General features: G+C 24.3%; 2 protein-coding genes and 4 non-coding genes across 7 annotated transcripts in view; 3 read left to right on the top strand and 3 right to left on the bottom strand.

The window, feature by feature from the left end:
* Positions 1 to 13,057: 13,057 nt before the first annotated feature.
* Trnae-cuc (transfer RNA glutamic acid (anticodon CUC)) lies at positions 13,058 to 13,129 on the bottom strand. The gene has a single exon. It is a non-coding gene; the product is annotated as a tRNA-Glu (tRNA).
* Positions 13,130 to 17,810: 4,681 nt separating this feature from the next.
* Positions 17,811 to 17,882, top strand: Trnae-cuc (transfer RNA glutamic acid (anticodon CUC)). The gene has a single exon. It is a non-coding gene; the product is annotated as a tRNA-Glu (tRNA).
* A 3,265-nt stretch (positions 17,883 to 21,147) lies between these two features.
* On the top strand, positions 21,148 to 21,219 carry Trnae-cuc (transfer RNA glutamic acid (anticodon CUC)). The gene has a single exon. It is a non-coding gene; the product is annotated as a tRNA-Glu (tRNA).
* A 593-nt stretch (positions 21,220 to 21,812) lies between these two features.
* On the bottom strand, positions 21,813 to 22,009 carry LOC145830300 (small nucleolar RNA U3). The gene has a single exon (XR_014369637.1). It is a non-coding gene; the product is annotated as a small nucleolar RNA U3 (small nucleolar RNA).
* Positions 22,010 to 32,710: 10,701 nt separating this feature from the next.
* On the bottom strand, positions 32,711 to 48,690 carry LOC145829706 (uncharacterized). Of its 2 annotated transcripts, none has more exons than XM_082937566.1 (14): positions 48,598 to 48,690; positions 45,607 to 45,746; positions 44,103 to 44,247; positions 42,725 to 42,875; positions 41,632 to 41,764; positions 41,085 to 41,133; positions 40,405 to 40,454; positions 39,427 to 39,553; positions 38,671 to 38,789; positions 35,755 to 35,925; positions 35,277 to 35,421; positions 34,482 to 34,688; positions 33,942 to 34,084; positions 32,711 to 33,068 (listed from the first exon to the last, which is right to left on the bottom strand). In XM_082937566.1, exons 1-14 carry the CDS (start codon positions 48,668 to 48,670, stop codon positions 33,024 to 33,026), a joined length of 1,698 nt encoding a protein of 565 aa, XP_082793692.1. In that variant the 5' UTR covers positions 48,671 to 48,690; the 3' UTR covers positions 32,711 to 33,023. The 2 variants fall into 2 exon arrangements, with proteins under 2 accessions (XP_082793692.1, XP_082793691.1); XM_082937565.1 differs by having other exon boundaries at positions 41,632 to 41,768; positions 42,723 to 42,875.
* A 10,316-nt stretch (positions 48,691 to 59,006) lies between these two features.
* Positions 59,007 to 61,462, top strand: part of LOC145829905 (uncharacterized) — a 14,457-nt gene continuing 12,001 nt past the window's right edge. The window contains exons 1-3 of the mRNA XM_082937777.1: positions 59,007 to 59,073; positions 59,356 to 59,502; positions 60,454 to 60,655. Coding sequence (XP_082793903.1) covers positions 59,068 to 59,073; positions 59,356 to 59,502; positions 60,454 to 60,655 — 355 coding nt within the window. The 5' untranslated portion in view covers positions 59,007 to 59,067. The remainder of the gene's footprint in view (positions 59,074 to 59,355; positions 59,503 to 60,453; positions 60,656 to 61,462) is intronic.

Raw genomic sequence — 61,462 nt, forward strand, 5'->3', positions numbered from 1 at the left:
AACATAAAGAAATCTTGTAAAACACTGTTTGTTTTTGATTTTAACATTTTTTTTTTTGACCTTTATAACTTTTGTATAAGGTTTTTTTGGTTTTTTATTCTTAAATAATCATGCAATTATTATGTAATTTTAATTTTTTACTGTTTATCAGCAATATACATCTGTAGTCATAATTGTTATGTGAATTTATTATTTTTATAAATAATAACAAAACTCAAAAAAAATCTTTTTATAAGTTTTTGAAAATATGTGAAGACTGTGTTTAACTTAAATCTTAAAAAAATATAGTGCTTGTACAACAAATTTATGTCTATATTTAACATGAAAATTAACACCTTTACTTTAAAACAAATCATTTCTAAATTTGATTACTTCAACACTGGAAATTTTTAACTTTGTTAATGATTTTGCTTTACAATCTAATTAGTTTGTTTACAAGTTCTTCTTTGAGGTGAGATAACTTTCATCTCTGGTTGTTTTATTTTTAATACTGCAAAAGATAATAGTTTATGGTGTAACGATGAATAATGTTTTTAATAGAATTAACAAAAAGTTTCATTATTTTTTTCAAAAAAACATTTATAAATGTTGCGAAAAAACGTTTTGTGCTCATGCTCATTATTCACAAAACATTGTTATTAAACCCTATTTTGCATTTTTTAACCGATCTTTGGTTAAAACTGTGTAAAAAAGGTTTTTTAATAAGATTGCTATAACTAGTTTTTACAATGCTCATCTTTAAATTTGAATAAATTCAGAAATGAAATAATACTTCATGTTGTAGTTATTAAAATTTTGCTTTTTGAGACAATTATAAAAAAATTATTTATGTATAAAAATTATACTATTTAAGTTACGCAAATTATTAATTGAAGATAACTTAAATTTTCAACGCTAGTATCTAACTTTGATAGTTTACTTTAAATCTCATACCAAACCACTATTTCAAAAAAAAGAAATATCGAGTTGAACACTTAGTGCAAGCTTATTTTTACTAGCTTTAGTGTATAATCAATGTACAATAAAGTTTTGAACCTTTTTAAAATTTTAATAAATAATTAAAAAAAATAAAAATAAAAACTGATTTCAAGTTATTTAAAATAAGTTTAAAGTAGTAAACTGTCACTGTAAAGCATAGTTACCAGTTTATTTTTGAACGTTTTGCCACATAGAAATTCGAGCATGAGTTTTTAACAAAAAACAAACAAACGAATTTGTACTTTATACTTCTGTTGTAGTATAAAGCCTTTAGTTAAGGCAGCCCTTCAATATAGATAAGACTCAGTTAATTTTTGGCAAAAGAAGTTGGAATCCCTCATCAAGAAAAAACTCTGTCTGTAACTTTTTTATTTGTATATTAGAGCTCTAACAAACTTAGATAAATAAGAAAGATCATTTACCTCTTCATTAAATTTAGAATGATAAACTAAAACTTTAAATAAGACTAAAATTCCTGGACAAGACCTTAAAAGGTATCAGTGGTGTGAGACCTGATAACCGAACGATCTTTTTGTGCACCAGGTCCTAGGATCAAACAATTTAAGCGTATTTTTGTCGTTCAATAATCTATATATAAATACAATATAAATTTGTAGAATTCAACAAAACTTACAACTTTCTGGATTTCTTCAAAACTAAGTTAGGTATTTTCTAATGTAAAAAAAAATCGATATAAATTGATTGACTGGTAAAATGAATCTATAGTTTTAAAACTTAGATTATGTTTAACATGTATGCTTAGTTCTAGTACAATTGTTCGTAAAAATAAAAGCCTATTCAGTTTAAGATTCCAAAAAGAATTAATTTGATTTTTTTTTAATTTGTAAAGTTCCCAAACTTTTAACTAATACTAAATGTTCTGTAATACACATAAAAGTGATAAACAATATATTAATTGTATTAAATAAACAAATGTTAAACATATAATCTATTATTTATAAACTAATATTTCATCTAGTTTAAAGTAAAAAGAATAAAAAAATTGTTTTTGTTAAAGTTCCTAACTGTTTGTAAGACTAAAATATTTATTTAAGTACTGAGTCAAATTAGTTTGATATCAATTTTACTATCTGTCTCAAAACTTATAGATAAATTAAATATAAACAAAGAACCGAAATTGTTAAAGTTTTGTATTAAAATTTACTTAGTTTAAGCTTTTTTTAAGTTTTGTATTTTTCATAGCAAAGTATATCTGAGTTTTATTTTTCTGACTATATCACAACAATCTTTTATAAATAAGTAAAAGGCGTGATTATTTTATGTTTTAAAAGTATTTTTTAAATAATTAATAACATTAAATTAGATCTACTGTTTAACAAAGTTTTCAAGTTCAACTTGGATACAACTTACTCTGAGCTTCATATAAAGTTTTAAATTTAATCTAATTATGTGTATGAAGTAGTACATAGTTAAGCGAACGACAACTTATTTTAAAATCAAAATCTTAAAAGATATAGTTTTCGAACAAAATACTGAGGTTAAAGTTTTGCTAGAGAGTTTAGAAAAAAACTGTTTTTATCAAACTAAACATATAACTTTAATGTCAATAATTTTTTGGATAATAATACAAGTGTTTATACTTTACTGTATCTAATAACTTTATTTAATGTTTTATTTAATTGAACAAAACTCGCAATAGGCAAAAAATTTATTAGTATTTAGAAACTAAAGAAAAAACTTAAATGGGATAATTAAAACATAACACAGTAAAAGTCTTAAATCAACTACGCCCTAGTTCATTGGCTTTATTAAAAAGCTGGGTCAGTAAAATATTTGAAAACTGATTCTCTGGACACTTTATTATCAAATTTAATATTGAATGTCTGTTGTTTCAAAATAATCAATTAGCAACTCAATTTTCAATGCTAATTGAAAAAAAAACTTTGATTATAAACTTTATTTCACCTCAATGACTTTTTTTACACAGTAAAACAACTTCTATGCAAACTACTGTGCACTGATGGACTTGGTAAAGAAAACTCGTCTAAATTAAAACTAGCTAAGATTTTACATGCGTGTTATACATAGATTAATACCATTTCAAGCTGAATATGTTGAAATAAATTTAAAGTTTGGCAACATACTTGTTTAATAATAGTCAACCTAAAAGGGTGACCCCTTGTATATTAGAAGGTTCTCCAGGATTTTCTGACTTATTTTTAGTTTTTTTTTTTTTTGAGTTTTCTTTCATCTTATTAATAAAAAGATATACTAAAGTTAATAAAAATAGTACAATAATAAAGTAGTACTACTTTATATATGTGTTAAAGTAAATAATAGTCTAAATACTATGAAACTAATAACTAATATTAAATATTTAGTTCGTATATGATCTACATTTCACATTTTTACATATTGAAACTTGTCGAAATTTTAGTTTTTTCAGAATTTTGTTAAAATATCATTTTTTTTATTCAAGATAAAACGGAGAGTTTTACTAAATATTTTATTAGAAATCTAAAATCTAAATGTATTATCAGCAATCAAATCCTTTTTTTTAAATTAACAAACACTCTTATTAGTATAAGTTTTATTACTTTCTAAACCAAATTTATTTAAAATAAATTATAGAGACTAGATTTATATGTATCTGAACCTTGTAAATATTATATGTTTTTATCAGTTGAAATCTTTTAATACATATATCACAATATTTATCGCTTTTTAGTTATGTTATTATTGTTTAAAATTATTATTTCTACTTTTTTGCCTTTGACAGCACGATACATTACAAATATTTTTGCTCTGTGATGTAACAAAATAAAGTTAAATAAATATGAATTATAAAAATGTTTGAAATTGGCTATTTTATGAATCTACTTTGGACTTTAAGTCAGTATAACAGATATAAAGAACTTAAATTTTATTAGTCATGAATACGCATGATAAGATTATTTAAGTGAATACTAAAAATAAAAAATTAAAGTATTAAAAAAACAGTAATGTCACAACGTAAAAAAAATAACAAATTAAAACACTACAAAAACAATTTGGAACTATGTTAGTTGAAATTATATTGTGTAGACTAAATTAAAAAATTAAATTAACTGTTTTTTATTTATGTAAATATATATTTTTAAATACTAAAAGCGTAAATATGTTTGTATTAAAGTAACCAGTGTTGAAAAGTATTTTTTAAACATATGCTTTATGTTTTTAGATAAACATTAATGTAAACCTTTTTGTTCTTAAAAACTACTAAATTAACAAAGACATTATACTTTATCACACCCATAAAACACTATTAGAAAAACAGTTTGGTATTTTAATACCTTAATAATTTTTCAAAATAATACTTAATTGAAAACAAATGATGCATAACTATTTATCAAAAAAAAATTAGACTAATCAAATTCAACAAATATCATTTGAAACCCGTGAATAAATCAAATGCTATTAAACTTAGTATTTTAAATTTGTGTTAAATAATCATTCATACTGATAAAAAAGTTTGAAAGTGTGTTTCAACAATTATCCAGTGCTAATTTACAATAACTTATCCACAAAAAAGGTTTTAATACTGAACATTTGTAGAGATTGATCAGCTGGTAAAAACCTTTGAGGAAAGTTTTCTTTCTTGAATTTTAATTCGTACTATGCGTTTCTAAAAGATGATTTGAAATAAGTTTAATAGATAAATCATAGTAGATGTTTTTTGTAGATATAATTCAATTTATCAGTAAACATTTTCTGAAGCTTGATATTTGGTAACAATAGTATTTATTTGTCTTATAAAATTTAACGGTAATTGTTCTAAATGAAGGTATGGTAAAATTTAACAAATCTTGGTATTTAAATTATTTTTCTACTTTAGTTTGTATTAATTTATTCGCTTTGTTAAAATAAATTTATTTTAAACTTGTATAACAAATTATATATGAAAAGTATTTTAAATAATATAAACTATCTATTTTTAGTAATGTTTTATTGTTTTTCAAAACATTTAATTAATAAAATCAAAAATAGAAATGGTAAGAACCATTAAAAAAAATCAGTCACAGTCTTATACAAACACTTTGAAGAGATCTTTCGTTTATTAAAAAACAAACATTTTCAATTCTGTAGAAAACAAAAAATATACTAGCAACTTGAGAAAATTAAGTACCGTAAATTAAATATTTTTAGTAAAATTTAAAATAAAACTAAAAACTACCATATCATTAAAATACTGAATTTCATATTTTTACTTCAAAATTAATGGAACACTTATATTTGAGATTAGTCAGTAAAGTTTGATAAAATTTTTAAATTTGAGAAACTGAGAAAACGACACTTTAGAAAATTATTTAGTTTACTGTAACTAAGAAAAACTAGTTCTATAAACAACAAACAATTAAAAATATCCCCTAGTATTGTACTTGATAAAAAAAATTTGATAACATTTTCATTTTTATTTAAACTATTCCTTAAAAATACTGTTTAAATTAATTTTTGCCTTAGTTTTTTTAATCCACCGTTGTTCTGTGTAGTCTAAATTAGTTCTTATAGGGCTTTTTAAAAACTGTACTGTGTAGGCATTTTCTATCTTTTCTGGTATATTGTTTTTGTGAAATTTATTATAGTGTATTTATAGGAAATTTTAAAATTATATCAAACTTTACTGACTTATCTCAAATATATGTGTTCCATTAATTTTGAAGTAAAAATATGAAATTCAGTATTTTAATGATATGGTAGTTTTTAGTTTTATTTTAAATTTTACTAAAAATATTTAATTTACGGTACTTTATTTTCTCTAGTTGCTAGTATATTTTTTTGTTTTTTACAGAATAGAAAATGTTTGTTTTTTAATAAACGAAAGATCTCTTCAAAGTGCTTGTATAAGACTATGACTGATTTTTTAATGGTTCTTACCATTTTTAATTATGTTTATCAAAAATTCAATCCTGTCCGGTTTTTAAAATCTAAATAGGAAGACTACCTTCATCCTTTTTTAATTTCTTAATAAAATCAACTTACTAGTTAACTATGTTCAACCTTGTTCTGACTTTTTACAAACCTTAAAACCTATCAACCTTTATTGTAAATAAAACAATTACCTTTAAACAGACCTAAAGTACATAAATTTAATTTAAAATAAATCATGTTCATAAAATTTCAAAAAGCTTACATGTCTGTGGTAATAAATTTGGTAAACTTCAAGTATTCCAACACTTACTTATCTAGTTTTGGGGTTCAAGTTCATGATGTTAGTTTTTATGGACATTAATACTTGTCCTCGTTAAGAAGCTTTTCATCGGAACGTATCCGAGTGAGTTTCTTCCCACTATAAAAAATGTTGTTTGGTGGTCAAAATGAGATTTTTTTTTATTTTGTATATGGTGTTCAAAGAATTGCGTCCCGATAAGAAACATTGTATTTAGTTTAAAACACAATCTGAAGTTTTAAATTAAATATAAAATTAATTTATTTACAAATTTTTAATAAAGTACATGGTTAAGATTTTTTAAAACTACTTTTTTTCTTTTCCTTTTATATATATTAAACTGACCCCAATGTTTTACAGGTTCCACAATACTCTCTTTGTTGCATCCGACTCTGAGATTTTTCAGCAACCAGCCATATTTTGACATTATTTTGGCGCCATTTCTTCCGATGTGCCATTCCAAATCACCCCATTTCGCGAGCTTTTCTTTGCTGGTTTAATTATGTTTGTAGTGGTTACTAATCATGGAAAAAATATATATCTAATAAATACGTCACAATATATATGAACATTAGGACTAGCTAGTTAATTTATACTGCAAAGTTAGATAATTTATTCTTAATGTTCGGAAAAAGTAGCAGAGCGCTTTAATTTAAAAATCAAACTAGCTAGTCCCAAAATAATTTTATTGCCATCTAAATATTTAAATCTTAAGTAATAAAACAATCAATTAAACGAAATGAAAGAAAAGAAAGCTAAACGAAAATTAAAAGAATTTTGTTTTTAAAAATGTACTTTAGAACTTGTCTAATAAGTTAAGAACTATAAATAAACATACATATATATATATATATATATATATATCAAACTTTAAATTCACTTATAAAATAAGATGAATATGTAATACTTTCAGCAAACTTGCAAATACTTAAATGATAGGTTACATATTTCTAAAGAAGGTAATAATAGTAAGCTGAAATATTTTTAGATTAAATTTTATCAATATTTTGTGATAAAAGTATAATTTTTTTTATTATTTAGTAATTTGACTTGTACAGTAATAAATAATTTTACGATTGAACAGATAAATAAACTATTGTATAATTTTTTGATTGTTTTATAGAAGTTAAATCTACCACAACTGAACTTAACTTTTATAAATGAGAATATAGAGATAAGTACTGTAGAGTTTGTGCACTTAATGAGATAAAAAACAATAATATTAAATAATAATAACAAAAAAAAAATCCCTCTATTTTAGAATATAGATTTTTAAATTTTGAATACTTTTCTAAGTCTAAAATTGTAATAATAGAAAGCAGGGACGTAGCTAGCTCTAAAAAATTACGAATCTGCAAAAAAAAATCAATAATAATGTGTGATGACGTCATAACGGGAATAAAGTAGTTTTAACTACCTTTAATTTTATATGAAAGTGTGCAGTTTTGTTAAAAGTTTAAAAGTAAATATTACGTTAAAGTATAATGAATAACTGAATACAAGGCAAGTTGTACTGCTCTTAACTCCTATAATTCTTTATGTGTTGAAACTTTTATAAGCCTATAAAACTTTTCATTTAAAATAAAAATATTAATTAAGAATTTAACTTTAATAGTATTACTGATAGGCCTAAAATATATAACAATGAAAACAGTTTCACCACTTCAGAAAATATTTGCAAAAATTGTTGCTTTTACTGAAATAAAAATCATAAATTTTAGGAGTTGAATAAAGAACAAAAAAGATATAAATTAAAAAAGTTCACAACATTAGATAAAATTCAGATGTACAATTACTTTATTTTGTCAAAAATAATTCATAAAAAAAGGAAGAGTACACTTCTTTGTAAATCTTATTACTAGCTTTGGTAGTATATAGATTTAAGCTGTAAATAAGAATTAAACATTTTCTTATTAAAAATAATGTTAAATAAAAGCTGTAAAACAGAGTCAAACTTTTTTTTACAAAACATTCTTGTTAAATAAATCAACTTAGTTAAAAAACAACAAACCTTGAATTATAAACATTAATATTATTCAGATTCAATGTGAAACATATAAATGAACTCAAACATAAAGGTTTTTAAAGATAAAATATATCATTTTTTTTAACTTGTTATTAATTTATAATACAACTATACATTTGTTAAAATAAATAGAACTAACTTATTCTTTTTTATCATAGATTGAAAAAGTTATATAAAACTTATTTTAAAACTTTTTATCAGTTATCAAACATAGATTAAAGAATTAAAATGATATATTTTTCAATTTTAGTAAACCACTATTAAACTATAAACTTATTTTAAAGCAACATATACAATCAGTATTCTTGGTACATTTAAAGAAAATATAAAACAAAAAACTCTTCATATTGTAAACAACAATGCTTGTAGAAAAATAAGATTTACAGTAATATTTAAAAACAAGTTAAAACAAACTTTATATTTTACACAGTTGTCTGAAAACATCATTCAAAGAGCCTTTTCTTGAAGTACTTATCTGGAACTTATTGTAACAAACTGAACTTCAGATTGATTGATTTTGTTAATAGCTTTGAGTGTCAATGGTATTAAGTGGGGGGTTTTACTTTCAAATGATATTTGCATAATTTTAACCTTAGAAAACTTAACTTTTAAACTTAGTTTAAAAATCTGTGAAACAACTAAATTTGTTAAAATCCCTACATAGTGTACCAAGTTTACAGTAGTAATACAAATAAAACTCAAAAACAATTTTTAAAATGTAAAGCTAACTAGAAAATATAAATGTACTAACTCAATTTTTTGTAATTTCGTAGACTATTTAAAAATTGAAACAGAGATAATGAAAAACCTTTGAAAATTGGGAAAAACCCAAAAACACAGAAAAAATCTTCGTATAATAAAACAATATGCATAGAAAACAAACTCATTGTAAACAAATAATATAACAATACAAGTAAAATGGGTATTAACAACAGCTCTACCCTATGACCAACACCAATTCCAGAATTTTATTTTTGAATTTTTTTTTTTTTTTTTGAAATAAGTCTAACTTTTCGAATTTATCAATGTTTTTTTTTTAATTGGTAATAAAATAAAAATTTATTAAAACTAGCTAGCAAAATCTCATTCAAATCTAGAAAAACATCTGTTATGACATTATTAACAAACCTAAAATGTCTTTAGTTTTTCATAGATAAAAAAAAACTATACTGAGTCAGCCTGAGTACAAAAATAAAACTCTAAATATCCTAGAGTTATCTAGAATACTTTGAGTTTGTGGCTAAAATGTACAATTTAAATCTTTCAACTTTGCTAAAAAATGCAATAAAAACTTTAACTAAGGTAAGCATTTATAAAATCCTTAAAACCAGTTTTAATTAAAAAATAAAGTTCTAAAATACAATAAAAAACCATAATTTGTTTATATTAATCTTGAAAAATAAAAACTTTAACTTACTAAGCATTTAAAGAATCTTTAAAACAAGTTTTAATTAAAAAATAATAATTTGTTTATTATTTTCTTAAAAATTGTTTATATTATTGAGTTTTTAAATTTCTCTTTTTGTTGCAAGCTATTTGTCTTATTGTGTTATTTTTTCTGATTTAATAGATTCCAATCTTATTGATAAAAGTTCAGGAAATCATGATATTATCACTGTTTCAAAAGTTTTTAATTTTTTTATATTTGACGACAACATAATTCTTCATGTTACTTTACTTTAAGGTTCATCTATTCTAAAATTTATCTTTTTATATATCTTCTATCTGTATTTGCTCTTTTGTAAGACAAAAATATGCAAATTTCAACACACATACTTATTTTTTCTCTCACATCATTTAATTTAAACCAAATAAATCTACAACCTCGAAATGGATTTTTTTACAACAGTTTGCTATGTGATAATAGATTTTTAAACCAAGCTATTTGTATACAATTTAGATGTATTCAATTTGTTTAATATACACGACACTAAAAGCGCTAGAGAACCCGAAAAAAATAAAGTTATTTCTCAGGAGTGCAAAACTAAGTATAAACGATTACTTAAAGCTAAAGAAACAAGGTCTTAAAAGCTGAATAATCGAAAGAAAAGCGAGTTTTTTCGCACAAATGATTACGTTTCTGTAGATTTGCAGAAACGTACTAAGCTACGTGCCTGCTTTAATGTAAAAGGTTGTAGAAGTACAATGTTAGCGAATTTTTTAAGTTAAAGAAAAAAATTAAACTGTTAATACACAGTTACAGGTCTTCGCTCAGTTCTATAAAGTAACTGATTTCAAAACTTATTCCATACGTTTGTATTTAAAACTATTTACAAAAACAATCACATTCTAAAAGTGAAGTGTAGTCTATATATTCTACAAAAGACTTATTTTAGTTCACGCTATATGCTTTCATATAATAGCTTATGTTAATCATATAAAATGAATTTTTTTCCGCATATAATGTTAATTAAATAAGTTAATTTAATTCCGCATGTGTTCAAACTACTTTGGAACTACAATCTATTGCTAATGTTAATATAACAATATGTTAACAAACATACGATAGTTATATATAGTAACAATAATATCTGCACTGATAATTTTGGATTAAAATTTAATAACTTTTTTTTCTGATGTTATTGAAAGACCCCTAAAACATAGTTGTTGTTATTATTTTTTTATTTTACACTAACTTTGCAATAAACTATATAACTTTTTAGATTAAATATTTAGAGTTAATTGAATGTTTTTTGCAAAAAAGTAACTAGTTTTTATGAAAAGTTTTTTAAAACACAAAGAACAAATTATGAGAAATTGAAAATTAAAGGTTTTTTTTACTCCATTTAAATAAAATAATTTAAAGTATGTTTAACTAAGTTAATAATAATATTTTAAGATGAAAACTATACTTAAACTTTGAAAGCCAGAGACAAACTTCCCAATTATTGATTTTTAACAGAAGTAAAACAACAAATAATTTAAGATACACTTTAAATCAAACTTTTTCTTACTGAAAAGTAAACGAAAAAGCTTTAGTGTACAGCTAAAAACAATTTAAAGTGTCTTCAAACTTGTAGTGTGTACCTCTTTAAAATGGTTTTAAAAAACTCAAGTATCTTCCCTGTATTTCATTTTAAAGCGTGTTCAAAATAGATTAAATAAAGTTGCTTTAATCGATTTGTATATTTATTCACCATGAAACTTCAATTAGGTACTAAACTTTATAATAAATTTTTATTTTTAATGAAATTGAAAATAAAACAACATAAAGAACATTTATGTTAGACAAAAAATATTTTAGATTTTATGTTGATAATGCAAACTGACATTTTAATTATATAAACAAGGTTTTTAGGTTTATAAAAAAGTAGTGTATTTAAGTATATTAAAAAACTGAAGCTTTCTCATCAAAATTAGTTTTTCTGTATCATTTAAATTCAAGTTACTTTTTTTGTTATTAAACTTCTGTTACCTTATATAAGGGAAACAAAATATGTTTTTGAATCTAAATAAACAGCTGCACTAAAAACAACTTATTTATTCAATTTATTTATCGCCTTCAAAAACGTGCGCTTTTTAAAACTTCTGACGTCAATGCAAAAATCTAATGAGAGGCAAGAAAATCAAAACAAATTTTAATTCAAAAAACATTTCGAGAATCAAAAGTGTACTCGTTTGCATAATTCGTCAAGCTTTCGAATATACACAATGAAAGGATAAACAAAGTAAACGACATTAAAAAGCAATTTTTCATTCTTTCCGTCGTAATCCAAATAGAGACTTTTCCAAGTTTCCAAATTAAATCCTGAATGACGAAACTGCGTTAATTTCAAAAAATAAAAATAAGACTAAGATATCGACGTCTGAAAGTTCAACCGGGTTCGGAAAAACAAAAAGTCTGATTTCCACATTTAAATTTCAAACTCACATTAGAGAGCTTTTAGCTGTGCAAATCAACAGAGTTTAAATGAGTTTGCCAAAAAATTGTTTTTTCAGCAAACGCAAGATCAATAAAGAAAAAACAAAAAGTTGGGTTTATATTTCTTAAGACAGACTGTATTCACGTTAACAGGCAAATTATTCCCTCGAGTTCGGAAAGAATTTTAAAATTTTATCCTAATGACAAAAGTAGTTAAGAAAATAAAATGAAAATATCGATAGGCGTCTGTGAGTTCAAACAGGTAGGAAAAATAAAAGCTGAAAAATTTACTTTAAAATACAAACCATTCACGTGCACTAAAATTCAAACATAAAGCTGTTAGATGCATAAATTAACTTTAGAGTTCAAACGAGTTTTTCTAAAAGTTTTTACCAAAACGCAACGAATCAACGAAGATAAACAAAAAAATAGGACTTGTATTTCTGAAGACAAAATACTCATATTAGAAGTAAACATGAAGGTTGTAGTTGAATGAATCAACATAACTTGAGTTAGTCAAAATTCTATAATGCACAAACAAAAATAATCAATAAAAAAACAAAAGTTAACTTATATGTTTCATTAGACAAACCATTCACGCATTAATAATATAGATTAATAACATTAAAGTCACTTGTAATTAAAAGTGTTAAGTTTTTTCAAAATAACGACAGACAAAAACTTTTAAGCAGTAAAGTAATGACGTGTCGATGGTAATTAGTAATTAAATATTATATATTTTAATAATATAATCTTTATAAAGTACTAAAATTACAAATATGTACAACAACATTTATTTAATTAAATTATGTGAGCTCAACAAAAACAGCTAAACAACAAAAGTTACATTATAATTTTGGTAGGTTTAATTATAATAAAATTTAAAATGAGGGCATATAGTGGTTCAGTTCTTAATTAAAGGCTTTATTTAAATTAGTTTAAAAAATTACAAAACTTAAAAACATTATAATAAAGCTTTAATAAAAACTGTAATCGTTTTATAAGACATAAACAAACAAAATTGTTCCCAGACCGGGAATCGAACCCGGGCCGCGTGGGTGAGAGCCACGAATCCTAACCACTAGACCACCTGGGAGGACGTCTGAATTCTAAATAGTAGGTATATAAAGTTGTATGCGTAGCAGTCTTATTTGGTGCGGTTTAGCAAGCGCATATCTTAAAATTTTCTTAAAAACTTCTCATTTTATATAACTGAATAGCTTTAACATGGGTATATATATATAAAATCATCTTATGCAAAAATTTGAAAAAAAGTTTGAAAAGTAGTTTTACATACATTCCATTTAAATACTTTTTTATTTCAATTTTAAACCTTATTATTTGTGATTAATTTTTGTTAAAATCATAAAATTTTTCTTAAGTCTTATTAAATTATTTCCTTTTCTTCCTGATAAGTAATCTACTAAAACTAGTTTTGTTTATAAACATATTTTCCTTAATTATAGTAAAATCGTTTTTACGCAACAAATTAATTGTTTAAGTTTATTTTTTGATTAAAATATTTTTAATGTTATTAAAACTTAGTTTGTTTTAACTTTTTACTTATCTTAACTTTTTCATTAATTTAAAAACTTTGTTTGTTTTTTTGAAATATAAGTTTCTTCAGTAACGGCAGTTATTAAGTTTTAAATTAAAGTTATTTATTGATGTTGATTAAAACCAAAACTTGAAGCTATTGTTTGTAAGCTGTTTATTTTAGAGAAAAAAAAAATTTAAAATAAGCATTAGACAGGTTTGTTTTAAAGTTACAGTTTTTCGTTCTTTTACTTTAAAGTTTTACAATAAAAATCACTAAGTTATACATTTAAAATGAATCTGATTAATTACCAAGCTAGTTTTAGTTTTATTACCTAATTTTTTTTCTAAATTAAAGAATGTAAAACAAAAAGTACGATTTAAGTTTTAAACATTTTTTGTGTCTGCTTACTTTATCAAGTTTCAAAACAAACATGTATTTACAGTTTGATAAATATTTTTTGTGTAAGAAAATAGATTATTGAATTATGTATATATTTAAAGACTGATTTTGTTTAAACTTTTATAAATTTTTATACTCAGTAATTAAAACTAAAAAAATATTTTAAGAAATTAAATAAGTTTTTGTCACCATAATACAATAAAATAATAAATTATCTTTTAATGTTTTCCAATATTAAAAAAACAATATGAAAAAATATGAAACTAACGATTTTTTGTTAAATATTTTTATTTTTATTTTTCAACAAATATTTATATACATGGTTCGATTAACATGTCAATTTATTGTTATTAAGTCGATATTTTGTATAAAATTAAAAAAATTACAAAATTAAAAGTTAATTTTGTACTATTATTAAATGATATCTTATCAGCGATATTTGTATACAAAATCATTTATAAAAAAATGAAGCTTTTGTTTTTAGAAATGATTTGTTTTGCGAATATATTTAGTTAAGGTATACTAGCATTTGTTTTAATTAAAAAAATAAGTTGTAATAGTTAATACACTTATTGCAGTATCATATTAAAATTACTGAAAGATACTTAAATTCACTTAATAAACTAATTATCTAATCACCATATTACCCAGCTAAAATGATATGAAATGTTTATCCATAGCTACTTGTTAGTTTATTTGCTTTTGATCATCGCGTAAGCAAGAAAAATCGTAAAGCAATAAACTCAATAGAAATTTAATGTACTACATTCAATACCCAACAGCAACATAAAAGTAAATAAGTACTGTTTAAGTGTATTTTTTTAACAAAAATATCATAAAAAACTTTTTGATAGTTCTTTTAGAAAAACTAAACATAGAAGAGTTTCAAAACATTTCTAAAAGTTTTGTTATCTTAATTTTAAACCTCAGCATGATAACATTTTACTGGTAGTAAACAATTTTTCAATGAAGTTATTTAATAACTAATTTTGTTTAACATCTATTTAAGTGAATAAGATTTTAAAGACTTGTTATACTTTTTTATTAGTACATCATCTTGTTCTGAAATACTTAATTTTCTTTCTTACTTTGCATATCTTCATTAAACAACTTATTGCAATTCCCAAACATGCAATACTGTATTATACACTTAAAACAAGTTAAAACACCTTTAAAAATTATGTATAGTTTTTTAACTTAGTTTATCTTCTGAACTTTTCAAAATGTTAATTAATATTATTAGTTAACATTAAGTTAATTTAGTACATGAAATACTTAAACAACTAAGCACAAAAAAGTTTAAGCTTTAACAAAAAAAAAGTTGTTATAGAACTTTATTAAAAAAATAGTTATTTTATTCAATATAAGTAGCATCGCCACAACACTATACCTTGGTTTTGTAACGTTTTATATATATAAATATAATAGTATATGATACTTTTATCTTGTATATTAGTTAATATGTTTTGTTTTAGTTGTCAGAGTCTAAGAAATACTATTAACAAAAAAACTTTTTTGATGAATTATATAGCTAGGTTACTTTAGCTAAATAAATTACATTTAGCCGTTAAACGTTCAAAATAATATTTCATTAGAATCATTAATTTTACTGGTGCCACATTTTCACTTTATTTTCGATAATCTTATTCAGACCACTTTATTTGTAATATATATATATATATTTTATCAAAAATCTAATAGCTAGACAGACTATAATATTGATTTAAAATGACCCGGACGTGATTTGAACCGCAATCTTCTGATCTGGAGTCAGACGCGCTACCGTTGCGCAACCAGGCCATGTACAGATTCAACATTGTACAAAATATATACATAAATGTAACTATTACGTTACAATGCAAGCTGAAACTCACTTCATACTTTTAAGGTAGTTAAGTTTGTAACTTCAATTTTTAAATACTTATGCAGACATTATTGTTTCTATAGTTTGGAAGACGATCTACAAAACCAACTTGACAAAAATTATATAGTTCACAACAAATCATACTTTTATTTAGAACTAAATAGCAAATATACCTTCAAAATGGTCCTTTCAATTAATAATTAGTTAGAAAATTTAAAAAAGGACCTATCAAATGCAATGATAAAATCTATTTTGATGGGTTTGTATTTGGAAAAATCATGACAAAAATGTTTGTTATTTTAAAGTTTTCAACAAAATATATGTCGTTCAGTACTGTCAAACCTTTAAGTTAATAAAAATATACGTATCTAAGTCTTGTAGGTTATGCTTATTTTACTAATTAATCGTATGTAACTGTATTTGTTAATTGTGCCATCATTTTAATTACAAAAGTGTTTTTAAATTCGGGTACTGTTTTTAACAATTAGTTTTCAAAATATTAGAAAGTTTGCTTAAAAAATGTAAATTAATGTTCTAAAACATTTTTTGCAAGCTCAAATTAATAAATATACAGTTAAATTGCAAAGTAAGTGAGTAGAAAAAAGAAACACTCATTTTATTGTTTAAAAACTTATTAAAAAATTTAAACTGTTGTTATTTTATATAGCTCTCATACTATACATTAAGTCTATAAGTATTAACACAATTTATGGCTAAATTACTTTAAGCAAAATATACAACCCTAACAAAAATTCAAAAGTATATTTGTTTTTTAAAAATATGTTTTGAAACGATATTTTTTTTGCTGGTTCTGCTACTGTTTAAAGTTATTTTGTAAACTTAAACAAACTATTTAATTGTTTTAAGCGTTTTAATGTATAAATAAGTAATTAGAGATAGGATTAAGGCTAATTATTAAAATGATAAAAACTTCTAAAGTTTTGCTTTTAAAACGCATTTTCAATTATATCAAAATTTTGTTTTAGTCATTCTTAGAAAAACTTTACTTTGAGCAAGTAATTTCAAAACCATTTCAGACTTTGAAATTTTTTATCGAAATGATAATTTAATCAAAGTTGAAGCTCGTTCATCTTTGTATATGAAATAAAATATTTTTAGTTATTTAAAACTTCTACAGACAAGATGCTATTAAGGTCTATAAGTTTTAAAAATATATTTTTATGTACATACACTTTTAAAGTATGCAGTTATGTTATATATGTAAAACAAAATTTAATAAAAAAGACTTATAAAAAAAATTAACTTGAACTTTTAAAAATATTAATTGAAAATAGTTAACATGCTAAAGCTAGTTAATAAACTGACATAAGTTTAAGTTTGTTTATCCTTATGCAATAATTATATCTTTAAATAATTTTCTTTGTTTAATATAAGTTAACAATAAACATTACCTATGCGTATTTTTTTAAAGGGTTTGTGCTTTTAGATTAAAGTTATAAGTAAAAAATTTAAAAAAAATTCTAAACTAAAATTAGAAATTTTTAAACATTACAAGTTTGCATAGTAAAACTAAAATGTTTGTTATACTTTTTATAATTTTTACTTAATTTTTTTATTATAAAACTTTTCTCTTAGTGTCTTATAAAATAGGTGTTTAGTATAAGTTTAGTTTAAGTAAATACATATATATATATATATTAATAAATACTGCTGATACTAATTAATATATATATATATATATATATATATATACATAGAAGTTTTTATTTTACAGCAGTTTTATACAATTGTTATTTTTTTGTTTTTTAAAAGTTTGAAGAATTTAATCAACAAACTATAAGATTACATACCATACAAGTTCAAAACTTTAATTCAAAGTATTCAAGAATTGAGAAACATACATTGAAGATATGCGCATTGCATAACTAAACGCACCACATAAGAATTGTACTCATACAATTTTATATATATATATATATATATATATATAAATTATTTTGGATTTTAGCGTCTTCCCAGGTGGTCTAGTGGTTAGGATTAGTGGCTCTCACCCACGCGGCCCGGGTTCGATTCCCGGTCTGGTAACGTTTTTGTTAAAATAATGTTATTTAAGTACTAATTAAACTTTGGTTTGATACAGTCTTTATTTTGCGCGTTTAGTTAATACGGTCATAGAATAATATTTTACAAAAATCAAGTTAAGCCTTCTGACATATAACTGTATAAAGCTAATTTAGAATAGCTGTCAAAGAAAAACTTAATTTTAATACCTTTATAAAATGATAGCAAAACATAAGTTTTTTAAAAATCATAGAAGCTTAAATGTATAACTTAGCATATATTGTGTTAATAATTGAGGTTATTAAGCACATCAGTATCATTTAACTTTGTAAAAGTTTTAAAAATAAATTTTGAAGTAAAGGTTTTATATAAAATAATAAAAACTATATTTCAAAAAGTTAAAAACAAATAAAAAAGTTTAAAAAGGATTTTATAAGTACTTGGACATTGATTTGTGCTTATTAATGTTTTTAAGTGAGTTAAAAAATTCTGAAAGTTATTACTAATTTATAAAGCTATAACTAATTTTAACTTTTATTTTTTTTTAATAGCTTAAACAATATATTTATAATTAGTTATTAAAAAAAAAACCTTATTTAAACTTAAATAGTATAAAATGCATACAGCATTTTTTTACTGTATATAATGCAGCTAAATTGTTACTTTTAAATTATATAAGAAAATAAAAAAATAAAAATATTATTGTATTTTGGGTTTTTTTAATGTTTTTTTACATTTTTTTATATTTTTATCTAAAATTTTCTTAAAACTCAAAAAAGTTATTATAAGGTTTAATTGATATATGTGTATTTGACATTATGACGTATTATAATACTTACCACTTATCAAAATAAATGTAATTTATTTAGCTAAAGTAACCTAGCTATATAATTTATCAAAAAAGTCTTTTTTGTTAATAGTATTTCTTAAACTCTGACAACTAAAACAAAACATATTAACTTATATACAAGATATAAGTATTATATATTATATATATATATATATATATAAAACATAACAAAACCCAAGTATAGTGTTGTGGCGATAATGTTACTAATATTGAATAAAATAACTTTTTTTTAAAATAAAGTTCTATAACAACTTGTTTTTTTTTGTTAAAGCTTAAACTTTTTTGTGCTTAGTTGTTTAAGTATTTCATGTACTAAAATTACTTAATGTTAATTAACATTTTGAAAAGTTCAAAAGATAAACTAAGTTAAAAAACTATACATAATTTTTAAAGGTGTTTTAACTTGTTTTAAGTGTATAATACAGTATTGCATGTTTGGGAATTGCAATAAGTTGTTTAATGAAGGTATGCAAAGTAAGAAAGAAAATTAGGTATTTCAGAACAAGATGATGTACTAATAAAAAAGTATAACAAGTTTTTTAAAATATTATTCACTTAAATAGATGTTAAACCAAATTAGTTATTTAACAACTTCATTGAAAAATTGTTTACTACCAGTAAAATGTTATCATTTTGAGGTTTAAAATTAAGATAACGAAACTTTTAAAAATGTTTTGAAACTCTTCTATGTTTAGGATTTCTAAAAAAACTATCAAAAAGTTTTTTACGATTTTTTTGTTAAAAAAATACACTTAAACAGTATTTATTTACTTTTATGTTGCTGTTGGGTATTGAATGTAGTACATAAAAGTTCTATTTAGATTATTGCTTTAAGATTTTTTCTTGCTTACGCGATGATCAAAAGCAAATAAACTAACAAGTAGCTATGGATAAACATTTCATATAGTTTTAGCTGGGTAATATGGTGATTAGATAATTAGTTTATTAAGTGAATTTAAGTATCTTTCAGTAATTTTAATATGATACTGCAATAAGTGTATTAACTATTAATAAAATATATGGTTTAAAATAAAAATAATAAAATTTTTGTTAAATGTTTTTAAATTTTTTTAATTCTAAAACTTATTTTTTAAATAAAAACAAATGCTAGTATACCTTAACTTATTATATTCACAAAACAAATCATTTCTAAAAACTAAAGATTAATTTTTTATAAATGATTTTGTATACAAATATTGCTAATAAAATATTATTTAATAACAGTAAAAAACTATTAACTTTTAATTCTGTAATTTTTTTAATTTTATTTAAAATATCGACTTAATAATAATAAGTTGACATGTAAATCGAACCATGTATATTAATAGTTTTTGAAAATAAAAATAAAAATATTTAACAAAAAATCGTTAGTTTTATATAGTTTTTTATAATATTACAAAACATTAAAAATTTATTTACAATTTTTTTGTATTATAGTTACAAAAACTTATTCAATTTCTTAAAATAAATTTTTAGTTTTTATTACTGAGTATAAAAACTTATAAAAGTTAAAACAAAATCAGTCTTTATATATACATAATTCAATAATCTATTTCTTTACACAAAACATATTTATTAAACTGCAAATACGTGTTTGTTTTGAAACTTGATGAAGTAAGCATACACAAAAAATGTTTAAAACTTAAATCGTACTTTTTGTTTTCATTTTTAATTTAGAAAAAAAAATAGTTAATATAACTAAAACTATCTTGGTATTTAATTAGATTCATTTTAAATATATAACTTTAAAGTAAAAGAACGAAAAACTTTAACTTTAAAACTAGCATGTCTAATGCTTATTTTAGATCATTTTGTTTTTCTAAAATTAAACAGCTTACAAACAATAGCTTTAAGTTTTGGTTTTAATCAACATTAATAACTTTTAACTTAAAATTTATAAAAGTTAAAAACTACCGTTACTGAAGAAATTTTTCAAAAAAAAAAACAAAGATTTTAAACAAATGAAAAAGTTAAAATAAAGTAAAAATTTAAAACAAACTAAGTTTTAATAACATTAAATATAATTTAATCAAAAAATATACTTGAAAAATGAATTTGTTGCGTAAAAACTATTTTACTATAATTAAAAAAATATGTTCATAAATAAAAATAGTTTTAGTAGATTACTTATCAGGAACAAAACGAGAATAATTTAAATAAACTTAAGAAAAATTTTATGATTTTAACAAAAATTAATCACAAATAATAAGGTTTAAAATTGAAATAAAAAAGTATTTAAATGGAATGTATGTAAAACTACTTTTCAAACTTTTTTCAAACTTTTGCATAATATGATTTTATATATATACCCATGTTAAAGCTATTCATTTATATAAAATGTAAAGTTTTTAAGAAAATTTTAAGATATGCGCTTGCTAAACCGCACCACACTGCTACGCATACAACTTTATATACCTACTATTTAGCATTCAGTCGTTCTCCCAGGTGGTCTAGTGGTTAGGATTCGTGGCTCTCACCCACGCGGCCCGGGTTCGATTCCCGGTCTGGGAACATTTTTGTTTGTTTATGTCTCATAAAACGTTTACAGTTTTTGTTAAAGCTTTATTATAAAATTTTTAAATTTTGTAATTTTTTAAATAAAGTATTTAATCAAGAACTAAAACACTATATGCCCTCATTTTGAATCTTATTGTTATTAAACCTACCTCAATTATAATGTAACTTTTGTTGTTTAGCTGTTTTTGTTGAGCTCACATAATTTAATTAAATAAATGTTGTTGTACATATTTGTAATTTTTGTACTTTATAAAAATTATTTTATTAAGATATATATTATCAAATTACTAATTACCAACGACACTTCATTACTTTACTGCTTAAAATTTTTAAGTCTGTCGTTATTTTGAACACTTTTCATTAAAAGAGACTTTATTTTTATTAATCTCTATATTCATTTGTACCTGACGGTCTGATTTAGCAGTGATATATTTGAAACGAATACTTTGCTGAACATAAATATCAAGTTTAGTAACTTTTTTTTGTTTTAGATAATGTAATACTGATGCAAAACAGTCAAATATTATAAAATTTACGTAAGTTTGAAAACATTTGTGCTAGAAAAAGCCCTCAGGGTTTGTTGTTTTATCACTCAGAAAGAGAGATTCCCCTCCGCTGTTGCCTTGACAGCAGCGAAACAGTCATTACGACGTTCAGCAAGCTGAAGTCATTTTCCTGCTCAGAGAACCTCTCCACAATTCATCATCGTGAGAGGTTGACCGTCATTGTTAAATAACGTTCGTGAGACACACACTTTAGAAATGATCCCTAAAAGTATGATCTTGAATTTACTACATTCAGCGTTTGATTATGCATGAAGTGAGAAAGCTACTGGTTGTGGGTCACAATATGATGTCACAATGCAATAAACCGTTATTATGACGTAAAAAAGAGAATTGAGCTGTGTATTGAGCAAATGCTTATCTTAATCTTACTTTCTTACGGTTCTTTAGTTTTGTTTTTAGCCAGTGGAGTCGCATGGTCCTTTTGTCAGGGGTTGCTACATATTGACATTGTCAAGTTTAAAAAATACCCTAATTTGAAACTTTATATAAAGGTATAAAAGTATTGTGAAAAGATAGACTAGTTTTAAAAAAAAAAACTTTAATAAGTTTGTTTAAATAGATTTTAAATCAAAATAAAATAAATATATTAAAAGTAAAGTTTTATTTCTGTATATATCATCACTTTTTCTTAACAACTAAAGTTTTTTTAGTATAAAACCATAATAGAACTGTTTTTACGCAAAAATGCATTTGCTTACTTAAAATTTACATATAACTAACTAGTAATAAAAAACAGTTTTTTTTATTGAAAATAAGCTTTGTGCAAATAGTTTGATAAAAAATAACGAGGTTATTAAAATCAAACTAAAAAAATACTTATCTGAAACATCTAAAACTATTTATATGAATAATAAAATACAAGGTATCTAATTTCAAACTTAATATAAAAAATTTTAAACAACCTTCTTGTAAAATATCAGAAAACTGAAAAAAATATACTAAAAATTTAAAGTTTTTATAAAATACTTAAATATTTTCAATAACTTATAAAAAACTAAAATAGCAAAGTTTAGTCAGGCGTAGCTTTCACTATAGATAATTAAGAAAATGAAGCAACATTTGTTAAAAGTGTCTTTGTTTGCACAATTAATAACTAATAGTTGTAAAATAAGCTTTAAAAATTTATATCTAGTATCAAGAAATAGACATGTAAAACAACTAACTTTTACTACAAACAAAATTGAAGTCAAGTCAGAAGTAGTTTTAATATAAAAATTAACAAATAAAGCAAAATATATGTAACACTTCACAATTTGTAAACTAACAAAAAAATTGTAAAATTACATATAAGCATTAGCATCTAATTGTTGAAGTACTAACTATAAGCATATAATATATCTGAAAAGAAATAAAAATTAATGTTTAGTGTGAATTAGCATTTAATACATAGAATTTAAAATAAAGTAACATATTTTTAGTAGTTCTTTGTTTGGAAACTATCAAAATTGAAAGTTATTACCTATAAACCTTTATACTTAACAACAACAAATATTAATCAAAAACCTTAAACAAAAAAATCTTAGTTGTGTTCTGTTTTTTAACGACAATAAAAAAAATATTTTTCACTTTTATAGGTTAAGTGCATCCTTCCTTCTTTTTTCTTAATAAAGGTTCCATTACCTTCGAATTAAAACTTTCAGAATCACTAATTATATCTCAACCAATTGATAACACACTTCAAGTGTAAAGTCTTGACTGACGCATAGTGTTTCTCAGATAAGGTTTCATTAGATTTAAAACAATTCATATTTAAACAAAACTGATTACAGATTACAAAGGTCTTTTTTAATATTTAAGTATTTTAATGCTTTTTACTGGGCTTATAAGAAATTAACTGTAAATAAATAAAATATTTTTTGAGTCCTGTATATTACTATGAACGCAGCCCAAAAGTGCGTGCAAAGAAGTTCCAGACTAAGTTACATTTCGAATACAATGTTTTTGGCTCATAAGTGCGTACTCAAAAAAAAACTTTATAAAATCATGGGGGGCAATATTTTTCAAATTTCTTAAAAGGGGGCGATTTAGTAAATGAGTTTGGGAAACCCTGGTTTAAATCCATTATTAATGTTATAAACCATTCAATACTACTACAATATAATAGTCTTAGTATGTTACGATATAACTAGAGCGAAAAAGAGCATCTTTTTCTAGTAAATTTGGTATTTAGTAGCTACAAACGGCTGTCGACTCCTGAGCTAAAATATACATTAGTTCACAAGCAGTTTATATTTTTCAGTTTTAAGAAGTAAAACTTGAAAACATTTTGTTTTAAAGTATAGTTCCAAACACAAGTCAGTTTCGTTATAAAATTTAAGCTTTAACCTCCTGAAACTTTATTATTAAGTACGATATGAAAATTATACAATATTAACAATTTTAGAAACTTTTAAGTAAAAAAAAATACTATTTATATAAACCAAACATAATTTATGCTGATTAAAAAAATAAATTCATCTTTTTTCAATATTTTGAAAAAAATTTATCGATCAAAAACTAAATTTTCAAACATAAGTTTCTTTCAAAGCTATAGAATAGTTACACGAAAATATAAAAATATTTTTATTATAAAATAAAACAATCATGGTTTAACTTTAAATTTTTAGTTAATACCGCTCTTATACAAGCTAAACAATTCTAAACCATAAATTTTAGGATAATTTTTTTTAAAAGTTATTATTTTCACGCAATTTGAACAAATTTGCAGTGCTTCAAATTATTAAAGTAACAATTTCCATTTGATTAAAAGTATTTCGAACGAACAAAAAGTGACATTATTTTTATCAAAAAATACAAATCATAATCACTAGTTTTAAAAAATCATAACTTTTCAAGCCAAGTATTGACAGCTTGTATAATTTAGAACAGACAACTGAAAAAGTTAAACAAACAGTATTTATATGGTAAAAATTGTGGTTCTTTAAGTAACAGTTTGTAAAATACGTATCGTGGTTTACTTCAAGTAAATAAAACATCCAATTTACAACACAAAAAGTAAAAAAAAAACTTCTCATAAATAAGCTAGTTTTTTATTAATTAAATTAGAAAAGGATCAAATTAATTTAATATTTTTTGATAAATTAACGATAATTTAATTAAGTTTCATTATTTGATAATCTTCTAAACATTTTATAAGTCTTTCCGACTTCTTCTAAAACTTAAAAGCAAAATACCAAGATAATCGAAATGAAAACTTATAGTGTTAGATATATAATGTTTAAATCTTATCACTTTATGTTTTTTAAAAGTATAAGAAAGCAAAATAGCTTATAAAGTAAACTTTTACAATATATATCAACCAAAAATAGGGCCTTTGTAATGGTAACAAAACCAAAAAATTTAGTTTTAAAAATGCATAAACTAAAAAATACCAAAAAAATACACTAGAAAATTTTGTTATAAATAAAAATTCCATCTAGCTAATTGATTTTTAATTAACAAAACAACTAGAAATTTTTCGATACAATGTTAAATATATCGTACCCAAACAAAAATCCCATAGGAAACACACAAACAAGCATAAAACGACCAAAAAATCCCTTGTAAAAAAATTTAATACGAAAATACTTTTTGTTTAATCAACACCAAGCGACGTTTAATTAACAATCAGCCGACTAATTGAGTCTGGGAATTTGTTTGTTTGCAAATTCAAAGTCGTGGTCATTTGAAGAATAGAAACTTGTATTTAATTTTAATTCTATTGAAATTGCCTTTGATAGGATTCTTTTTATTTGTTAAGCTTTTGTTGTCCTTTTAATCGCCTTTTGTGACGGAATAATGCCGCTTACGAGAAAGGAGTCACGAGCGAATGCGATGACTCTATTGTGACGTAATAGTAAGTACTGCTGATCGTCACAATTAGGTGGGAATTCGAATGCAAGCGTTTTGAAGTTTTTCTGAGTCAAGTCATTTAATTTATTAGTTGGCAAAAAATCGACATTGTTTAAAGTTATTTAGTTGCTTAAATTTTGCAAGTTTGGCTTTTAGTTGTTCATCAAAAGTTTATTTAAACAGTTACTATTTTTTGAATAGTTAAAAGTTCCAAAAAGCGCTTTTCTTTTGTTTCAAACACTCGATTAGTATCAAAAAGCTAGAACAAGAGTAAAACGTATAGCTTTTGTTTTTAGACACACTTTTATTGAATCACAAACTAACAAATGAGTTACTGGTACTTTCTTTTGTTTGAGCTAAATATATATTTTCAAATGCTTTTCTGATTGACAGAAATAGAATCATATTAAAAGCATGTTTTGTGTAGCAAAATGTTTATAAAACACTTGACTTATTTGCTCTAAAAAATCTACAAGTAAGTCCCATATTTAGACAACAAACTTAAAAAATCTTACAGCCATACATGAGTTCAGTTTTTAGTTTTAAAATGTATATTAGAAGGAGTTATTTTTTTCAAAAAAGGCTTTTAAAGCATACTTTTGGAAAAACTAAGCTACCAGATTTTAAATTTTTTTATTAGGAATTAGTACTTATGTTAAAAACTGTTTTTATTTATCATTAAAACCATTTTTAAAACTACCAAGATAGAAATAAAATTGTTTACGCATTGAAAGTTATCTTAACATATGAAATTTTTGAAGTATTAAAAGTATAACTAGATTAGTTTAACTTATTAAGTACAAAACAGCTTATGCATAAAGTTTTTTTTTTATAAAAAATGTTAACTTTTTTTAAGCAGCTTGTAAGCTTTGTAAGTTTTAATAGTTTTAATTTATATGTGTTACCCTTTTAGTTAGTATATTAAAAGAAAAAATACTTTTTAGCTTTGAAAACTTTTACAAAGAGATTAATTTAGTTTTCAACTTAGTAATATTAATATACGTTATACAAAGCTTTTTTTTTAAAAAAATTAAAAGTTTACATGAAGCCGTTTCTTCTTTCAGAACAATTCCTGAATAATTTATATCAATAATATATTAGAAATGTGTCGATTAGTTTTAAATATGTGTGTAAATATTTGGAAATTTTATTACCTGAAGTTGCTAACACTAATAGAAATTATTTTGATGCGATAATAACAAGCTGGTACCGATATTTCATTTTAGTGCTCAATACGCCACTACGTGGTTATTGTTAGTATAAAATCGTGAGACTCAGATTAAATTGATATTTATACGAAAGCAGTGTTACAATATGAAGCATCTGAAGTCATTAGTTTTTGTTGTACTTGTTCTTATGGGAACACTAGGTTAGTTATTAGCTTAAATTTATTAACAGAATTATTTTTATAGTATTAATCTAGATTGAAGCTTTAAAAAACTTCCAAAAAAAGTAGTTTTGATATTTTTTGTAACTAGTTTTAGAAAAACATTAGATAAAGGAAGTTCTAAAGATACCGAAAAAAATACTACTAAAAACGTTCCTTTTAGCTTCAATACAACAAAAGAGCAGAAATTGTTTCAAAATTTTATAAAACCAAAATTTTTTATTCAATGTTTATAAAAAGAAGTTAAGTATAGTAAAATAAATTAAAGAAAACACTAAAAACTTTATTAACATTAAAAAAAAATTAATGATAAAATATTAAAACAGCTAGAGGGCTACAGTGTAACAAACGCATATGGAATCGCAACAAGGTCGTTGCTGATTGGCTGACAGATTACACGATGGTCAGAATGGGAAGGAAAACTTACAAGGGGTTATCACCTAGACCGAAACTATACGACTACATTGTAAGCACGGTTTTCGTTGTTAAGATGAGTGATTAGTACTTTATTAATAATTTTAGATATTGTAAAAGGAAGCTAATAAATTAGATAAAGGTTTTAACAATAACTAAAGACACTTTTAAAGTTAAACTCATTTTAAGTATACTGATTATTGAAAGTTTTGTATTGTATCTTTGCCAAGTTCTTTGTTTTACTTCTAGTTTTCAAGTTTTAAAAGTTTATAAATAAAGATGTACGTGGAATCTTTTAAAAAAGTGTTAAGACTATAATGTAATTTACAACTACAGTTTAAAAAATTTATTTAAATTTTCTCTAAGATTAAAGAGCTTAATTATAAACTAATAATCATAACCATTTTAATTGAATTTCTTTATTAAACCTTTTAATGTTAATTTTATTTATTTTCAAACTTAAAAGCTTTAATTATTCAGTTTGTATAGTGTACTTAACTTATAATATTCAGTATGTAGAGTTTCTGTTTATAAAACAATTTTAATATTTTAAATATAAATGTAACTTGCTGGTTTAGTTTACTTTGAACATTTTTAAATTCACTAAAATTTACAAAATAACTAGTTATACTTGTTACTCAGAGCTTCAGATGTTCAAGATTGTGCACATTGGTCAACTTAAGAATTAGAAAAATAGCGTGTAACTTTATCAGCTATAGAGGTTAGAACTTTTAAAATAGAAATTATTTGTTTACACTCGAACTTCTACTTATGCTGTATTTGTTCGAAAATTTATTAAAACCGTATCAAATAAATAGTCTACACAATGTGTACTAATATTGTAATTTTTGAATTAGTTTTGTAATCAATTTTCATATACAAGTGTACAGCATGAATAGAACAAATAATCTTTGTACAAAGCAAATAAATTTAGTAAGGTTTTGTAAACAAGTTTTACAAAAAGTTTAATTAACTTTACACTAAAATTTAAGTTAAAATCAGACGAGTGCTGTAATTAATTGTTACCGACATAAAATAAATTTTAGAATTGTTAAACAGATTTTATAGCTAAAAAAATATTTTTGGACTATTCTTCTAAACTTTTTTTTTTTGATAATTTAACTTTTAAATTTTTTTTGTTTACTAAGAAAACAATTACAGAAGAATGTTGCTACTGCAGCCAAAAAGGACAAATTTGTGGGAAGAAACAAAAATTTTACAGTGTAAACGGGATGTTTACTTGAACAAAAAAGATAATTTGGATTGCTAAAATTGGTTAAAAATTTTAATGTTGTGCAGGAACACTCTTTAGAGCCCGATTATTTTGCTAGTAATTGATTGATTTTAAACAATAATTTTAAATAAAGATAGACATATATTATGTTATTTTTTATACATAAAAAATATTAGATCGTTTACTATATTTTATTTTGATGAATATGTTTTAATCTTTTATTGCTAAGATAGTTGTAAATACTCTTTGTCAAGATTTTTTTAGATGTCAATTTATTTTGTTAACAACTGATTTTGGGTTCTTTCTAGTGATAGTGACCACATGGTTCGATTGTTGTTGTGATTTTTTGTTGTAGCGCTGGTAAACATTTTGCTTGGAGATTTGAACTTCATGGGTTATTTAAACTTTGTTTTTATTGTTAAGATTTTATTCTTAGTACTTCTGAATGACGTGCGAGCAAGTTCTTTTTTAATTTGTTTAATGAAAAGTTTTTGTTTCGGTAAATAAAAAGTTAAGTTTTAATGGGGCAGGTAAAATTACACATGATGTAATAGGCTCGCATTTGTCCCAAAAACGCTTATCGTTGCAAAGGATAGAGTTTGAGACTGATATTTTTTATCACTTAAAAAAATATTGTTCTTTACTTTAAAAACCAAACCAAAATAAAGTGTAGTTCTTTATTTTATTCATACAAAAACTCTTTTTTAAATGCATAGTTCTATCTGTTGTTTCTAAAGTTTTGTTTTTACGTAGTGTTTGATTTATAAAAGTTATGCATGTATAAAGTAAGTTTTTTCATATCTGTATCTAGTTATGTTCTGTATGTTTGTAAGAAAATCAATTTTACATTTACGTTTTATTTATGGTATTTGTTGTTTTCAATTTTATTTGATTACTAGATTACTGATTATTAGAAAACTGTAAAAAGAAACAACTTAAAATGAAAGTTTTTCATGCTTATTTTACATTTTGTACTTTTTATTCGTCGATAGTTTTCGTGCTGCTTAGAATAGATAAACTCTTGTAAATCTTTTTATGAAAAGTAACTTATTATAATTATAAAAAAAACTTTTAAAAAAATGTTGTTTTAAGTTATAATGTAAAAGTTTACATAAAGTTTTCGAGTGCTTAATAAATTACATTTTCATCTTTGATTTTAAAAAAATGTTGTTTTAAGTTATAATGTAAAAGTTTACATAAAGTTTTCGAGTGCTTAATAAATTACATTTTCATCTTTGATTTTAAAATTACCAACAATTTTTTGACTTATTTTGCAGGTTTATACTTTGAACTTTTAAATACTTTTAGGTTACTGCAAGCTATAATGGTTAAGAATAAGACTTTAAAACATATATTTTTTTTCTTATAACCAGTTCATTGATAAGTAACACGAATAATATTAACAGTAGCTGCGTTTTTAAAAAGTTTAGCAAATTTGTTTTTGTTTGTAAGTTAGTTTATATAAAACGGGGTATTATTCAAAAGGCTCCTTCAAGGAAATTAAAAAAAGCTATGGCCCCCTCCCACAAGGATTTTCAAAAAAACAACCATTAAAAACGCTTAAAACATTTTTTCACAATCAACTCCAAAATATCTAGTTTAAGTTCCAAATTATGGCCTTCAAGCTCCCCCTTTACAACTTATGGCCCCTAAATTTCCTGATTTTTTTTCCATACTAATATAAGTTTTAAAGTTATCATTAAAAACGTCTTAGATTTTTTATGCTCTTCAACATCAACTCCATAATAATTTTTTCATAATTTCTAAAATTTTTTTTTTGTTTTACCTCATTGATTTTTTCATTATATCTAATATCATCAACTTTAGAATATATATTTCAAGTTTTAAAATATGTCCTCACGGCCCCTTTGCTGCTTGTAGCCCACAAGGAAGCCGATTGGTTAACTTTGGGAAACCCTGACATGAAAGGATTCTACAGGTTACAAATATTTAAGCAACTAAAGATAGTTTATTAAGTTTTTAGTATAAAAAAAATGCTTCGTACAGTTACATTTTCGTAAGCGACTTGCCAAATTCAAAATACAAATGTATATTATGTTTTGACAAACTTCAGAAAAACTAGTTAAAATTTTCAAAATAGTTGATGCTATATTGTTTTTACGGTAACCTCTCGGATCTTTACGCACTCGTGACGTTACGTACTCTCGTTTAGTTACGCATTTCAGAATTCTATAAAATTCAGAAAATAAAAATTTTAATATTGCACAAATTAGGTTTAATGTATACTTTTAAATTAAAATATGTTTTTTAATGCTAACACACCTCTCTATATCTTAAGACTTTGTAAATTTATGTTCCTTGACTAATTGATAAACATTTAGTTATACCTCAGTATATCAGAAATTTTGTAAACAATAAGAGATTAAATCAAAATTCTGAAATAAACATGACTGTGTTTAATAATGAAAGTATAATGAAATAATGAAAGTTTAAAACACCAAGAAATAATACTGCAGTCTTGCATTATATATTAATAAACACCATTTTATAATTGTAAAGAAATGCTTAATTATAAATTGAATTTGCTAAGTAGAATAGAATATAAATAAAGATAATTTCTACTTATTATTAAAATAGTAAAATTATTTCTACTCGTATTAACATTTTATAGAAATTCAAATCCTTTTTTTTAATATATGTATAGTTTTATCTGTTGTTTTCATATTTATAAATAAAGTAAACAAATTGTTAAAAGTGGGAAAGTGCCCAGTCTGCTTTTAACTAGAAGCAATATTAAAAAACAGCCATTTTAGTGAGTATATTTGGTACCTCTCGTTTCTTTACGATCTCTCATATCTTTACGCACTTTTTCTGTGGACACAATGTGCGTAAATAAGCGAGAGGTTACTGTATTAGAATTTTTCAAAATTACATACAATTTGATAATACTGACCTAGTTCAAGTAACAGTTATGTAGATAAATAAAAAGCAATCATTTGATTATTTATTAAAATTTTACTACGCCTTGGCTTTTAATTATTTACGACAATATATATGCCGATTCAGACATCTTTAATGCAAAACATTTAAAAATATTGACTTTTCCGTTATATACTGTGAGGCTTACACAACTGTACTACGGCTATTAATAGATATTTAAGAAATTCCAGAACAAAAAACCATCTTGAAAAATATAGATTAGCTTGCACTGATCAAAAAAATTAAGCAATGAATATATTTTTAAAATTATTTCAAGTTTATTGTTTGTTACTTCTTAGTAGTTTTGATAAAATTTGTGCTAAGAAAAAAGTTTATGTTTGAAACTTATATGATTAAGTTGCAGTTATAACAATTTTTAACGTTTTGGTATGTCTTACATAGCGTTATCTATGTTCTCTGAAAACTTTTCTAATTTTTGCACATTTTTTATCTAGGTTGCCAAAGGTTTTTGATAAATTTTTACTAGGTTTTTAAAAAACAAGTTTTTTGGTCCGTTTTTAGTATAAATTTAAACTTCTATTAAAAAATACTGTCATAACAATATTGAAAATATAGTAAATACTAAATAGTACAGCTATTTAAAATGTGTTTTTTAATGAATTATTTTTTAATTATACAAAAAAAAAAGATAGATTTTCGCATCTTGTCGAAATTTTGTAAATTTACATGTAGAAATAGTTTAAGCTTCTAGGCTTTTTAGAGGCTTTTGTTCGAAATTCCAGGTTTGTCAAGCTTTTTTTTTCAAAATTTCTCTAATTCCAGAATTTTCCATGTTTTTTTGCCTAAACTTTCAAGTTCCAGAATTCTAGGTTTTTTCCCTTTATAGTGTTTCCATTTAATGTGAATTTTAAGTTAGCACAATTATTTCAAAAATTATTAACTAATATTATAACTGTGAAATATTGTACATTTTTTTATAAATTTATTAATATTTATTCAATGTAAAGTCTTAATTTTTTGTTCGTTTAATAAAAAATTTAAAAAATATCAATACCCTATAAAAATGACCTTAAATAGTTTTATTTTTACAATATATTATTCATCTATAAAAGTATTTAGAAATTTTTGAGAAAATCAAAATTAAAATGACAAGAACAAAATTCAAACAAAGTTTTTTGTAAAAAAACTACAAATATTTGAAATTAATTAAAGTAAGAAAAAAAGTTTAAATTTCAAGTTTTTTTATAAAATTAACTTGATCCTCTAACAAAACTCTACTTTTAAAATAAAAAAAACTTAATAGATCAAAACAGTTGTAAAAAACACGAAAAAAAATATATATTTTCTATAAAATGTTTCACAAAGCACTCAATAATTTTAAATCAAAATTTCCATCGTTTACTGGTGACTCTCATGTAACATTACTATTATGACGTCATATAGTTGTGCATTATTGCGTCACAGATCACTCTCTGGGCATACTTTCCGCAAGGTTAGCGTAACAACCGGCCTGCAAAATAAAAAATATTGATGATACTAATTCATGATTTTTTTAAAGAAATACTTATAAACTTTAAGCATGCAATTGTGTTTTAGTAGCCTAAATTTATTCAAAAGTCTCCAAAGGATAATATTGTCCTGTGGGGACAACTTTGGCTATCAAAGCAGCATTAAATAGTAAAACTAGACAAAAAAGTAAATGAGTAATCAACTAGTAATGGGGCGTTAGTTTTTTTTTTCTGCCAAGTTTAAGCAACTTAACTACGTTTTAGTAAACTACTTTCATTCAGAACAGACCATGGGGTTTGTGAAATTTGAGTCTTTGTATTTTATTTGAAAATGAGTTAAATTACTTTTACGCAAATTATGATACTAAAAACTTGCAATAACGATGTTTAAGCATTAAAATGGGTTTTGTAAGATTTATTAAGAAAGTAATGTTTTTTTTTATTCAAATATGTAGAAGGGTTGAGGAAGTCATATTAAAGTTAATGCTTGTCAAAACAGACAAAAGACACATTAATGGGTTTACCATTTTTTGCTAAAATTTAAACAAAATTTTTATTTACTAATATCATAAAAATAACCCAAAATGTTGCAAGTTTTATAGAAACCAAGTTATCAAAATAAATGTGTATCTACAAGTAAATTATGTAGTGTACAACGTACTATCAGGCTCTAAAAGCAATATTGTGTAGTAGTATTATACGACATCTATTTAAAGTCTAAAGAAGTTTAACAACGTAACATGTTCACAATTTATAATAAGTTCAAAAGATAATAAATAATTTAATTTATAAAGAAAAACTTTTAAAAACTAGTAAATTACTTTCAATACACTTTAAAATATAAATACTTAAATAAACATTTAAACGAAACTAACCAGAACTTCGTCACTGATGCATCCGGCCAGCTCGGGTACTTGTTTGGTGAGCGACAGCATCGGAACAATCGAACACAAGACGGCGTCCGCGAGCTCGTCAACAATGTTCGTCTGGTGCTTGTACCCCGACCTGACCACGTCCGCTGTAAACAAATTTAATCGGTTTTAGTTATAGTCACGTTTGGATATTTGTGCACTGATTATAAAGCTGCTCAGATCACGTCAGAATACATTTAAAGTTTAACAACAATCAAACAAATAGACTGACCTGAGATAATTAAAAAAAACATTCTATTTTATTAACTAGTTTTAGACAGATTTAAAGCTATAAGAACTACAGCACACTTTTGACATTTAAACAAATAGAAAAAAATTTAATAAAAAAAAGTAATATTTTCTAACCGATTTTCCCCAGATGTTCCGACATAAAATGAATAAATTAAATTTTATCAAAACTATTTGCATTAAATAAAAATACGTTCAGTTAAGTTGATAATTTTATTGAAAACATTTTAACTTCTAAATACATTCAAAACCGACCGATTTTACCCAGATGTTCGGACATGATGTCCAAGTGGCACGCGGCATCCAGGGGTTCCGTCCCCGGCAACGGTTGCTTGGCCAGCTCCTTCATCAAGGCGTCTTCGGGGTTTCGGTGCGGGGGGTTTTCCCCGAAGTTTGCGACCAAATTAGCTTTTTTGCTGCTTACCTTCTGCTGCTGCGTGATCATGGAGGGACGGTTTTGCGCTGTGGTAAAATTTTTGTAAATATTAATTACATATTGATATTTTTACTTTGAATCTTTAAAACATTTACTTATTTTAATCACATAACAAAATTAAGTAAAAAAATATTCAAACTACTTTTGTTATAACTTGCGCAGAAGTGAGAAAAACATTTTAATTATATTTCTTAAAACAAATTATCTTATGTAACACAAAACAAAAAGACAATAACTAACAATAAAAAACCAATGAGTGAAAATATGTTGATAGTTCTTAAAACTTGTTTATATAAAGTTGCTTGCTGAACTACCTTTGTTTTAATGTTAAACTTTTGCTATGAGAAATAAATTGGTCTAAAACTGATTTTGTAGTACATATGATTATAAACAAATGAAAAGCCATAATACTATTACTTATTTTAGTAAATATTCACCACAAGTTGTTTAACTTTATTCTACTAGATTTAAAAAAAGTTTTTTATTTAATTATATGTACAACACTTAATTATCTTATTTACTACAAACTTGTTTTTTTACTAATTAACACTCACCAGGAGTTCTTTTATTTAATTATATTTATAACAAATAATTATCTACAATCAAACACATACCGGGAGTTCTTTTAACCTTCTTGGGACCGGTCTCGATCATTCTACTGAACACAGGTTTCTTCTTACCTACGCCCTGATTGCTGTTAGTTGTGTTCTGTTGCTGCTGGTGGACTTCCTTCAACGCCGACGACTTGTACTTCCATACCTGAAAAAGTTTAAAAAATATTAATGATGTAAAACTATTTTGTAAAGGTAATACTACTAAATATAATAACTATTATCTTCATACCTAATTTCTAGCTAAATACCAAAAAAAAATTACTAGTAGAACATTTTACATAGTTTATAAAATAGTTGCTGTCGAAAAACTTTAAAAAAGGAGTTACCATTAAACAATTTTTTTTCGAAATTGTTTATTAAAATAATTTAATGTATTTATTTTTAAACGAAAACTTTTTATTATTTTACTAAGTATAAATTTACAACAAAAAAAAAACAACAACAAAACTTAAATAAATTCACAAAACAAACAACCAACTTTTTTCTGCTGATCACTGAATCCCTTCCACATTTTACCCAGCTTGGTGCTTATTTCACCGAAAGTGCATCCGGGAAACTTGGCTGTCACCTCCTTTCTCATCTGTCCAGCCCACAGCATGTACGATGTTTGAGGTTTCCTTTCGCTAGTTGGTTTGACTATTTTCTTGGGCTGTTTAGAAATATTTGTTAGTAATTATTATATTTTAATTACTTTAAATTATCCAATATACATTGTAAGATGTTTGAGGTTTCCTTTCTGAGGTCGGTTTGACAATTTTCTTGGGATGTTTAGAAATATTTAATAGTATTTTATTACATTTAGTGTTTTAATATACATTAACAATTTGTATGAAGTTTGTGCTTTTCTTTCTGAGGTTGGTTTGATTCGCTTCTTGGGCTGTTTAGAATATTTTGAAAATTAATTTCATTACTCTTATATTAATCACATTTTGTGTACATTTTTTTTGAGGGCTTAGGTATTCACGGGGTTTCGCAGATTTTTTTTGCTGTTTTGAACATTGATGGTATTAAATAGGTTCATTATCTTGCTTTGATGGGTTTAAATAGAAAACTTATAGACTTATTACTTTTATTCATTTTTATTATGCTTGTCGGTTTTACTCGTTTCTTGTGCTATTTGAAAATTTTCAAGTTATCAAACTATTTATTTTTATATTTGGATTGAATTTATCATAAGATTTACCATAATTTAGATATATCAAGCTAAGTAAGGTATCTTTTGATGTGAATGTATTACTATTTACTTTTACTGTAACATTCTTTATATGTATTGTGAAGTTTTTTGGTATGATTTTAGAATTAAACTACTATCTTTGTTATTTTAATCAATGTTTAAAATGCAGGACAGTTTCACTGGCTTCTTTTACTAGAAATATACATTTTTTTAACTAACTTTTTAATATCTATATATAGATATCTAACTATTTTTTCAAGTGATTTATTGTTCTACTCGAAACTATTAAATAAAAAGCAGGTTTTTTAAGTTTAGAATATTACTATTAAACCATTTATCATATTGTTTTGTTTGACAAATTGGTATAACCATATGAAATAAAGGAGTTATATTTATTATATTTTTGCCTATATTGTAATCATGACTTTTTCAAAAGATTATTCAACAAGAATTTTTATCTTACAGCAAAGTTTTATAATGAAGCTACGAATTTTTCTCTAAAAAAATATATTAACTTGTGTGGAGGAAAATAATTTTAATATAATCTATAAATAAAAGTTAAAGATCTGATAACAAAATCAAGTTATTTAGTACATTTTTTAACTTTAAAGTTGTCTAATAAAAACTAAAATGTTTAACCTAGATAACTTTAAATATGTTTTATGCAATTTTAATTTGTTTATCTATTACTATTTTTTAGATATCATTTACTAGTAAGACTGATATTTTTTAAATATATTTCTAGCAAGTTAGCCATTGGAAAGAACAAATGGACTTTATATCTTACTAGAAATTAATAAGAAACACATAATAAATGAAAACCAAAAAATCCTGCAAGTAGTATAAAAAAACTAATTCAGTTTTAAAAATATTACTTTAAATAGATATATTTTACAAAATCTTATTTTTTTTAACTTTAAACATTTCTGTGTACAAAAAAGGTAGATTTAGGCGAATATGTTTTTGTTAAATGCATTTAATACATCTTTTATAATACATTTTAAGTTGTAACCAATATCAATTAACTTTGTTTTTAGGAAAAGTTTTTTTAATCAATGGTTTTAACGAATATTAACTTAAGAAGATTATTCAACAAGCTTAGACATTTAATTTTAGAAGTCGTTTTTTGAACTCAGTTTTTTAAACTTACTTAAATTAACTTACTTTATTTTAAGGAGTTGTTTTTCCGATTTTCATTTAACTAACTTTAATCTAATGTTGTTTCTTTTTAAAATGAGTGCTTTTGTCACAATACGAGGTTGCTTACTAGTAATAAAGGTATGGATTAAGGATAGAAAGAAATGTTGTTAACTGTGTGTCCTTATACAAAGCTATCATCTTAAAGTCTTATCAAAGTGCGAACGAGATACAAAATTTTATTTACACAAACTAAAAGAACAAAAATATTAAATTAACACTACAACATACAAGCTATAAATCATAATAATACTGCTAAACACTAACAAACAAATAAACAATAAGATAATTTATAAGCACCATCATACACTTGTAATTTAAACGATAAAACCATACTAATTATCAGTTTAAAATGCACGGAAAGTGTTAATAAACACACTAACTGCTCAAGACTTTCGTAACGTGACCTGTTTTATATAAAAAGAAAAAAATATTTATCATTACGGACGTATTTATCATTTTAACAACTACCTTAAAGAAGTAAAATATAATGTAGACAAAATATACACTTTTACCAATATATTAATTAAAATGCTCTTTTTTATTACATACCTCCTCTATACAATTTGGCTTTTATTTATACTTTTTATATATAAAATAAAAGACACGATTGAGATTAACTAACTTTATTTATAAATTATATTTTTTTTTACCTTACTTCAACTAAAGGTTAGTTTTTTAGAAGTTTGTGCCTTTAATTAATTCTAATTTTCATTTTAAAGATAATTTTTTAAAACAAGTAATTTAAACTAACTTTAATTTTAGGGCTATTTTTATGAAATCTTCAGTTTGATTTTTTATAATTATAGGAGTTAAACATTTTTAAAAGATATTTAAACTAATTTCAATTTTAAGGGCAATTTTTTGAAAAAAATATTTTGACTAACTTTAATTAAAGGGGTAATTTTTTTGAAATCAGTAATCGAAACTAACTTTTTTTTAGGTAATCAGTGCTTTAAAATTTTCTTTCTATCTAATTAATTTAATTTATATAACCAAGTACATTAATTAACATAAACCAACTTTAACTTTAGGGGTAACTTTTTGGAAATCGGTGCTCTTTACTTCTCTCGCCATCTGCCTTGCTTTCTGCTGTTTCTGTCGTTCGGTCATGAGTGCCTTCATGGGGGAAGTTTGTTTCGCTGTAAGTTGAAATATTATTACACATCACTTTTATTATATCATTTTGTCCTTTTGTTATACAAAATTGAGACATATATTGCTTTACTTGAAAGGTTAGTTTGGTTGTGGAAATCATAAATAAATCTATCATAAGTGTTTTTAATTTTTATACAAGTTTGTTTTGCTGTATTTTATAAATGTATATTAAATATATTAAAACATTATAATACTTGGGGGAAGTTTGTTTTGCTAAGTGTTAAAATATTATTATTTATTACTTTTATTATTTTGTTTCATATAGTGCTTCGTTTGAAAGTTGGGCTGTGGTATAAATCTATTGATAATATTTTAAAATGTTATATAGGTTTGTTTTGCTCTACTTTGTAAAAATATATTAAATATGTTAAAATAAATATATCATCTATGACAATCTGTCAAGAGTTGTTTCATTGGAGAAGTTTGTCATGTTTAAAAATATTTAGTTAAAATATGGGGGTTCTGTTCCATATCAAAATATTAAATACTATAAAAAGGGAAGTCTAAGTATGCTTTACATAAAAATTGTAAATAATTATAATTATCAATTAATCAATATTGATCACAAAAACAAGCAAATTTTAACAAAAAAATTCAACAAATTTTCAAATGCAAACTTACGCGTTCTAGCAGACACTCTCTGTTTTTTGGGCGACGGAGTTTTTATTTTGATGTCGACTTTTCGTTTTCTCTTCAAATCTTTCAGGTTTATCTTCAAGTTTTCTATTTTCTTCTTGGGAGAGCTTTTCTAATGTAAAGATAATTAAAATATTACCCAATAACAACTGCTACATTTAATTATCAATAATTAGTAAAGTTTAAATACTTTGAAACATTATTTTATTATGATTATAACAACTTTATTTCTAATAACTTAAAAAAAAATTAAATGTTGTTCTAAAACAGGGGTCGGCAAACTGCGGCCCGCAGGCCAAATGCGGCCTTTTAAGTCAAAACCTGCTGCACGCGAGCTAAAAATATTTTAGTATTTCTGCTAAAAATATACATTTTAAAAATAATGAAAATTATATTTTTGCAATTAAAACTTACAGTAAGCCTTTGTTCCATAAATACTCTTTATTAGTTTTTTAATATTGCTTAATTTATCATATTTTTGATCTTGAATAATATTTTATACTGATTACTAAAACTTTTTTTTAATAAATGCATCCATTAAAGGTTTTTTTAACAGTACGGACGCGAGATATTTTTCCTAGGGAAAATTGGCCCGCGAGTTACGTAAGGCTACCGACCCCTGTTTTAAAACTAGATAACTTTCTTTGCAGAGACTTATACAAACTTAACAAAAAATAAAAAAATTTTAAAACAATTAAAAACTAAAATATGAAAATAAAGGCTACTAAGAAAGTATCAATTCTAATCGTACATAGATTGTTATAAAAGCTCATATAAAAAAATAGGGTAATTTGTAAAATATTTTTAATTCAATTTGAAAGTAAAAAAACACACTAAGTTATTTTCAATAAATATACTCAACTTTAAACAACTAAAAAATATTAGCTTTTTATTTCATTTTCTTACAAAGGTTAGTTATGTAAAATAAAAACTTGAAACTTTTTTTTTTAATTTAGTACCAACCTTGGGCGATCTGAAATGTTCAATGTCACTATCTGAATCTGATGACAGGGCTGTTTTAAAATATTAAATTTATTTACGGTTAAATAAAAAATCCTCTATTACCAGAAAGATACTGCTTCGAAATGGTGATATTTATAACTTTAGTTGCTTTTGATACAAAATATTGGAGGTTTATTGTGAAATTTATAATAAAAATTCCAAAATACTCAACTAACAGTTTTGAACTACATTTTTACTTAAAGCAATTTTAATGAACTTAGTTTATATGAAAATTCTAAAATTTAAAAATAATTAGCTTTCTAAAATATTCAATTGTTTGTTAGAATGAAGCTTTGTTAAAATAAACTTTTAACTTGAAAAGTTTTTAATTATCGGAAATATTGTTTTTAAAGTTTACTCACATTAAACAATGAAGTAATAAAAAATTACAATTTGTGCATTAATCGTACACTTTTATTTAATAGATTTTAACCCTAAACATTGTATGAAAAATATATTGTTATTTGCGAAAAAAAAAACTTTAAAGCATGGTATAAAAAAGTAATAATTTAAATAAAAAAAAGTAATAAATTTTAAATTTAAACATTGTATGAAAAACTTAATCCAATTTGTAACAAAAAAGATTATGCTTTAAAGTATGGTATAAAAAAGTAATAGTTTAATAAAAAAAAGTAACTTACACACAAGAATGCTCTTGTCCACTTTAACCATGTTAGATTTGTTGAACCCCTGTAAACAAATATAACAAAATTAGTTGCTTTTTTTTTTAATTTTTTAATTTAGGATGACTAAATAGGTGTTTTAGTGTTTTACTCTTTAAATATTTGATAAGTACTTTTAGTGATAACAAACAAAAGCTACAACTCTAGCCATCAATGGTATTTTGTTACGAGATTTTACATAATTTAATTATGATTGTTTAGTTTGAAAAGATTTACTAAAATTTGTTTTTAATGATAAATACTGAAGAAACAAAATATAACTTGATTTGAAAATGATTTAAGTTCACTGATTATTTACTGAAAGAATTAAGCTTACCATAATCGAAAAAAGGCTTTTAAACTATCAAAGTGAAAAATAAATTATGACATTACTTAATAAAAGATTACGAACATACAAAAATCACAATTTATTTTGACTAAAAATTAGTGAAAATATTACGTTCAAAAAAGTAACATTTTAAATTATCAAAATGAACAATTAAATAAAATAAAAACTAAAACAAACAAGGAAATCGTCGTCGCTATCATCATCATCAGATGAGGAGAAAAGGTCTTCGAGATCGTTGGTGGACGAGGAGTCGCTTTCTCCTTTCTCCGAGGAGGAAGACGAATCCGATCCGTCCGAGTTGTCGTCAGAGTCGTCTGTGAGGAGAAAATCAGGAATTTAAAAAAAATTGTGGAATTTTCAACGTTGAAATTGTTCCAGGGGTCAGGCAACTTTAGTTGAACGAATGTTAATTAATGTTAATTTGAAATTTTGTTTAAAATTTTGAAAAACTTCAGTAGTTTAATGTCTATATAATTAGTATTAATATTAATTAACAAGCAACAAAGAACACTTTTAAAAATATCTTAGAAAAAAAAAATTAGTAGAACTCTCTGCATCTATTAACAAAAAATACAAAAAAAAGTTTTAAATAAATTAAAATACCATCAAGCTTATCAAAGATGTTAATAAAAAACGCGCCATTCAGAAAACAAACGATAATGTTGAAGACATCACGACAAATCTATAAAACAAGCAAATAAACAGTGTCATCACCATCAGAGTTTTGTTTATTGTAATCCTTCAAGATAAAAATAAAGCAAAAATAGTTAAATAAATAAATATGTTTAAATTATAATTATAAAAAATTAAACAAATAAGTGAACAAACGCTAAATATAAATTATACATCTTCATCAGAGTATTCATCATTTCAGAAAAAATAATTAAGATTTAAATAGAAATGACAAACTGAGATTAAATAGAACAAATAGATTTACACGCACATATCATGTTAACTGATTTTCAAAGGTCTTAGTAAACTGTTTTCAAAAACAATAATGTACAATCTCTAGAGTTTTCTTCTTTGTTGGAATTACCATTCTAATATTTCTTCGTTCCCGCGCCTTATGACAAAATTTACAAGAAAACAGAATTAATGTTTTTTGACTACCAAACAAACATAAAAACAATTATATATATATAATAACAATACAAAAATCAAATCACCATCATCGGAATAAAAAATATAACAAATAAAAATATTACTAAAACAAAGATTAAGAAAACATAATACGACTTATTCATTTACAAAATAATATATCAAATCACCATCGTCATCATCGGAATCTTCTTCGTCATTCGAACTCCCCACATCCGAGTTGTTCCCGCCGTCGTATGGAGAAAGGTCGTCGGACACAACATGGCCTTCTGATTGGTCGTCAGCTTGCTGGAGTTCCTCCGATGAAGAAGATCCTTTCTCCTCTGTAAGAATTATTTCAAATGTACTCTACTGAAAACTGTTATACCACAACTCAAAAGCAAGTACATTGTACAGATACCATACAAAGACAATTTTTGAGTTCAAGGATTGGAGAATTTGAAAATAAAACTATTTAAAAAAAAAAAGTTATCTAGTTTATTTTAACTAAACTAGATCTTTTCTCCTAAAAACAACCATAATCTTTGAAACTTGAATATAGTTTTCTTAATGAGCATGAGTCAAGCCTATGTTTTACTGTACTATGGACCAGAGTTGGTAAAATGCTAATAGTTACTATGGTAATTCAGCAATGAAGCGTATAAACTTTGGTTTGTTTTAAGTTAGTAATTTCACGCTCGAGTAAACAAAGCAGAGCTTTTTAACATGTCTGCTATGGACAACTTTGATAGGCATCAAAAATTTAATAAAACACTTTTATAAATAAAAAAAAACATTTTAAACCACAAACCCTCGCTAGAATCATCAACGCTTTGCAAACTGACATCTGTGGATTCATCTTAACAAAAACGGTACAAAAAAAAGTTTATCAAGTTATAACTATATTCACATCACTTAATCGCAAACAAAAGCTTGTTTTGCAATAATAACAAGTGTAAAATGCTATTCTAGACCCAAACCTTGCATACCATCGGAATCATCTGTACTTACTTTTTTAAATTGTAAAGTAAAATTAATCTTACATGCATTAAATTACTAACCTTTTGAATCGTCAACACTCTGCAAACTGACATCTGAGGAATCGTCTTTACAAAAACGGTACAAAAATAAAATTTATTAAGTTACAAACAACTTTAACATATTCATGACACTTAATTACAAACAAAAAGTTTAACTTTTAAAATAATATACGAAATACCACAAACCTTACATGTCATCTGAACCTGTACTTGCTTACTACTAACATTACTAATCATCTAATTTTAATCAACAAATAATACCTTCAATATCAAAATGCTATTCTAGACTCAAACCTTGCATATCATTGGAATCATATATGCTTACTTTAACTAGTTTTAAAAGTTGTAAATTGTAAAATCAATTTAATTCTTTTAATACTTAATCAAAACAAAAACTTGTTCTAAAGAACAATAAAAAATGTAATATGTTATTCCAGACTCAAACCTTGTATATCATTGGAATCAGCTGTATTTACTTCTACTACCAAATTATATATCAAATATAGTTTTGTATGCATAATATATACTTACCTTCAATATCGGAATCGTCCACGCTCTGCAGACTGTCGTCGGAATCATCAGTGCTGACTTCGTCTCCGTTCGAATCACCTGAACTGCTTATTATCTCCGGGTTCGCCGTTGATGACGCTATTTGCCACTCAGATGATTGGAAATCCTGAAGTGTTAACAAAAATAAAAACTGATATGAATGTAATAAATAAGTAAATTTATATATCACTGAGTTATTTCTTATAACTTTAATTTAGTTTATGTTTGATGTTGTTGACACTAATTACCATTCCTTTGTAATAATTTGAATTTAATAAAATGTAATAAGAGCTTTACGCACAAAAAGTATATGGGAGTAAATTTAAATTATATTGAGTTATAATTTTAATTGTAATATATGTTGACTGTTCGTGAAGTTATTTGCACATTCAGATGATGAGCCACTTCAAAAATTTTTGTAATATTTTAAAACAAAATACAGCAGTAAGAATTTTTCACATAAAAAACTAAACACATATATTTTTTATATTATTGAGTTGTTATACTATTTACATTTTCGATAACTATTATGAGATAAGATATAGTTTAGGAATGTTGGAAGCAGTGACTTGAAAGGTGAGCATTTTACAAACACGTGGGTGGAAAAGTTAAACTGAAAAGTGAACACTTTAGATTGAACATTGGAAGTTTTTGTAAAAACAGAAACGACTTGCAGACACGGCAGAGAACATCACTGCTGAACAAACGTAAAAGAGTGCTGGTTAAAATATTTTAAAGATAATTAGCATTGTTAATTTTTAAAGGTTAAGCAAGAAAGACGCAAACAGATAACTAAACTATAACTGATAAAAACAAATTTCACAAAATCATCACCACTGCGCTTTCGTAAGTTTCACTGGGAACCGTAGAGTTATAATAAATAGTAAACAAAAACAAATTGTTCAAAAGGTGCATATTCGAACAAAAAGTTTGTGGGTACCGACGAACGGGATCATCGCTGATAAAACATCAATTACTTTTCTTGCTACTTTCTTAACAACTATGCTCTTGACACCAGCTCGACTCCCCAAGCTGCGACCACTTTCACCGGTGCCACTCTCGCTGCTCGAGCTTCCCTCTGAGCTGCTACTTGAGCTGCTTCCACTACCGTCGGTGTCACCAATCTTGCTCCCATCACTTCTTGAACTGATGCCGCTAGAGCTGCTGTCCGAACTAAAATGTACTTTTATTGTCCTCTTTGTCGGCCTCGAACCGAACTGCAAGCCGTCCTGGTGTGTGAGACAAGAAAACAAGAAACGGTTGAGAATTATAAAATCTGATGTCTCCATGCGTATATAATTATCAAACTTTACCGAGTTATTCTATGTTTAAAAAGTAAGTTACTTATACTGAGATTCAAACTAAGTATTTATTTAGGGAAACAACCAATTGCAAAACTAACATCATCACCTGATTACTGATCATTACTGTTACTGAGATTCAAACTAACTACTTATTTAGGGAAATAACCAATTGCAAAACTAACATCATCACTGCTGTCTGACAAGTTCTGCTGCCTCCTCTGTTGCTGCTCCTTCAGCCTCCTTCTCTCTTCTTTCTTCTTCATCGCCTGCTTCTTTCTGTTCATCGATCGTTGCTCTTTCTTCTTTTGTCTTCCTGGACTGTCTGTGATGAATAGACATGAAAGTTACTAAAATTATACAGGTGTAATAATTTAAATTGCAAAAAGACTATTTTTAAATGGTCTAATAAGATATAGATAAAAGCTAATTGAATGTATTTAAGTGTTGATAAACTATAATTAAAACAAACAAACTTGAAAATTTATTAAACTAAATGTTATAGTTAATAACTATGATCTCAAAACAGAATGTAATGATTTAATTGAGTGGTGAGCGTTTTTGATGTAAATTTAAAATAGTTGGATACTAGAAAATTTTAGTTAAATTTGAAAAGTATTCAATGTATTATACTATAACTTTAAATATTTTAAATGTTTTTATAGTTTAAAAATGTACCTCTTTTTGTTTAACTATTTTTAACGGTAAGCATAGATTAATTTCTAAACACGTGCATTAAAACAAATTAAATCAACCCAAAAATATAAAGTATCAACAAAAACTAATGTAAAACAAATTTACATATACATCACCAATATAACACCCTAAATCATTATTGTTATCATTCAAAAAATTTCATAGATTTTTTTTTACTACAGAAAACTAATGAAATTAAATTAAATGTTTGGTTTGAATAACTTTTTAATATAAAAAGATGCTAACCTACCTTCAAAACTATCTTTAATTGACTGTTTTTTCAGTTTCTAACTTCTGGCCAACCAAGTTTATTTATAACTTTACTAAAGTAACTTAATAAACCTATATTAAAACTGTGTTGTTAGTTTTTGATTTTTAATAAACTCATTGAACTAAACTGAGTTTAATGGAAAAACATGTTTTAAAAAGCTTTTGTAATGATTGAGAAACTAAATTAAAGTTTAAGCTTTAAAATTTAAACTTGAAGTTCATGTGGGTATGGTTAAATAAAAACTTAAAACATAATTCAAATTTTCAAACTTCAATTTAGCTTATAGATTAAATTTTAAAAAAAGCAATTGAAATTATTACATACTGTTATAATTTAGATAGTGTTAAAAGGTAAAAAAAAACAGCTTGAAAAAAGAAAATCTTCACTTAAGTTCTTAAAGTTTCTAAAAAGATTACTTTAAAAAAAAGCAGTTTGAAAAGTTTCAGAAAGTAAAGCATTTTTTAATGTAATATAAAAAGAGCTATATATTTATCAAGCTTATTAAACTTGACACTTTAAAACATAAAATAATACTTGAAAAAATTGAACCTAAATATTTATAGTACTAGATAACTAGAAAGAATTTTGAACTCACACTAAAATTTAAAACACATTTTCATAGGATAAATTAATAAAAAGTGTTTCAAGTTACTGTTCACAAACTTATTCTCAGTTAAAATTGAAAATAAATAAATAACTAACAAATAAGTATTTACTTTAATATGTCTTGTCTTTTATAAATAATTAACATATTGATTTAATTTAATATCAATGACAATAGCTTTCAATTTGGTTTTGAGGAATAAACCTAGTAAACTAATATCGAGTTTATCAAATGCTTTTGAGAAGTTTCTTCCAGTTTTTTAAAAGTACAAGTTTTTAGGTCTATTTTTAGTATATAATTAAGTTAAAGGTAACAAAATGAACTAAAATAGTATAAAAAGATTGAAAATATACTGTAAAGCTACTTAAAATGCTATTTTATAATGAAAAAATCTATGAAATTAAAAAAATTGTTTATGTTATGATAGATTTTTAATGTGAAATCGAAATTTCATTACTTAACTGTAAAAATTGTTCAAAATACCAGCTTTTTCAAAATTTCTTAAACTCTAGTTTTTTTTTCCAGGATTCTATGCTTTTTGGCAACCCTGTAATATGTTTTTGTGTTCAAATTATCATTTGTAATTTTTAATTAAATATAAGCTTTATTGTGTTTATTATTTATACTATAAGTGCTTTTAATATTTCTATATTACTATTATATTTGTTTTGATACATGGTACAACATATCTAGTTAAACTAAGATATATAAATTACGGGAAAAAGTTCTATGATTCCCATTACAAATTTATTTGCAAAAACGTTAACTTTATGAAAAAAGTTTTATTTTTGTTGTATTTCTAAAATAACTATCTGAAAAATTTTATGAGCAGATTCATTCAGTCTTGACTTAAGGGCATAGGGGGGTCCAACATTTTTTTTTTACAAAAATCAATATTAGCTGCTATATGAAAGCTTAAAGTACAAACTACGAGCCCATTTTTATAGAACTTAAAAATCATATTTAACTTTTGAGATATTTTTTTTTATAAGTTTCCAATAGAAACGTATGGACTGCAACTTTTTCAAAGGTAATTTTTAATAGCTAAAAATCTATCTTATCCTTCATTTTTTGAGCTAGGGACCCCAAACTTTCAGAAAATGTTCCTTTTATAGTATAAAAGACTTCTAATGTTAATTTTTAAATATATTGAAAAAAATTATATAAGAAAAAAACAAAAAGTAAGTGGTTTTTTTTTTAATAAAACTTTTATTTTCCAAAATTTAAAAATATCCTGCATAAAATCTATTTAAAATTTAGTAATTGACACTCTGTAAAAATTTTTTACAAGAGTGGTTAAAAAATGAAGGAGAAGATAGATTTTTAACGAATATTTTTATTTGTGTCTTTGGTTTGCACCTTCAATAAGAAACCTATTGAGCACACCAACTTTGATTGCTTATCTCCCAAAAAATAATTTCAATTTTTTAAAGGAGCTAAAAGTGTCTGATAGCTCAAATAAAACTTTACAAAAAAAGATCAGCTTGTAAAAACAAAAATTAATTAATGTGTACTACTTGAAAAACAAGACAAATTTTTCTTAAAGTAAACCCATTTCAAACGTCATCGCTTTTGATCAAGCAAAGCAAACACATTGCAACATACTTGGATCATAGGTCCTGTGTGCGCCCTTCATGCTTCTGTTGTTCTGATGCACAATCGAGTACAAATGCTCCATTATGTTGTCGTGCCTGAGCGAGTACAGGACCTTGCAGCACCACTTGCAGTACAACTGACCGTCGTTTGACGTGGTGAACTCTTCAGGGTACTCGCAAGCGCGCAAGGAGGGCGTTGCATTTTTGACGCTGGGCATTATGCTTAACTATATTAAACCTAGATAAAAGGAATATAAATGTGAGGAACATAAGTATATATTTCAAGAAATATTGTTTAGTTAGTTTACCCATGGATACAACTTATTTAAATTTAAATTTCTCAATCTGTCCTTAGGTATGTCAAAAAAATTTTGTGATTTTTTGACTTTATCTTACTAATATATTAAAAAAACAAATATACTTAAAGAGTTCATTCAGTTTATATTCAACTTATTTGCTGAAGAAGAACTTGAAAGTGTTTCAAACAATATAATAAGTAAAAAAAAAAGTTTCTTGATTATTTTATAAGTACTGAGTTTTTTATATAATTTACTTACACACATATAGAAACAATATTATTATTAAATAAAAACAGCCATAAAGTTCTGACTTAAGGCCATGGGGGGTAAAGCACATTTTTTTATACATTGATCTTGTTCTAAAGATTGTTAACTAAAAAAGCAGTTGATTTTACAGTTATGAGGGTACAAAGATAAACAATTCAATAAGTTCCTTATGGAATGTTAAAGGTGAAAAACATTAAAAATATATTTTCTCCTACAATTTTTAAGCAATAGTTCTAAAACTTTATCAGTTTAATCCTAACTTAATAATTAAACAGTCTATTGTATAAGATTTTAGTTTATTTAATTAAATATTTTCCTTTTTCCTTGAATTTTTTATTTTATAAGTTGGCAATATAATTCTCATACTTCATTTATTTTTTAGTTATTACTGTAGGATTTCTTATTATAGTGCAAGAAATGTTTCCTGGAAATTGAAGTTAATTGATTGAAAAACAAGAAAAAACATATTTTTATTTAACTTTTCAAAGTTCCAAAAAACTGACAATAGATAATTTTACAACAGGGTTTCCAAATGTTTTTGGCAAAATTTCTCCTGGTTTTAAAATTTCCTCCAGGTTTTATAATTACACATTTTTGAGTTTACAATCAAGTATAAGGTAAAAAACTGTGTTAAATAGTATAAAAACATAGAAATGATACTGTAATGAAAAGCTACTTTAAATGTGTTTTTATAAAAATATTTTTGGTGAAAACAAAAAAATTTTATGTGCAGGGTTGCCACTCGTTTTTAGAATTTTTTCCAGGTTTTCCAAATTTTATCCAGGTTTTTATTAGTACACATTTTTGGGTCTATTTTTAGTTTTAAGTTAATTTCTATATAAGAAACTGTGTTAAATAGTATACAAACTTTGAAAAGATACTGTAAAGTTACTGTAAATGTGTTTTTTAATAAAAAAATTTTTGATGATGACAAAAAAATCTTATTTATATGATAGATTTTTTGTGTCAAATTGAAATTTTACTACTGAAAATGTTAAAATTTCTCAAATTCCAGGTTTTTCTAGGTTATTTTTGCCTAAATTGTCCAATTCCAGATTATTCCAAGTTTGCAAGTAAAAAAGTAAATCTGTATGTATATGATACATTTTTTGTGTCAAATTGAAATTTTACTTATTACTTTTCAATCATGTCAAAATTGTTACAAATTCCAGGTTTTTTCAAAATTTCTCAAATTCAAGGTTTTTTTTGCTTAAATTTTTAAATTCCAGGTTTATTCCATGATTCCAGGTTTTTTGGCAACCCTGTTTTATGCACAAGTCAGTAACCTCTTAGTAAAGAGAACTGTGTTGTTTTCATGCCAAAAATCTGAATGACAAACTATGAGCCAAGTATATTTTTTTAGAATTTTTAAAAAAGTAAAATACAATTAAACAGGTTTAATTTTCATTAACACAAACATTCATACCATTTAAAGACTTAAAGACTCAAGGGCAGTATTGTACTTTATACAAACTTATTTTACTTTTTCTTCTTAAAATTCAAAACAAAACAAGTTTTGACAAGTTTTATTTAACATTTGAAGGGATTGAGGTGGGATTGGCAGTTGACACTCTGGTATATGTGTTGGCCATGGGTTTTGGTCCTTAATTCAGAGAGTTTTTAAAGCCACTATTAAGACCCCTAGACATGCCACACTGAATTGTGCACAAAAATCACTGAATATTTTTTTGTAAAAATTATCTTTTTTTTCAGTAATTTTATCAGTATAAATAACATTAATAAAATGTTATTGAGCTGAAATAAAAAATATTTTATTAACTTGGTGTGCACACATCATTTTCATCAAAATAATTATTTTCACAATAAGTTAATCTTTTTTAAAAACTTTGTTTGATTAACGTTTTTTATTAGTAAAAAACTACAACAAATTTATTTCATTAATACAATTTTTAATAACTTTATTGTTTTCAACAAATTATAATTAAAACTAAGACTAATGATATAATATTAAGAATTAACTAAGATGTCTCTTCAACCTTCAAGGTCAACCAACTTAGTACCTTTATAATACTATAATTTAGAATAAAATAATTTTATCCAATTAGTATGATTGCTAATTAATTCTTTGTCAAAAATTCAAGTAAAAATTTAATAACACTACTAATGACATTTTTAAGTTTAAAAAAAATTTGCTCAATTGTCAAGGTGGCATATACAGAGTTGCCACTAGTTTTTGAGAAATTTCTTCCTTTTTTTTTGAAAGTACACATTTTGTCTATTTTTAATTTAAAGTTAAGCTCAAGGTTAAAAACTGTGTTAAGTAGTATAATAACATAGATAAAATATTGTAAAGCTATTTTAATAACTTTTTTAATAAAAAAGATATCTAATGATAACAAAATACTTTTATCTATATGATAGATTTTTCAAGCATATCAAAATTTGACTACATAACATGAAATAATTGTCTAAAATCCAGATTCTTTAGTAATTTTTGTTCAAAACTACAGTTTTTTATTTCAAACTTTCACAAATTCCAGGTTTTTTCAAATTTTTTAGCCTAAATTACAGGTCTTTCAGGATTCTGGTTTTGTGGCAGCCAGCATATAGCCTGTAATTATTTTTTACAAATATTAAATAGCAAAATACCTTGTTAATATTAATTTTACTGGAACATTAGAAAAACTATAAAATGTTATTTCTTAATATTATTTCCTTTAAAATTAAAAGAAAATTTGTGGTAAGATGACATGGGGGTCCTAGTGACAGTGTTGAAAAGTCTCAGTTGAACATTGCAAGATCAAAAACCAGTGGTTAACTTATATACAAAATAAAATTGCAAAAAATTGTAACATTGATCTTATGTTTAAACTTAAAACTTCTATAATATTTTTTGAACTTTATTTGAAAATAAATGTTTAAACTTTTTAAACTTTTATAAACTTAATTTTAATCAATATACAAGTATTTAGAGAAAATCATTTACATCATGAACTTAATTTTGAACACAATGTTTAAAAATATGTGTATCATTGTGGCATATAGTAAAAATTAGATTAGGTTATTTCATTGTAGTAGTTTTTCATAATTTATAATTTACCAACATTATACTGAAATCCAGCTTAATGCTCAACATTCAACTAAAAAGTTTTAAAGCGCCAAAAAGACTGATAAGATTAGCAGATTAGTTGAAAACAAGCTGTTTGATTTAGAGAGCTAATAATTGCAAATCAAATGAAAAAAGGCCTCTTTTAAACACCTTTTTACAATATAAGTTTATGTAGTGAGAGTTTTATATTCTTTAATGAGAACAGTTATTAAATATTTTTTGTTGTCTTAACTCAAGCTGCCTAGTTCTAGAACTCTTACTAACTCGAATCTCGATTACATAAATTTATACCTGTATGAAAGTCTACATAGATTTTTTATAAGAAAAAAAAATTTAACCATTTTTTAATAAAGAAGCTATTTTTTTTTTCAGTAAGCGTAAAATTATTATACAAAATACACAGTTCTTTATACTTTGAATGCATTGTTAAAACCTACACCAATATAAATAAAAAACATTAAGTAAATAACAGTTCAATAGGTTTTATAATTATCTTAACACCTGTGGTTAACTTTAGGGTTCATGTACTTTGAATTAAAAAAAAAGGCATTTTATATTTATATGCTAGTAGAAAACAAAATGGCTTTATAGATAATTGGCTTAATAAGTTTTTTCTTAATTAATATAGGCAAACGAGTACCGACAAATGTCTTAATAACTTACTCTTTTTTTAGTTTGTGAATACTTCTATTAATTGCACAATAATTTAGTACAAAAAGTTTTGTATATTTACTTTCTAAGATAAAAAAAAACTTACTAAAAAATAAAAACTATAGTTATTTTAGAAAATACATGCATAATAAGAATTAAAACTTACTAAAAGTAAAACCAATAGCTATCTGAATTTTAAATTAAGATTTTTCGAAATAAGAAATAAATTAGTCAACATTAAAAGTTATACAAAACTTGAAAAACTATAAAGAATTTCAGTTCAGAATAAAAAATATTAAAATTGAAAAAGCTTATAAATATTCTACACCTTTTAAAACTGTTAAGAATTAGTAGCTAAAGTTATTATACGTCATGATGTTTTTTTGAACTTACTAGAAGTGATCTTTGTAGAGACTAGAGATAAAGTAAAGCTGCCATAATTGCAACTAGCATTTAGTCAAAAACTACTCGAGTATGACTTAAGAAGTAAAAACTACTCTACTTTAAGTACTCAGTACTCAGATTTTTATCTCTGTTAAACCTGGTAGAACGCAATCTCAACAACTAAAAGAAAGTATAAACTTCGTTAAAAAAGATATTTTTGTTTCTTGATAAATACCTCAAACGTTTTCAAAATTCTAGATTAAATTTTTAATAAATACTAATTTAAATAAGATTAAAAAAATACTAACATGTATAATTTTTTATATAAAGTTTTCAAAACTAATACTATGTCTTCTCAATAATAAATGTTGTATTAATAAAGATATGCTTGTCCAGGTTAAAAACATCTTGAATACGTAAACATCATATAAAGCCTCGCGAAACAATTAAACAAACATAAAACGTTGTTTGCATTATAAAGTAAAATATGATACAAATATGTTAGATCAGGGGTTGGAAGGCGATTAGTTCTCGCGGTCCAAATTTTTAGTTTCAAAATGTAATTTAATTTTTTGTAAAAAACTAAGCTCAAAAAACAGATGTGGATCACTTAGTACACTTTTTATATAATAATCTTCTATTTATTTAATTATTATTTTATTTCAAGTTGTTACAATAATCTTTATATATTCAATACGTTGCGAGCACATATTTAAAGTTTGAGTTGTTTTGTTAAGTTAATGTTAACTTAATATAAACAAAACATATATTATTAATTTTATTCTAAATAGCGCAAGTTTATCTTTTAAAACCCTTAAATACTTAAATAGTCTATTTAAAATTTTCTTGGTTGAAACTATACTTGGTTTTTGAAACAAAAAAAAACAACTAGTTACATTTAACCAGTCTGTGTTTTTAAAAGATAAAAAAATGTAAAAAAAAGATTGAAACATTTTACCAGTTAAATAAAGTAATTTACTAACTAAAAAAAATATTTTAGTTTTAGTAAATAGTTTTTAAGCTTTTTTTATCATTCTTTGTAAATTTCAATATAGTGATAAAATAATTGTAATATAAACATTTTTATAATCACATGTTAAAGCAAAAACCTATATTATAAAGAATTGACATATTAGTAAAACACTGTAATGTTTGCACAGTGTTTGTACACATAAAAACCTTTTTACTAAATAAAATAACTAATTGCATTGTCAACTTACTAAATCTAAGAAACTTTCCAATCCAAGTACGTGAGCTTTTGTATACACTCCAAGATGTTGTTGTTTGTAAGGAAAAGCAACATTTAAACTTTAAAAAAAAACTGCTAGAAATAATATATGTCTTTTTTCACATATTTAAGCTTAAGCAGTGAAGCTAATAAATGATTATAATGATAGTAAGAAACTTAAAAACAAAAATAATAAAAATACTGTTTATTTTTTCAAAGAAGCTAAATTTAAAATATTGTTTTGTCTAGAGTGCCAAATTTACATACTCGCGGGCTGCATTCCATTTAAATAAAAAACATATTCGCGGGCCGCAGATATACAATTTAGGGCCGCAGTTGGCCTGCGGGCCGCAGTTTACCGACCCCTGTGTTAGATGATAATCAACCGTAAGTAAATTTTAAAATTAAAACTTTTTTTCAGCCATATGTAATAGTTTTGTGTAAATAGGTCGGCTAGCAAGACTTAATTTTATAGTGTTTAACTACTACAGATTTTACTGCTACCATTTGAATCCTGATGCCGTATTTTATTTACTTTTGTGCCCATGATTTATTTAAAAACTTTAAAAGACATTACAAGCTTTTATTATACATTTAACAAAAGTTTAGTACATATATGAACATCTATAAAAAATATTAAGTATTATAATTGTTTTCTTTAAAACTTAACTTAGAAAAATACAACATTATTGCAGTAAATTAAAGCTGTTTATATTTTGCAAACAAAAAAGATCATATTATTTGATAAAAATGTAAAAACTTAAGGTTTTATATTATCACGTGCTAGAATCTAAATGTAAAAATATTAGTAGCGGTAATCTTAAAAAAAATTATACTCTATCTAGTTTTAAAAAAAGTAAAAAATCTTTGGGCTATATTTCAACATAAAATTTTTAAGATAAAATTTTTAAGATATAATTAAAAAAAAAGTTATACTTCTAGACGTCTCATAACAAAAAATAAAGACTATTCGTCAACTTTGATTTTCAATTCTTTTTTCTAGGTTTTGTAGTCTTGATATTTTACAAAAATTTTTTAATGTTGTTTCTATTTACAGCTTAAGTTAGGGTATTGATGTTTCTTTCATGCTTTAAGAAGCTTAGCAAAACCACAATGTTTGATTTTTTATAACAATTGCAGCTAGCTAAAATCCTGCATCTTTAAAAGTAATAAAATGAAAGTATTAATCTTACATTAAAAAGTTGTATTTGTTAAGAAAATGTTTTAATTATTGTGAACTTTTGTGCTTTAAACAGTACTCTTCACATTTTTTTTATTTACAATTGACTACAAATTTTATTTTCATGATAATTAATTAATTTTTTATGAATATTATACATAATTGAGCTAATTTTACTACTTTTTTATAATACGTTATGTTATACATGTTCAGTTAAAACTAATTTGTCCATCAAACAGTCTATGTTCATACCGTATTATAAGTATGCTCTGGTAGCTCTGAAAGTTTGAAAACATATTCTAGGAATCTATAAGGGTTATAAATTAATGTAAGGACAAAAAACATTTGAAAACAAAAAGTTAATTAAATCATCCAACTGGCCGTTTAAAAAACTTTAATTTTAAATAAAAATAATTAAAAGTTCTTATATTTCATTATTCAGAATTCATCATTTGTAAGCATTATATTTAGTTATTATATACTAATAGCTTTGACAAAATGCTATTTTAGTCATTTAAAAATGTTTACTATGTCATAACAATTTATAGAGTTATAAAAATTTTTAAAAGTAATTTTAGTTTGATTATATTCATAAAAGTTTATTAGCTTTGTATAAAATTGTTCTTTATGAGTACCATGACATATAGTTGTTTAATGTAAAATAATTTGTTATAGTTTAATTCTGTTTTGTGCTATTTTGAATACTGAAATACGTAGAGCCATCTGAATATTTAAGAAAATATATATTAATAATAAGAAAACAATGTTAAATTTCTAAACAAAGAATACTAAGTTTTTGATTTTAAATTTTTTAATTATTTTTAAAATTAAAGCTCCTCAAAAAATGTATAGTGTGAGGCTTGATGACCAAAAGGTCTTTTTTAACACCAATCCATTGACCATAGTTGTGAGCGTTTACATTTTTCTTTTTTTCATTAAAATACAAATGAAAATATCAAAGATCATAGTACTTAGGTAAAAAACCCAAAAAAGATAAGTTAAAATAGTTAAAAATTAAAGCTAGCAAAATAATCAAAAGTTCATTATTATTTTTTTAAGGTAGGTAAACATCAGAACTCACTCTCCCCTCTGCAACAATAAATGTTTTCTCAAGGTCAAGCGAGTGAGTTTAAGCTCATAATGTGTTATTCCATCTGCCGTATCTTTAAATTTATCAGGAAAAAAATTATCTTTTAATTAAAAAATAAAACGCAATCTATCTCTTAACAATAAAAAAATCAGAACTTTCAATTTTAACAAAATCTAAACAAAAACTTATCCTAACCATTTATTAAAAAAAACCTCTGGTGACACGCCATTTGGCAAACACTCACAAGGTTAAAATCTCAACATTTAAACCACATAGTGTGAAAAAATCCTGAAGCTCAAATCCCCAAGCAAATGCTGTTGACGTTCTGAACAAAACAACAATAATAACAATCCAATTATGACATTACTGCCACCAAAGTGATTCCACAACTAGCTGTTAAAAATAAGTAGCAAATACCATTAAGCAGTATAAATTAAAAAAAAACAACAAACTTCTAAATAAAAAAAAAAGGTTTATTGATAGCAGTAAGTGAACACAAATCTTGATCAATGTTTGAAAACTTGACAAATGATATCTCTCATAACAAAGTTTTATTAACAAAAGTACAACATCTCAACAGAAAGTTCCTTTATATAATAAAAATAAGATAAATAGCATAAAATATTTAAGTTTAGATTTATACAAAAATCAAAAGAGAAACAAAATATACAATTAACCTGTTTTTACACAAATGCACAAAAATATAAGACAATAAAACAATATACTCAGACATATGATTAAAAGCACAGTTTAATTTTGAACAGTTAATTAAAAGTTTATTAGCACTATGCATCAGCTATGCATCAGCTTTTCTCAGCTCTTCATTAATAACCCTGTTCACACAAGCAGGATCATTGTAAAATATTTCAAAAGTTTATTAAAGTTTTATAATTATTTAGTGTAAATAAAGGGCTGCCACACAATCTGACCACTAAGATAAGTTAAGAAGTTTTAAACTATTATTTGACAAACTTAAGCACAGTTTAATTTTGAACAGTTAATTAAAAGTTTATTAGCACTATGCATCAGCTATGCATCAGCTTTTCTCAGCTCTTCATTAATAACCCTGTTCACACAAGCAGGATCATTGTAAAATATTTCAAAAGTTTATTAAAGTTTTATAACTATTTAGTGTAAATAAAGGGCTGCCACACAATCTGACCACTAAGATAAGTTAAGAAGTTTTAAACTATTATTTGACAAACTTAGTTTGATTTTTCTGATAAACTAAGACTTTTCAAATAAAGTTTATTTTATGGTTTTAGTTATAATTTTTTTTTTTGAAACTGTATATTTCCAGATGTTTAAACTTTATGATATCATTGTATATTTTTATGTTTGGACACTTTTTGTAGAAGTTTTTACAGTTGTTGGCTGTTAATACTTTATTATTAATTTATCTTAAACTCAGGGTGAATCAGGCTTGAATATTGACTTAAGTTTTGTTTAATCTGTCATGCTTAACTAGTATTTTAATAAGTTTCTGATACTACTTTTGCTAACATTTAAAAGTTTGTTTGTTTAATGTAGAAAATTTTTCATTGTTGTTTTTTTGTCACTAGTTTTAATTTTTGTCTTTTTATGTGGTCAAGATATTTGTAAATTGCTTTGTAAGTTTTCTATGGAAAAAGTAGCTACATTTTTAAACGTTTCTAAAATCTTAAACAATTTTTTTTATAAAAAGTTCTCAAATTTACAAATATTCTTTAACTTTTGGTATTTGTATATTTTAGGTTAGATTTAGTTTTAATTTTGTTAATTAATTTTCATACGCAATTATTTGCTTCAAAATTTTTATGTTTCAGTATGTATTGTTCAGTATTTTATATTTCATTTGTAGTTGTAAGAAACTGTTTAATTTTTTTAATTTTCAAATTGCAAGCCAATAAATGAGAATACTAATTTTTATATATAATTGAATTTTCAAATATGAACATTTTTTAAAGTTTTAAGGTATTTTATTGCAGCTTGTCATTGAAAATTAAATTCAACTTAAGTAAATTTTTATTATTTATTAATAGAAAATAGATGGATAAAATAATAACTAACATTTTTAGCATAACATATATAAAAGTTTTTTTTTGCATTTCAAATTGTTATGTAATTGTAAATGTGTATCAGTTTGTTTAAAATTATTCTTATAAAAAACATTTTAGAAGTAAAATTAAAACAAAGTATGGACAAAATAATAACTGGCATCAACAAAACCACACTTTCAAACAAGCCAGCAAAGAGCGTTCAAAACCAGAAGAAGCAGTTTGCCTCTCCTGCGAATTTGACTAGAAAGCACAGAAAAAAGAAGTCAAAATCTATGGAGGTAGCTAATTTTTTTAAAGTTAGCGCATATGGGCTTAAGAACTTAAAAAAAAAACTAAACATTGATTCTTATTGTACCAGCTTAAATTATAAACTATTAGTCAGTTTCTTAAAGAAAATTCAAATGTTAGTTAAATTTTGAGGTTTACAAATTTTGTAAAATGTCTTCATAGTTTATTGGTTATAAAACAAAGTAGAACCATTGCAGTTTTTTTTTCCGAAGTTATAAGCATTGATTTATTTTTCTAGCAAAGATTTGTTTAACAATCAATAAATTTTTAAGGTTGAAATGAGCCTGCTGTGTATTGAGGAAGGAAAAGAACATAAAGCGAAAGGCTCCAGAAAGAAATTAAAGAAGAAAAAGTCAAAAACAGAGCTTGACAGTTCAATAAGCGAGAAGAGTGAAACATCAGAGAACGAAGCTGGCGTGGTCAGTTGGATAATGTAATTAAACATTGAAAAAGTTAAAACTTTTAATTTAGTTTCTATCTTAATTATTTCATTGTTTAATTTTGATATATTATCATATATGAAGTAGTGTTTTGAATGATATAAAAACATGGTGAAATATTTGATACTATCATTAATGTTTTACATTTATTCTGATTTAATGATCATATACAGTACAATATTATCCTTAATAAAAAAAAATTGCTTATAAAAGTTCTGTCCTTACAGTTGTGTTATTAATGGGTGCACGACTATTCAAATTCCAACAATTCAAATTCTTTTGAAAAATTGAAGGGGCCACAAACAAAAAAGTAATGTATATTTATCTAAAATAAAAAATGCGTATGTAGGTCATATTAATATCTACGAGCCATTTTTTTTTTGCAAAACATTAAATATTTTTTGAGATATGGCCTAAATAAAGTAAAAAACATACTTATTTTTAGTAACTTAAAAATATCTTGAAAAATATATTACATTTTTCCAAAAAGAAAAAAGTGGCTTACAGATATTGATAAGATCTATATATTTATTCTTTTTAAATTTATATTACTTATTGAGATATAGTCTTAAACATTTTTAAAAAAATTTGAGTTGTCTGAATTTGAATTGTAATGTAACCTTTATTAATTTCATATATTTTTCAAGTAAAATTTTCCTGTTAACAAGAAATTAAAATTAAAAATTTAAATTTCCTAATGCTAAGTTTAAACCAAGTTCATATATATAGCTAGCAGAAGTTTAAGGCTTGATATTTGTCACCATAATAAAAACATTACTTATATGTCACTCCTACTGTAAAAACATATATTTTTCAACATTACTTTTTAGTATATAAAATAATTTAATTTCTATAATGTTTGAAATTGTTACATTTCAAGTATAAAATAATTCATTTTTTTAATTTAATTAATAATACTACCCCTTGCAGCTAGCAGACGACGAACTGACTGATTACGAGGAGGCCCAGATCAAATTGTGTGAGTGGAAAATAGATGAGTTTGTACCAAACAACAAGTTCCTACCGTTGAACAAGGAGGAGAAAGAGTTTAACGAGATACTGAACAAGACACTGCCACTGTTGAGTACCAGCACAAATAACTTCATGCCTGTTCATCGTGGTGGGACAATGGGTAATTTATTTTTTAATATATTCATATGTACCACACAGATGTTTTTGTGTTAAAACTATATTCCGACTAACGGCGTTTCACTGCTCTCAAATAAATTTAAAAACATATCTACGGAGTCTCATTCTCAGAGATTTTTTGAGAATCCGTAGATCTGTTCTTAAATTTATTTGAGAGCATCTGTGGTGTATATTGTGATAAGCTTAGCTTATCAGGATCTCTAGGATTTAACGCCTTTTAGTGTTACATCTTATATATTTATATTTATTAATTTATATAAACTTTTTTCATTTATAACCCTAGCTGCTTTTATATTTAATGTGTTTATGTTTATTTACAAATTGCTTACTTTGCTAGCTTATATTAATTTCATACCTATTTACCGTGAGGCTAATATTTGTATGTTTATTACAGTGGAAAAGTAATTGTTTATATCTTTGAAATCTAATATTACTTACTCTAAAATGCTGCTATAAAATGTTTATACTACAAAACGGTGCTTTTGATTGATTAAGTATTGTATTTTGATTGAGCTTTTTACATGTATTTCTTAATTAAAATATAGTCCTTTGTTCAGTAGTCCTTTATGCAGTAGTTTAAAATTGTTGTATTATTTCATAGTATACAATAAGAATTCATAGTATTTAATGAAAATACTGGTTATTTATTCATCAATCAACTTTAGTTTGTACGGAACACAAAATTAAAACAAAATGGTATTTAATTTTTCAAATTCTAATAAAAGTAAACAAGTGTTTGACTTATTTGTTTTTTTTCAAGGTGTAACGGTTTTGTTTAAACCAACAAAGA

This window comes from Thalia democratica, chromosome 2 (genome assembly GCF_965202585.1).
Source record: "Thalia democratica chromosome 2, ktThaDemo2.hap1.1, whole genome shotgun sequence".
In the NCBI taxonomy this organism is placed as follows: Eukaryota; Metazoa; Chordata; class Thaliacea; order Salpida; family Salpidae; genus Thalia; species Thalia democratica.

What these genes read in the sequence shown, in the direction of transcription:
- LOC145829706 (XM_082937565.1), bottom strand. Translation starts at nt 48,670, where the DNA reads ATGGAGCATTTGTACTCGATTGTGCATCAGAACAACAGAAGCATGAAG. An exon ending in AACATTTCAGATCGCCCAAG is followed by an intron (nt 39,554 to 40,404) that starts GTTGGTACTAAA and finishes TCTTTACATTAG; the next exon opens with AAAAGCTCTCCCAAGAAGAA. An exon ending in GAAGGTTAAAAGAACTCCCG is followed by an intron (nt 34,689 to 35,276) that starts GTATGTGTTTGA and finishes ATTTTACCACAG; the next exon opens with CGCAAAACCGTCCCTCCATG.